This window comes from Impatiens glandulifera, chromosome 9, assembly GCF_907164915.1.
Source record: "Impatiens glandulifera chromosome 9, dImpGla2.1, whole genome shotgun sequence".
NCBI lineage: Eukaryota > Viridiplantae > Streptophyta > Magnoliopsida > Ericales > Balsaminaceae > Impatiens > Impatiens glandulifera.
In genome coordinates this window covers 11211882-11283970 of record NC_061870.1, presented here as the reverse complement: position 1 = coordinate 11283970, position 72089 = coordinate 11211882, and the positions used below count along the sequence as shown (strand labels likewise).

Sequence of the window (72089 nt, the reverse complement as noted above, 5' to 3'; positions counted from 1 at the left end):
TTTGTTTGATTTAGTGAAACTTATCCCTCCCGTGGACGTAGGTCGATTTTGACCGAACCACGTATATTGTGTTGTCGTTTATTGCTTTGTGCTATTTCAGTTCTTGGTAATCTGTTTATCGTCATAGACGATTTGGAATCTGATTTGCTACAGGTTTTGATTTCTAAGAAGATCCATAGTTTTGCTGTTGCAAAACCCAACAACCTATTGGTTTGGTTTTCGACTATGACCTTGATTTAGACCGTGGCTCCCTTCCTAACCGATGGCCAGAGCCCCATGGCCTGGATTTCGACCGAGGGATCCTTCCGCTTGGGTTCACCCGCATCCGTGCCCAGATCCGCTATCCGTGGGCTAAGTGACCCGACTTGATGACTTTAAGGTTCTATTTGTTTATCATTTTTTTTACTTATTTTCATATTTTTCATTCTACCTTATTTAATTTTCCAAAAATTCAAAAAACATAAAACATATAAAAACAATGTTTTCAACAAAAACTAAAACCATTTTTATAGGAAAACATATCTTTTTTTGAGACATATTTGTTAGTGTATATAATATAATAATATATTATATTAATATATTATTATATAATATAATAATATATTATATTAATATATTATTATATTATATAATATAATATATTATATTCTATTATTATATTATAGTTTCTTTATATTTTGTTAATGTAACTCAAGTATAAATATCTTTACTATATTGAATAAAGATGCACACAATTATTCTTTTTCCCTTAAACGTCTAACATGGTATAAGAGCTTAGGCTTTAAGGTTTATGGTCATTTATAAGGTTTGTGTATTTATTTTTGAATATTGATGTTCACATTAATTCAATTTTAATGGAGAAGTCTTCCAAGTTTACATTCTCTACCGTTGCTTCTGTCACAGGTACTTCATTAGAGAACACTTTTCCCAAATTTTCTCTTACAAACATTTAATCACTATTACAAAAACTTCAATCAAATCATTGTACTACATCTTCTCCATTGCCATCTTCTTCAGTGTTATTTGCCACATCAGGTACTTCTACTTCATGGTTTTTTTTATTCAGGATGTTGTAATTATATGACTTCTGAATCATCTTTTCTCACATCCACTAGAAAACCTATTATTCCCTATGTTTTGGAGCCGGAAGAACAAACTATTGCTCGTTTTCTTGGAGGGCTACGATATGAAATTGGAAATGTGGTCCAATTGCAGCAATATTTGACATATAATGAATGATGTATGTCAGTTGGCTCTCAAAGTTGAAAAACAACAAAAAAAAATCGATTCTTTTTTGGGGACGTTTCTCATCGGGTGGTGGTGCCTATAACCGAGGAAGTACTTCTACTTCCAAGAACAGTCCAACTGTAAAAGACGTAAAACATAAATCTTTTACAAGTAAGGATGGTGGTGCTAGTTTTGAAAAATCAAGTGGTCCGACTAATCAAAAAACTTGTTTCAAGTGCAAAGGGTTCGGACATTTTGCCGCTGATTTTCCAAATCGAAGAATCATTACTCTTGTTGAGGAAGAGTATGAAGAAGAGAATAAAGAGACAACACCAATTTACGATGAATGTAACGAGGATGGAGATATCACTTATGAAGATTATGGGGAAATTTTAGTAATACGGTGTATCCTCAACACCACTTAAGTTCCAGATGATTCATGGCTTCGTAATAATATTTTCACACTAGATGCACGTCAAATGGCAAGGTGTGTGACATCATTGTCGATGGAGGAAGCTGCGAAAATGTTGTGGCTACAGCTATGGTGGAGAAGCTGCAATTAAAAACCGAAAATCATCCTCGACCTTACAAATTATCATGGATTTAGAAAGGTAATGAAGTAAAGGTAAATAATCGATGTCTCGTTCAATTTTCTATTGGAGACAAGTACAAAGATGAAGTTTGGTGTGATGTTATCCCTATGGATGTTTGTCATTTTCTTCTTGGAAGACCTTGGCAATTTGAAAAGGAAAACGCAACATTATGTATTCAAAAATACCTATACTTTTGTAAAAGATGGCGAGAAAATAATTTTGGGACCTTCAAGAATGAAGGACATTGTTAAACCATCAAAGGAAGAAGGAAATAATTCTTGGATGTAATGAATGAATCATTGGGGGTGTTTGTATTGGTGGTTTCGGAAGAAAACAAGGAAGATAATATCATTCCTCTATAAGTGTGGCCTCTTTTACAAGAATTTGTTGATGTCGTACATGAAGAGATTCCTACGGGCCTTCCTCCCATGTGAAACATTCAACATTGTGTTGATCTAATCCCTGGTGTGTCAATCCCAAATAAAGCTTCTTATAGAATGAATTCTAAGGAATATGAAGAGTTGTAACGACAAGTTGAAGACTTGCTGGCAAGAGGTCTTATTCAAGAAAGTAAGAGTCCTTGTGTTGTGTCAGCACTTCTTGTTCCAAAAAAGATGGTTCGTGGCGTATGTGTGTTGATAGTAGGGCGGTGAATAAAATCACGATCAAATACCGTTTTCCTATGCATCACCTCGATGATCTCTTTGATCAACTTCACGACTTCAAAATTGGTTCTAAGATTGATTTACGGAGTGGCTATCATCAAATTCGAATGCGGCCTAGAGATGAGTGGAAAATTGCTTTCAAGACCAGAGATTGTCTTTACGAGTGGCTGGTTATGCCATTTGGACTTTCTAATGCACCCTCTACATTTATGCGACTTATGAATCACATGTTTAAACCATTTATTGGGAAATTTGTTGTTGTCTATTTTGACAATATTCTTGTGTACAGTTCCAGTTCAGAAGAGCATTTAAATCATCTTCGACAAGTTTTTAGGGTGCTAAGAGAACAAAAGTTATATGCCAATTTGAAGAAATGTCACTTCTTCACTGACAACCTTGTCTTTTTGGGCTGCAATATTTCTTCCGATGGTATCAAGATGGATCGAGACAAGATTGAAGCTATCTTAAGTTGGCCAATTCCTAAGACTATTCATGATATTCAGAGTTTTCATGGCTTGACTTCATTTTACCGTAGGTTTATCAAAAAATTTAGCACTATCATTGCTCCTATAACTGAATGTTTAAAATGTGACAGTTTCAAGTGGACGGAAGAGACATTAAAAAGCTTTGAACTTCTCAAGAAAAAAATCACGGAAGCTCCAATTTTGCAACTTCCAAATTTCGGAAGGGTATTCGAAGTAGATTGTGATGCTTCTAACGTGGGGATCGGAGGAGTTCTTAGCCAAGAAGGAAGACCAATTGCTTTCTTTAGTGAGATGATGAATAACTCTCGACGCAATTATTCAACATACGACAAAGAGTTATTTGCCCTTGTTCGTACCTTGGATCATTGACAACATTATCTACTACACAAGGAGTTTGTTCTCTTCTCGGATCATGAAACTTTGAAGTACTTGAACTCACAATAAAAGTTGAACCCGCGACATGGAAAATGGGTCGAGTTTTTGCAAGCATTCAATTTTGTGATCAAGCACAAGTCTAGCGTGCTAAATCGAGTGGCAGATGCTCTTAGTCGAAGACATTCTTTGTTGTCTACGTTGCGATTACAAGTGCTTGGATTTGAGGTGATAAAAGATCTCTACAAAGATGATTTGTACTTCGGCAGAATTTGGGAGGAATCTTCAAAAGCTCCATTCAATTTTTTCTTGATTGATGATGATTATCTATTTAAATGTACATTATTATGTATTCCAGATTGTTCATTAAGGCTAACAATTATCGATGAGGCATATAACGGAGGACTTTCGGGACACTTTGGAAGAGAAAAGACTCTTACACTCGTACAAGAAAATTTGTATTGGCCACGTATGGATCGAGATGTCAAGAAGTACGTGGAGAGGTGCAGAGTGTGTCATATTGCTAAAAGTCATGGGCAAAATACGGGTTTGTACACACCTTTACCAGTACCATTATGTTCATGGGAAGATGTGAGTATGGACTTTGTTGTTAGGCTGCCACGCACTCAAAGGAACAAAGATTCGATTATGGTGGTCGTTGATCGGTTTTCAAAAATGGCACACTTTATTCCTTGCATCAAAACAATGGATGCCACTCACGTAGCTGTTCTTTATTTTAAAGAGATTGTTAGGCTTCATGGCATTCCAAAGATAATAACCTCTGATCGGGATTCGAAATTTATGAGTCATTTCTAGCGAACGCTTTGGAAGAAACTTGGAACTAAACTTCAATTTAGTTCTTCTCACCATCCACAAACTGATGGACAAACAGAGGTTGTGAAACGGAGCTTGGGAAATCTTTTGAGAAGTTTGATTGGAAAGAATCCTTGCCAATGGGATGAGGTTTTGGCTCAAGCAGAGTTTGCTTACAATCGATCATCGAGTCAAACTACCGAGTCGAGTCCGTTCGAGGTTGTTTATGGTAAGAATCCCATCACTCCCATAGATCTAACTTCAATACATATTACTCATCATATAAGCAAGGATGGAGAAGATCGTGCTAAGGATATTAAGCAATTGCATGCGAAAGTTCGTCAAGAAATTATCAAGCACAATGAGAAATATCAAAAGGTGGCGAACAAGCATAGAAAACGTTATGTTTTCAATGAAGGAAACTTGGTCTGAATTCACTTAAGAAAGGAGCGTTTTCCTCGAGGTCGGCATGGAAAATTACAGCCTAGAGCTGATGGTCCTTTTAGGATTTTGAAGAAGATTGGTGATAATGCTTACAAGGTGGAGTTACCAGAAAACTATGATGTCTCAACCACGTTCAATGTTTCTGATCTTTCACCATACATTGATGACGAACAGGTTCCAGATTCGATGTCGAATATTCTCCAATCGGGGGAGAATGATGCTGGAATTGGGAAACCCCTAGAAGTCAAAGAGATAAGATCAAATTAATGAAGTGTGGTGGAATTCAAATAGTCACTTTTGGAGAACGACCGTCATAATATTTAATTATCTAGTATTAAAGTTTATTTACTTCTTTTTGGAGAGTTGTTCCAACTTCTTAGTTTTGCCTATTTATAGGCATTTTTGTAATCGTGAAATTGAATAATAATTACTTTGAGCTTTAAGCTTGTTTAGAATTTATCTTCTATTTATCTTGCTCTAAACTCTTTTGGTGGATTCCTAGAGTGAAGAGTGTCGAGTGACTTCTTGTGTTACTTCATATCTCTCTAATTTCTCGGTGTCACTTAGCACCTTTTGATATGATTCACTCTGATATTTGGGGTCCTACACCACATAATACTATGGGTGATTTAAAATATTATGTGATATTTATTGAAGATTTTTCTCGTTATACATGGATCTATTTGATGCGTAATATGTCTGAATTGTCCTCAATTTATATTATGTTTGCTAATATGATTCAGACTCAATTTTCCTCCAAAATTAAAATCTTGGGCACTGATAATGCCATGGAATACAAAGAAATAAAATTCATAGAGTTTCTAGCACAAGAGGGCACAATTATTCAAAGATCTTGTCCTGGAACTTCTCAACAAAATGGTCGGGCAGAGCGAAAACATAGACACATTCTTAATGTTGTTAGAGCCCTTCTCATCTCGTCTTCTTGTCCCGATAACTTTTGGGGAGAAGCAGCTTTCACAGCTGTTTATATTATCAATTGCATTCCTTCTCCTGTCATAGGTAACATCTCTCCTTTTGAACGTCTTTTTAATCGAGCTCCGAATTATCAAACTCTTAAAGTTTTTGTATGTGTTTGTTTTGTTTGATTACAACCTCATGAATACAATAAATTAGAACCTCTATTCGATTATGTTGTTTCTTAGGTTATGGAATCGAACACAAAGAATACAGGTGTTGGGATCCATTGTCTCAACGTCTTCGTATCTCTCGCCATGTATCATTTTGGGAACATAAGATGTTTTCAACTATATCTAAATTTAGAGTCAATGAACCTCCTATTCAATTTTTTCGTGATCCTACCATATCTCTGTTTCCTGACATTTCTTGTGTAGGACCATTTAACAACTCATGCGACTCAACTCCATCTGCATTTCCTACATCGACATCTTCACCATCTCAAAATACGGCACATACCTCATCTGATCATATCATTCAATAATCTTCTTGTTTTCCACCACCACCACCATCACCATCACCATCACCACCACCTCCTCGTCGTACCAATCGTGTAAGTCAACCTTCTGTTCGTCTTCGCAACTTTCATTAGTACTCAACTATTGTCTTTCTCTATGAACCTTGTACTTTTCGCGAGGCCAACTCTAACCCTTTATGGCAGCAATCAATGACAGAAGAATTGCAAGCACTTACCAAGACAAAAACCTGGGACTTGGTTGATTTACCTTCACATAAGTCAATCGTTGGTTGTAAATGGATTTTTAAAATTAAGACACGAGCAGATGGTTCAGTTGAACGATATAAAGCTCACCTTGTTGCTAAGGGATATACTCAAGAATATGGTATTGATTATGAGGAAACATTTTCTCTTGTCGCTCGATTGACCTCGGTTCGTAGCCTCATTGCAGTAGCTGCTAGAAAAAGATGACAACTATTTCAAATGGATGTAAAAAATGTATTTCTTAATGGTGAACTAACAGAAGAAGTGTATATGAAACCTCCACCTAGGTATGATCATCCTCCAAAAAAAGTTTGTAGACTCCGCAAAACTCTTTATGGTCTCAAACAAGCTCCTAGGAAGTGGTTTGCCAAATTTAGCTACACCATTTGTAATCTTGGTTTCAAATCCAGCTCTTATGATCATGCATTGTTTTTGCGCAAAACAGATCAAGGTTGTACTTTACTTTTACTTTATGTGGATGACATGATAATTACTGGTGATGACACAAATGGAATCCGTGATCTCAAAAATTTTCTACATCAACAATTTGAAATGAAAGATCTTGGACAATTAAGTTATTTCTTGGGACTTGAAATAGCTTCCGAAAAATCCGGTTACTATTTATCACAAGCTAAGTACGCAACTGATCTCATATCTCGGGCTGGTATTACTGACACAAAAGTTGTTAGCACACCCTTTGACTCCACAGAACATTTAGCTGCTACTGATGGTACACCACTAAGTGATGAAATACTTTATCGACAACTAGTTAGTAGTCTTATATATCTTACTGTTACTCGGCCAGATATTGCATATGTTGTCCATATCGTGAGTCAATTTACGTCATCTCCTCGTACAACTCATTTCTTTGTTGTTCTTCGTATATTTCGATACATTAGAGGAACTTTATTTCATGGACTACATTTTGATCACTCTTCTCCTCTAGAGTTACTAGCATACTCTGATGTTGATTGGGCAAGTGATCCAACTGATCGTCGATCCACTACTGGTTATTGTTTCTTTCTTGGCACATCTCTCATTTCATGGAGAAGTAAGAAACAAACTGTTGTTTCTCGTTCTAGTACAGAATCTGAATATCGTGCTTTTGTAGATACTACCTCTGAGCTTCTCTGGATACAATGGTTACTTCAAGATACGGATGTTCCTTCATCCGTTGCTATTCCACTTTTCTGTGATAATAATAGTGCAATGCATATTGCTCATAATGATGTATTTCACGAACGTACCAAACATATAGAAATAGATTGTCATCTAACACGCTATCATGTCGTTAATGGTACCATACAATTGATTCTCATTTCTTCGCAAGCTCAGATTGTTGACATTTTTACCAAATTTCATCCTCCTCAACGTTTTCAAGATTTAGTCTCCAATCTCAAGATGTTCAATGCTCTTCCACTCTAATCTTGATGGAGGGTGTTAGTGTATATAATATAATAATATATTATATTGATATATTATTATATAATATAATATAATATATTATATTATATTATATTATAGTTTTTTATATTATTAATATATCTCAAGTATAATTACCTTTACTATATTTGAATAAAGATGTACACAATTATTCTCTTTCTCTTAAACATCTAACATTTTGGTTTTCGACTATGACCTTTATTTAGACCGTGGCTCCCTTCCTAACCGATGGCCAGAGCCCTATGGCCTGGATTTCGACCGAGGGATTCTTCCGCTTGGGTTCACCCGCATCCGTGCCCAGATCCGCTATCCGTGGGCTAAGTGACCCGACTTGATGACTTTAAGGTTCTATTTGTTTATCATTTTTTTTACTTATTTTCATATTTTTCATTATTCCCTATATAATTTTCCAAAAACTCAAAAAATATAAAACATATAAAAATAATGTTTTCAACAAAAACTAAAACCATTTTTTATAGGAAAACATATCTTTTTTCGAGACCTATTTGGTTCATTTCTTTACTTTTCTCTTTACATTTGTATTTATTATATGTATTTAAAAATCTAAAAAAATATATAAAACACTTAAAAATAATATTTTTATCAAAAACATTTTTGTGGATAGAACCTGTTTTGTTCATTCTTTATTTCCTCATTGCAATATTTATTACTTGCATTTAAAAATTCTAAAAATAATATTTTCAACAAAGACCAAAAACATATTTTCACTTAGGAACTCGTTGATTTATTTATTTATTTTCTCATTGAATTTTGATTTATTACATATACAGACGATTGAATATTCAAACAATGTTTGATTGAGCTGAAATTTTGTCCAGATATTGGTAACTCAATCATTTACATTTTCAACTATCAGATCAAGGTTTGTCTGTCTCGACGATCAATTTTCTTTGGCTTAAAGTTTCTACCAAATTTGATTTTATTTTATTTGTTTGGGACCAAGAACTTTTTTATATTTTTGGTTATGCCATTTTATCTTTTTACGATATTAAAACTTGTTATATCTTGATTTTATATACAAGATTTGATTATAGTGAAGATTGATTTGGACGTAAAGTCCATGGTTTTTACTCTTTGATTTGAGAAGAATTTTCATGTAAAATAATGTGTATACATTGTGTTATTTATTTCTACTTTTATTTATAGTTTATTTGCTCCTAAATTCTTTAATCAAGTAGGAAATCAAACTACGTTTTCCCAACAAAACCATCGTTATGTTATACTGTCACAAAGCATTTTGAATCATTGCTAAATGATTGGTCTCGACATTACTCCACATGTAGCTCACGCATAACACATGTGCAATCCCAAAAAGATGTAAAAGTAAACTTGGAATGCATTTCTTTAATTTGGAAGTGCTAGATTTTTTGTGACGCTTCTTATAATTTGATGTAGTTGGTTTTGTCACAGACTCACAATAAATATGAGAGCAATGTTTTTTTTTTTTTCCATGTGTCTGCATAGTCTATTGAAGTTTGGCACCAAGTCAAACACTCATTTGTTGCTAAACATGGAAGTGAAAATTTTACTTTGAATGGTTTTATTGCTTGTGATGCATCAAGTAATATTTTCATGTGAATATCAATATCAACCATTATACATTATCCCTAACTATGTTTTGGAGTTTCGAATCATTCTTTCATGAAAACAAAAATGATATGTAGAAATGTGAAGATGCATCTCAATCGGCCAATGAATATTGATCAATCTTCCACCTAAAGGACCTGGTTCCAAGCCAAAAGGAAATATAAAGGAGAAGCATAGAAGCGTCAGACTTCACAGCTTATGTTATTGAGAGTCGTCACCCTAATTTAGTACTTAAACATCGGGTAAATAAACATAAAAGTACATATTGTGCGGAAAATAAGTTAAAAATGAAAGTTCATATTATGTTATTGAGAATCATAACTTGTGGAAAAACTTTGACATTATACATAGGTTGTGTTAGAAGATACCCTTTACATTGAATCCTTTTGGCAAGTTTTATTGGTCGATCTTTTTTTTTAAATAAATGAGAACTTTCATGACACCCAACCGCCATAGCTAATACTTAAACTCAAAAATTAAAATATTTCATAAATTGGGGCATTCCGAGAATTGAAAACTAAATGAGTGATGAATATCTTCAATGACTTTCATATGTGACGATGAATCTCTTCGAGCTTCGATGATGAATTCCTCGTTTCATTGATATTGAAGTCTGGATTTCTTTGGAAAGGTTCTCCTGAGTATCTAGGAATGGAACAGACATAGAATTAATTCCAAATTATATTGGTTTAAGGAATTCTAGCCTACCAATTATATTAAGTCTAGTAAGAACTCTAACTGACGACATCATTTTAGAGCAAAGAATGGAAATAGCTTAGCATTAATGTCAATTCATAAGAATGACTATAATATCCTTATCATGTAAAATAAGCATGCATATATATATATATATAATCTCATCAAGATCAAATCTCAATTTCAACCTCATTTTAGCATATACATTTCTTGAAATTTATCATAGCCCAATTCTTCATCATCAAACATCACTAGCATTCAATGTCAATTCTAATCATTCATCAATGCATCCCAAACTTATCAATTCAAAGCATGCTGATCATGTTTGTCAATTCAATGTATCTAAAAACACCTTCAAGCACGAAACTCAGTCATCACAATCATTTCAATACAATCATATCATTCATTAATTATCAAAATCTCATGAACTAATCAAGTCTTAACATGCAAGACACATTCACTAACATCATAACATGAAATTAATCTCACGACAGTCATTAACATTGTTCAATCATTTTCTCATTTAAATGTATCTTCGGCTCAAATCAAATTTACTTTCAAAACAAAAGAAGTCAATAAACAAAAGCAGTTTGTCAACCTTATTTCATTTTGGACCTTTGAATCTTGACAACATGCATACCTATGAATTGAATTGCAAAGCATGAATCAAGAACCAGACTTAATATTAAAACATAAAGTTGTTCCGAAGAGGTTCAAATAGATTTCCTCTTTTACTTTCTCGCCCCAATTTTCTTGTTGATAACTATAAAGTCAAATTTCAGAATCTCACAAAATTTGTTTTTATTAAAGTGAACCTCAATTCATTTGATATAATGCAATTGATTTCATACTATCCAAATACATTTTTCACAAAATTTCAACTAATTTAAATGTAAATCAAAGTTATCACAAAATCCTCAACTCAATCATTTCACTTCACTTGTTAGACCTCAAACATGACACATTCAACCATTTTAATTAAAATCATTATGTTTAGATCATGAAACTTCTATAAATCATACTCATTCTTCCCAAAGACATTTTAATCATGAAATCAAATCCTATGTCAAATGTTCATGAAAATCAAAATTGCTCAATTAAATCATCTTATCAATACCAACTTATTTTAGCATTTGGTTTTTGTTTTGTTAAACATTCCAAGACATTTTCATTGAACTTCAACATGAATATTCTTAGTTTAACCCGGATCAAATGTTTAGTATCAAACATACAATTCCCATCATCAACTCAAATAAGAACATAAATAATCCCACCGTACCGTTGCATAGAAATATGTTTTCATTGCATTGGATTGAAGATCTATTAGAAGTTAGGTTATCAAACTAGTGATACAAGCAAACTATGTCATTCTATCACATGTTCATCCTATTATAGCCATTAAAAGCAGTAATGGACCTTGGATTAGCCGATGATGATGAAGCGACTCTCAGCTAAAGTCCTCGGGTAGAATGGCCGGTGCTATTTCTTACGACATGTTAAACATTACGATACAAATATCATAAACAAATGATTATTATTTTTTTATCAAAAATATAGTTTTCTGATGAGAACTCTTACAGGACAGCATGTAGCAACAAAAGAGAGTTGAGATGGAGTCATCAATCATTTCAATAATGACATTTTCACTTGGTTATCAGTATATTAAGAAAGCTGGCTAAGTTAATCCCCTTATCTTTGAGTCTTGGTTTCATTAATATATCCAATTTCATGTCAACATAATGTCCACATTTTAGCTTCATTCTGGCATCAAACATAAACTTAATAATTTAATGTATTGAACGGAGTTGTCAACGTTAAATAAACCATTATTTTTATAGGTACTTAGTTTTGTAAGCTTCAATTCTCAAATTAACAAAACTATTAGAATATTGACAACGAGAAATATGTACAATTATATTATATTCTGGAAACTTAACTATCATATCAATGACACAATTTTAAATGAACTAGCTAAATCTGTATATATAATAATCCAATTTAATTTAGAGATTTTGTTTTATTTACTTTTATTTATTTTTCAAAAATTCATTATTTAAATAAAAGTCGTTTAAATATAATAAATAAACATAACATATGAAACAAAGAACAAAATTATTATTTAAAAAAACAAAAATTACAACTAATTGGTTCAAAAATTATTGAGAAAAGGGTATTAAAGTTTAGACGAATAACATGTTTTTTAAATTTAATATTCGATATAATGGTAATGACATTGTGAATAAATTTTAACGATTTACATCATTACATGTTCTCCGATCTCTTTTTACATATTATGATTTTTTAATTATGATTTGTTTTTCAAAATTATCATTTAATTTTAATTTTCTATAATTTTGATTTTTTTTTTAACATATCTTTTAAATTAAAAATTCATAAATAAATTAAAAGAAATGATGGAAAATATAAATCACCCCGGCATTATTCTTAATTTATCAACTAAACCTGAAATTTTATTTATTCTTTATAAAAAATAAATTTAAAAACAATACTTTAATAGTTTAATATAAAGAAAATCAAAAAACTCATTCTTAAATTAAACAATATTTTACTTTTATAACTTCTAAATAACTCAAAAAATCACTCATCTAACAAGTTTCTTTTTTTCTTTTTCTTTTTTTAAAATGTTGACTTTATAACCAATTAACAAAGACCTTTATATATAGTAGCCTCAAGCATATACTTAATCTCATTATAACAACATAATTTGCATAGCAAAATGGCCATTTGCAGAATTAACAACATTCATATCTTCTTATCTTACACAATTCTCATCATTCTGCTTCTTCCCAACTTAACGGCGGGCGAATGCACCTGCGAAACAACAACAAATACTGTCCCTAAAACCGATTCTCTCAAATATAAACTCATCTCGATTGCCGCCATCCTAATCGCGGGTGCCATCGGAGTAAGTATCCCCATCCTCGGGAGAAGTTTCGACTCACTACGTCCCGAAAACGACATATTCTTCATAGTGAAGGCGTTCGCGGGCGGAGTTATTCTCGCCACAGCTTTCATCCACATCTTACCCGATGCGATTGATAATTTATCTTCGCCGTGCCTTAAAGAAAATCCGTGGGGAAAATTTCCGTTCGCTGGATTGGTTGCTATGCTGGCTTCCATTGGGACTTTGATGGTAGATTCTTTAGCTCTGGGGTTTTATAAGAGATGGCACTTTAAGAAGGATGGGGACAGACAGATTGTTGATGTGGATATTGTGACGGTTTTGAATGAGGGTCACGACGGTCATGGTCATACCCATTCCACACATGGCCATGCACATGGACCTATTAGTGCACACGCAGAGGATGATCTTATTCGTCATCGTATAGTATCGCAGGTATATATATTAAGAGTAATGATATATACAGTCTTGGTATAGCACCTACCACATTTGGAAAGAATAGAAAATATTTTTCTTTCTCTTATAATTTTTTTAAGATATATTTTCTCTTTATTTACAAATTAGATAGGTACTATACGAAGGTGCTGTATATATCATTACTCATATTAAATGTGTTTTCATACTAAGTTTTTTGAAATGTGATAAGTGTGAGTTAGTCTAGAAACTTTTCACTTATGAAACAAACATTTTATACTATAATAAACTTATATATATATTAACAATTAAAAATATTATTGAAATGTGGAAATGGCTCTAGCCCTATTATTTGTGGGAACAAAATAAGTGATTAGAGAACATACTAAAAATAGGTGATAATTTTTTGTTTTAAGGTACATTTCAATCATTTAAAGTAGCTTATAAGAGTAAGGAAGTTTATGCACCTTTTAATTAAAAAATGTGACACTAACAAATATTGGACAATATATTAAATAAGTCATATGTTAAATTAACATGTCAAATATTTCACATATTAATGTGTAAAATACGTCAATATATTAAATAAGTCAAATAAATGTTAATCGGGGTAGAAAACATGTTAAATGTGTTAATACATTTTAAACAGGTTAAATGGTTAAATGGTTAAATGTACTAAGATTAGAGAGAGAAAAAAAAGTTAAATACCTAAATATAATTTATTTTTATATATGGGTTGCACAATATGGATTGAATTTACATAATTATGAAAACTTAAGAGTTTTCAAAATATAGTTAACTAAATGGGTTTGGTAATGAAAAATGATGATCAGGTGTTGGAGTTAGGTATTGTTGTTCATTCGGTGATAATTGGGATATCCTTGGGAACATCTCAAAGCCCATCCGTCATAAAGCCTCTTTTAGCTGCTCTCACCTTTCATCAATTCTTTGAAGGCGTGGGACTTGGTGCATGCATTTCTCTGGTACCCAACTCAAACACAATTCTTTATATATATAGATGATTAGCTTGACTTTGTTTTTTTCTATCTTTTTTGAAAATAGCTAGTCTTGAATACTCCCCCAAGACTATCAAGATTTTTTTACTTTACGATTGATCTATACCACCTTTCAATCATAAAGATAGATTTATACCTTATACAAATAAAAATATGTGAAAAAATGCATTTCTAATTATTACTCTTCATCGTATAGGCACGATTCAAGTCGTGTTCAATGGCTACAATGGCAGTATTCTTTTCCCTAACGACACCTATAGGCATCGCGATTGGAATTGGGGTGTCTAACATCTACGATGAGGCAAGTCCAACAGCATTGATTGTGCAGGGGGTTTTCGACGCAGCCTCGTCCGGAATATTGATATACATGGCCCTTGTTGACTTACTTGCAGCTGATTTCATGAACCCTAGAGTTCAAAACAGTGTCAAACTCCAAATAGGGACAAATATCTCACTTCTTCTTGGCGCTCTATGCATGGCTGTCTTGGCTAAATGGGCATAAACAATGCTCTAATTACTACAAGTGAAAATATCAAATGTGTTTTTTACTTTATTTTTCTATACTAAGTTATCTCCGTGTGGTGTGGGACTGGAATAATAATTGATTTGAGAATGATTTGTTTTTTTTTATCTTTGTTTTATTTGTAATGATCATGATTTATTTATGGGAAACAATATTTATAATAAAGTTATGAGTATTTGTTTGTTGCTAAAATATTTAAGATTTATGTTAAACTTATTAACAGGGCGTCCATCTCCTTTCATAAGAAATGGAACTCGAATTGAAAAGTGGGGCTATCGAAATGGAAAGAATGTAACTAATAAGTACTCACTCTTTATCACGTTGTTTCATGTACACTAGTGAAAAAGGGATCTTTACGGATAAATTATATCGAGAGATGTATACATCTTTCGGTAAAGGTCCCGACATGAAGAAATATTTCGTTATTAGAAATATTTTCTGAGAGGTGTATAAAAATTTCAGTAAAACGTTTTTTACCGAAGGTTTTATTTTAAACTCTCGAAAATACCCCAACCCCCAAACACGAAAATAATTATAAGTGTTGGAATGGGGAAGTAATGAAAGATGTCTATACATCTTTCGGTAAATAATCATAGTAACGAAAGTTATTCGAACATTTTTCGGTATTGAATCTTTCCAAAAACATAGAAAATAATTCTAAGTATTGGGATGGGTATTAGCAAAAGATATATATACATCTAGGGATGACAATGGGGTGGTTCGGTTCGGTGAATGACAATACCATCCCCGTCCCGATCGAGGACAGAGTTTTCCCGCGATGCACCGAAACTGAATAACAATTTAAATTTAAAATATAAATAATAAAATAAAATAATTCATATATTTAGAGTTATAAATTATCAAAATATTAAATACCAAACAAAAACAACATTCAATAATAATAATTTTAAAGTATTAAATACCAAAACAAATAAACTTCCAATAATAATAATGTTTCAAAATATAACATAAACTCTAATAGACTAAATCTCCATTCTTCATCTTCAATGATTAAGATCACATTATATATTAATAAAAAAATATATTAATAAATAAAATGAAGTATTATTATATATTTAATTATACATATTCAATAAAGAAATCTAACCTCCTTCTTCTTATTCTTCTTCTTCTCATTTTCATCATCTCTTACTACATTCAAAAACGACCTAGTAGGCTAGTACCATGTTCAATTGGCACTAATAACATTAGATTCTACATTCATAAAAAAAAGAATATTAATAAATAACAAGACAAGACAATTTTCTTGATTAATAACATCATAAAAATATTATACATGAATATAATAGCAAAAGAAAATTATCGAACACAAATATTATACAAATTAAATAATAGCGATTTAAACTAATTGTTTATAATGGAAATAAAATAACTAAATTGACCTGAAATCGAAAATATCGTCGTCAAGTCGAGAGAAGATGTAACAGAGATTGTGAAAGACAAAGACGAATATAGAAAACACCATACAAAAAAGATGTGATGCCATATTGTTTATATTGATTAGTAAAAAAATAGTAAAATAATATTAGCAAAGAGTTCAACTAACTTTCAAACTGAAAACACCTTCAAGATTCAAGAGAGAATCATGTATCATGTATCATGTATGTAGAAGAAAGAAGATGTAACTAAAATTAAAATAAATCCTAGAGAGAGAAATGGTAATGAGAATTGAGGAAGATGAGAAGAAGATGAAGAGGTAAAAAGTAAAAAATAATTAGAGATAGCGTGTAGAGGGAAGGAAGATAAAAAGGTTTTCAATAATGAAAAAGAGAAAAATAATGATGACATTAATTAATGATTTCATTAATTAATATATTTTTATTAAATAAATATAATTATATTTTATCGGTTCGGTTCGGGGATCAGTTCGGTGCATGTAAATACCATCCCCGCCCCGAACCTTGGTCAACATATTTCGGGTTTTCCCCGATCCGCCCCGATCCCCAGTCAAAGCGGGGAAAAACCATATCAATCGGTTTGGTTCGGCTCGGTTTCAGTGGGTCGGTTTCAAATTGCCACCCTTATATACATCTTTTAGTATTGGCTCTTTCCAAAAAAATAGAAAATAATTCTAAGTGTTAGGATGGGGTAGTAGAGAAAGATGTATATACATCTTTCGGTATTGACTTTTCCAAAAAATAGAAAATAATTCTAAGTGTTAGGATGGGGTAGTAACGAAAGATGTGTATACATCTTTCGGTATTGACTCTTCCTCAAAAATCTGTGTTATGGTCATTATCGAAAGATATTTAACATATCTCTTGGCATTCCATATTTAAACCGAAGGTTTTGATAAATCTTTCGGTATTGGTTTTTCACTAATTGGTTTTTTACTATCTTGGCTTGTCTAAACTTTTAAGCTAATCAAGTGTGTGTTATTTTTTAAATATAGGGATTGTGTTTAATTTTATAAGTGTATATTATTAATGTGTTTGATTATATAAAGAAGTGTATATGTATGTTTGTGTTTGATGATAATTAGGATGTGTGTAGTGTTTGATTATTAGATGTGTGAGATTGTGTATAATTTTAAAATGTGTGTTCATGTTTTAAAGATATTAAATGTATTAAATTAATGTTGTTCAAGCTAAAAACATTAAAAACAAACAAAGTTAAGTCCAATACCGAGAGATATATTAAATATCTTTCGGAATTTAAGGGCATATACCAAAAGATATGGGTATATCTTTCTGTATTACCCTTAAATATCGAAAGATATTTAACATATCTCTCGGTATTGGACTTCTCTATTTGTTAATCTTAATGATATTTCACTTTATAATTAGCTTGTCTAAACTCCTAAACTAATGAAGTGTGTGTTATTTTTGAAATATAGGGATTGTGATTAATTTTATAAGTGTATATGATTGTGTTTGATTATATAAAGAAGTGTATAATATGTATGTTTGTTTTTTTATAATAATAAGGATGTGTGTAGAGTTTGATTATAAGGATGTGTTGGGATTGTGTAATGTTTTAAGGATGAAATGTGTTAAATTAATATTGTTCAAGCTAATTATAAAGTGAAACACCAATTAGTTTAAAAAATTAAGAAGTCAAATACTGGAAAATTTCTAAATATCTTTCGGTATTGAATAGTAATATCGAAAGATATTTAGAAATCCTTCGGTATTTGACCTCTTCCAGACCACTTAGCTTGAGGTAAAAAATCGAGAGTTTTCTAAATATCTTTTGGCATTACCATCCAATATTTTCATCGTTGGAAGAACTATCCAACTGAAAAATATACAACTTGGATTATAGCAATCGAGTAACGGCTCATTCATCCATTTTGAAAAATTTTCGTAAAGTAGAACTTTTTTACATATAAGATTCAATATTTGTTTGTTATAGTACGTATAACAATGAGTCCCGTGGAGAAACGTATGTCACATATTTTAAGCATAGAGTGAGTAGATTCAGAACCATATCTTATAACTTTATTTTGATTTTACAATTTATGAATACATTTTTGGAATGTATATATAGGTCGCCCAATTAGCATAAGATAATGATATATCAAGAGAGCTTAAGATCTTAGGTGAAGGTTCAACTATGTACTAATGTATGACGACGACCCCATCAGCACCTTCTTAGGATCTTTAGAGCAGGCTTGAAGGACACCCCTTGCCCAAGTAACAATACTGGACGGGTGTGTGCCAGTCAAGGGAAATATGAAGCACAAACTTCTAAATTTTCATTGGAGCCACAAAGGTTGGAATTATGCAAAAAATGGTGGGCGTAAACAGCACAATTAGAAACCAATCGCACCGGAACAGGAGCTTGAAGATAAGTGAACAGACAAAAATAGGTCTAAGAACTTTTGGAATGGTTTGTAGATACAAAAGCTTCCACTAGACAGAACACTTGATTCAAAATGTGAATTGATGATCAATGGATACCTACCCGCGCCTCGCGGTGTGGTTTGATATCCAGACCGAGGTCTGAACTTACCTATAAACAAAAGTGAGAAGAGAAGGGTGATCGACGCCTATTCGACGCATAGTCTCTATAGAAAGAGGTTTTGACGTTTTGCTCCGGTCGACGGTAGGAGAAGATCACCACGACCGTTCCTTGCGTAACAGAACACGTTCCAGAGGGCGCACGAAAATCGATCGAAGGTGTTGGAGGAAGGCAACCGACTTCTAGTGTGGAAGCGCGGTCGCGACGAGAATCCAATGCGATGCGTTTTCTAGTCCGATTAGTATAATCGCAATATATCCCGATTCCTCTGGCCAAATTGAAATTCCTTCAGTCAGATTGTAGAGAGGAAGAGACGTACCTGCAGGAGAAATTTGACATCATTCCGACGTCAGAAGAGTCGTCGACGATAATGTGTCTAGTCGTGTGTGGTGAGAGAAAAAAATCTCCAGAGCGTTTTTTCTCGCTCTAGGCGCGTGGAGTTTTTGTTTCCTAGGATTGTTATGGGACATGCGTGCTCTTCTATTAGTCCTAGCCTTGCTGCCTGTCGACGGCCCCATCAACACCTTCTAAGGATCTCAAAATGGGCTAGAAGGACACCCCTTATCCGAGTAACAATATTGGACGGGTGTGTGCTAGTCATGGGAAAGATCAAGCGCAAACTGCTCAATCTACAAAGGAGCCACAGAGTTTGGAATTTTGTTGTAAAGGGTGGTTGGGCGCAAACAGCACGATTGGAAACCAATCGCACCAGAACAGGGGCTTGAAGATAAGTGCCCACACAAGAACAAGTCTAAGCGCTTTTGGAACGGTTTGTAGCTACAAAAGCTTCCACCAGACCAAATACTTAATTCAAACTGCGAATTGATGTTCAATGGAGACCTACCCGCGCCTCGCGGTGTGGTTTGATGTCTAAACCGAGGTCCGAACTTACCTGTAAACGAAAGTGAGAAGAGGAGGCGACCGACACTGATTCGATGCCCAGTCTCTATAGAAGGAGGTTTTGATGTTTTGCTCTGGTCGACGGTAAGAGAAGATGACCGTGATCGTTCCTTGCACAACATAACACGTACTAGAGGGTGCACGACAATCGATCGTAGGCGCTGGAGAATGGAAGCCATCTTCAAGTGTAGAAGCGTAGTCACAGCGAGAATTCTATGCGATTCGTTTTCCGGTCAATATAGTATAATCGCGATATCTCCGGATTCCTCTAGCTAAATTGAAATTTCTTCGGTCAGATTGTAGGTGGCAAAGACACACCTGTAGGAGAAATTTGAGATCATTCCGACGTCAGAAGCTTCGACGGCGATGATGTGTCCGGTCGTGTCTGATGTGAGAAAAAATCTCCAGAGCTTTTTTTCTCCCTCTAGGCGCATGGGGTTTTTATTTACAAGGATTGTTATGGGACCTACGAGCTCTTCTATTAGTCCTAGCCTTGCTTCTTGTCAACGGCCCCATCAACACCTTCTTAGGATCTTTAGAGCGAGCTTGAAGGACTCCCCTTTCCCGAGTAATAATACTGAACGGGTGTGTGCCAGTCATTGAAAAGATGAAGCGCAAACTGCTCAATCATCAATGGAGCCATAGAGGTTAGAATTCTGCAGCAAAGGGTGGGAGCAAACAACACGATTGAAAACCAGTCGCACCGAAACAGGGTCTTAAAGATAAGTGCCCAGACAAAATAGGTCTAAGCACTTTTAGAAAGGTCTATAGCTACAAAAGTTTCTACCAGACCGAACACTTGATTCAAACTGCGAATTGATGTTCAATGGAGACATACCCGCACCTCGCGGTGTGGTTTGATGTACAGACCGAGGTCCGAACTTACTTGTAAACAAAAAGTGATAAGAGGAGGGCGACCAACGCCAATTCGACGCCCGGTCTCTATAGAAGGAGGTTTTGACATTTTTCTCCGGTCGACGGTAGAAGAAGATGACCGCGGCCATTTCTTGCACTATAATTCATGTTCTAGAGGGTGCACGACAATCGATCGAAGGCGTTGGAGGATGGCGGCCGTCTTACAGTGTAGAAGCGCGGTCGCGTCTAGAATCCCGTGCGATTCGTTTTTTGATCCGTTTAGTATAATCGCGATATCTTCCGATTCCTATGGCCAAATTGTAGGTGGAAGAGACGCACGTACAGGAAAAATTTGAGATCATTCTGAGGTCGGAAGCTTCGCTGGCGATGATGTGTCCGATCGTTTTGGATGTGAGAAAAAAAATTAAAGAGCGTTTTTTCTCCGTTTAAGCGCGTGGGGTTTTTATTTCCTAGGATTATTATGGGACCTGCGTGCTCTTCTATCAATTCTAGCCTTGTTGTCTGTCGATGGCCCCATTAGCACCTTCTTAAGATCTTTAGAGAGGGCTTGAAAGACACCCCTTGCCCAAGTAACAATACTAGACGGATGTGTGCCACTCATGGGAAAGATGAAGCGCAAACTGCTAAATTTTTAATGGAGCCACAAAGGTTGGAATTCTGTAGAAAATGGTGGACGCAAACAGCACAATTGGAAACCAATCGCAACGGAACAGGGGCTTGAAGATAAGTGCCCAGACAAGAATAGGTCTAAGAACTTTTGGAACGGTCTGTAACTACAAAAGCTTCCACCAGACCGAACACTTTATTCAAAATGTGAATTGATGATCAATGGATACCTACCCGCGCCTCGCGGTGTGGTTTGATATCTAGACCGAGGTCTGAACTTACCTATAAACGAAAGTGAGAAGAGGAGGGCGACCGATGCCGATTCGACGCACAGTCTCTATAGAAGGAGGTTTTGACATTTTGCTTCGGTCGACGGTAGGAGAAGATCACTGCGACCGTTCCTTACACAACAGAACACGTTTCAGAGGGCGCACGAAAATCGATCGAAGGTGCTGGAGGAAGGCAATTGACTTCTAGTGTGGAAGCACGGTCGCGGCGAGAATCCCATACGATGAGTTTTCCGTTCCGATTAGTATAATCACAATATCTCCCGATTCCTCTGGCCAAATTGAAATTCTTTCATTCAGATAGTAGGGGGGAAGAGACGCACCTACAGGAGAAATTTGAGATCATTCCGACGTCGGAAGCGTCATCGATTATAATGTGTCCGGTCGTGTCCGATGAGCGAAACAAGTATCTAGAGTGTTTTTTCTCGCTCTAGGCGCGTGGAGTTTTTATTTCCTAGGATTGTTATGGCACATGCGTGCTCTTCTATTAGTCCTAGTCTTACTGCATGTCGACAGCCCCATCAGCACTTTCTAAGGATCTCAGAATCGGCTAGAAGGACACCCCTTATCCGAGTAACAATATTGGGTGGGCGTGTGCTAGTCATGGAAAAAATCAAGCGCAAACTGCTCAATCTACAAAAAGCCACAGAGGTTGGAATTTTTCTGTAAAAGGTGGGCACAAACAGCACGATTGGAAACCAGTCGCACCGGAATAAGGCCTTGAAGATAAGTGCCCAGACAAGAACAAGTCTAAGCATTTTTGGAGCGGTTTGTAGCTACAAAAGGTTCCACCACACCGAATACTTAATTCAAACTATGAATTGATGTTCAATGGAGACCTACCCGCACCTCGTGGTGTAGTTTGATGTCTAGACCTAGGTCTGAACTTACCTGTAAAAGAAAAGTGAGAAAAGTAGGGGGACCAACGCCAATTCGATGCCCGGTCTCTACATAAGGAAGTTTTGACGTTTTGCTCCAGTCAACGGTAGGAGAAGATGACCGCGGCCGTTCCTTGCACCACAGAACACGTTCTAGAGGGCGCATGACAATCGATCGAAGGCGTTGAAAGATGGCGGCCGATTTCCGGTTTAGAAGCGCAATCGCGACAAGAATCATATGCAATAGGTTTTCCAGTCCGATTAGTATAATCGCAATATCTCCCGATTCCTCCGGCCAAATTGAAATTCCTTCGGTCAGATTGTAGGGGGAATAGACGCACCTGTAGGAGAAATTTGAGATCATTTTGACATCGGAAGCTTTGTCGTCGATGATGTGTCCGGTTGTGTCTTATGTAAGAAAAAAAATCTCTATAGTGTTTTCTCTCCCTCTAGGCGCGTGGGGTTTTTGTTTTTAGGATTGTTATGGGACCTTCGTTCTCTTCTACCAATCCTAGTCTTGCTACCTGTCAACGGCCCCATCAACACCTTCTTAGGATCTACAGAGTAGCCTTGAAGGACACCCCTTGCCCAAGTAACAATATTGGACGGGCGTGTGCCAGTCATGGGAAAGATCAAGCACAAACTACTCAAACTTTGAAGGAGCCACAAAGGTTGGAATTCTGCAGCAAAGGGTGGGCGCAAACAGCACAATTGAAAACCAATCGTACCGAAACAGGGGCTTGGAGATAAGTGTCACAACTTAAAATTCATATTTGACCAAACATCTAAGGTCCTAGACAAGATCAAGCACCCAAGAGATTGGAAACTAGGAACGAGGAATTCTAAGATTTAGGACTAAAGAATTATGTGTTAGGACCAAGGAAATATGTGTTAGGACCGAGGAAATATGTGTTTGGACCGATGAAATAAGTGTTTGGACCGATGAAATAAGTGTTTGGACCGAGGAAATATGTGTTAGGACCGAGGAAATATGTGTTAAGACCGAGAATAATATCTTGTCGAGACTTATTCCATGCTTTGTTTTTCCACCACATGCTTAAACATCACATGCTTAGCACACATCATACTTAATACACCTCATGCTTAATACACCTCATACTTAAATACACTTCATGCTTAATACACCTCATGCTTAGCACACCTCATTCTTAGCCACCACATGCTAGGATCTTCCCATGCTTTATTATCTTAACACCTCATGCTTAGCCACCTCATGCTTAGCCACCACATGTTAGGATCTTTCCATGCTATATTATCTTAACACATTATGCTTAGCCACCTCATGTATAGCCACCACATGCTAGGATCTGCCCATACTTTATTATCTTAACACCTCATGCTTAGCCACCACATTCTAGGATCTGCCCATGCTTTATTATCTTAACACCTTATGCTTAACCACCACATGCTAGGATCTTCCCGTGATTTATTATCTTGAGTGTTAAGTATAACCACCTCATGCTTAGCCATCTCATGCTTAGACACCATATGCTAAGAAATGCCCATGCTTTATTATCTTAAGTGTTGAGTATATACACCTCATGCTTCACCCACCCCATACTATGACCAACCTATGACCAACACCCTTAATTAGCAAGTATCCTCCCCATGCAATGACAGCCCATGACCAACACTCTTCATTAGTAAGTTATTCAACCCATGTTATGACAAGGCTATGACCAGGCCTCTTCATTATCAACTTACCCAAACCATGCTATGACAAGGCCATGACCAGCCTTCTTCATTAACAATTACCCACCCCATATTATGACAAGTCTATGACCAGTACCTTAATGATTAAGTATCCACCTCATGCTAGATATTCCCATGCCTTGCAATCTTAATTAGCAAGATAACCAACCTATGCTACCATAACCGACCTTGACTATTTATATATATACTTCATAATGGATTCATTAAATGATATCAATCCATTTCTCTCTTCACTAAGAATCATAAGAACCCTCTAGACCTTGAAGAACAGTCAACCTGTAGAAGCAATTGATGAACAACTATCCTTAGCATCTTCAAAGTATAAGGCAAGCAAACCTTTCTACAATACTCTTTAGAAACCCACACATGGCTATATAATTCATGTGTATTCTATAAATGATGCATACTATTTTTATAACATAATTTCATTGCATATCCATATTTTTAATGATGAACAAAGTATGATTTGTTTTCAAAGGATGATCTTTTTTCTAAAGAAGGGTCTGTTTTCTAAATAATGATCTATTTTCTAAAGAAGGATTTGTTTTTTAAAGAAGGATCTGTTTTCAAAAGAATGATCTGTTTTCAAAAGAAGGGTCTGTTTTCTAAAGAAGGATCTCTTTTCTAAAGAAATGTCTGTTTTCTAAAGAATGGTCTGTTTTCTAAAGAATGGTCTGTTTTCTAAAGAAGGATATGTTTTCTAAAGAAGGATCTATTTTCTAAACAAGGATCTGTTTTCCAAAGAAGGATATGTTTTTTCAAAGAAGTGTATATTTTCTAAAGTATGAAATGTTTTTATGGAATCATAGTAATATTGATAAAGAAATTGACGAATATGGGAGGAAGGCTAACCAACATGAGCTCTGGTAGTCCGATTCTAAAATAATGGTTGCATATTATAGGAATGAGTTTTGAACATGAACTATCAGAATATCTACCCACACAAAATGTGTCTAACCAGGTTGTGGACTTGTAAGATGGACTCCGAAGAGTGCCCTTACAATTATGTGCTCAAAACGGATTCATCACCTTGAGAATCAGCTCTCAAGGTCAAGGGCCAAATATGTGCTCGAGATATATTTGTACAATCACTATGATAAACCATTTTATAAACCAACATATGGATACAAAGAAGTTTTTAAAAGTCTTTTCTATAATCATTTTAATATTTGTTGGGTTTTTAGACTCACTATGTTTGTGTGGTGTAAGTACACAATAATAGTCTTTTTATGACAAGTGAAGGGAGGCTTGGAGTGGGGCAAGGTGCAGGGATGTGTGTGAAAGGAGGGACAAAGACTGAAGACCGAGTACTTTTTAGGATCTAAAACTAAAAGACTGTATTTTTATAAGTAAAGGACTGTATCTTGTTTTTAAAAGACCGAAATTTGTAGCACCACTTCTTTATAAATGATAAAAAGTTTCCGCGTATGTTATTATTTTCCATTAAGTATGTTCACGTTTCAAACATCCCTCACCCGATCTAGGTAATAGGAGTTAGGGTGTCACAATAAGTGCCTAGACAATAACAAGTCTAAGCACTTTTGGAATGGTCTGTAGTTACAAAATCTTTTACTAGACCGAACACTTGATTCAAACTGTGAATTGATGTTAAATGGAGACCGGTTTGATGTCCAGACCGATGTACGAACTTACCTGTAAATGAAAAGTGAGACGATGAGGGTGATCGACGCTAATTCGATGTTCGGTCTATGCAGATGGAGGTTTTGACATTTTGTTCTAGTCAATGGTAGGATAAGATGACCGCGACTATTCCTTGCACAATAGAACACGTTCTAGAGGGCGCACGACAATCGATCGAAGGCGCTAGAGAATGGTGGACGACTTCCGGTGTAGAAGCGCGGTCGTGGCAAGAATCCTATGCGATGCGTTTTCCGTTCCGATTAGTACAATCGCGATATCTCTAGATTCCTCCGACCAAATTGAAATTCCTTCAGTCAGATTATGGGGGTGAAGAGACGCACCTGCAGAAGAAATTTAAAATCATCTCGACGTCGGTAGCTTCGTCGGCGATGATGTGTCCGGTCATGTCCGATGTGAGAAAAAAAAATCTCCAAAGCATTTTTTTCTCCTTCTTGGCACGTGGTGTTTTTTTTCCTAGGTTTGTAAAGGGATCTGCGTGCTCTTTTATCATTCCTAGCCTTGTTGCCTGCTGACGGCCCCATCAGCACCTTTTAGGATCTTTAGAGCAAGCTTGAAGGACACCCCTTGCTCGAGTAACAATACTGGACGGGCGTTTTCCAGTCATGGGAAAGATCAAGCGCAAACTGTTCAATCTTCAAAGGAGCCATAGAGGTTGGAATTTTGCAGCAAAGGGTGGGCACAAACAGCATGATTGGAAACCAATAGTACCAGAATAGGGGCTTGAAGATAAGTGCCCAGACAAGAACAGGTCTAAGCACTTTTGGAACGGTCTATAGCTACAAAAGTTTCCACCAGACCAAACACTTGATTCAAACTGCGAATTGATGTTCAATGGAGACCTACCCGCGCCTTGCGGTGTGGTTTGATGTCTAGACCGAGGTCCGAACTTACCTGTAAACAAAAAGTGAGAAGAGGGAGGAGACTGATGCCAATTCGACGTCGGTCTATATAGAAGGAGGTTTTGACGTTTTTTTTCCGGTTGTTAGTAGGAGAAGATGATCGCGACCGTTCCTTGCACAACAGAACACGTTCTAGAGGGCGCACGACAATCGATTAGAGGCGCTGGAGGATGGCGGTCGACTTCTAGTGTAGAAGCGCGTTCGCGGCAAGAATCTTATGTGGTGCGTTTTCCGATTTGATTAGTATAATCATGATATCTCCCGATTCCTCTAGCCAAATTGAAATTTCTTAGGTCAGATTGTAGGGGGGAAGAGACGCACCTGCAAGAGAAATTTGAGATTATTCTGACGTCGGAAGCTTCACCAGCGATGATGTGTCCGGTCGTGTCCAATGCGAGAAAAAAATCTCCAGAGCGTTTTTTCTCCCTCTAGGCGCGTGGGGTTTTTGTTTCCTAGAATTGTTTTGGGACCTGCGTGCTCTTTTATCGGTCCTAGCCTTTTTACCTATCGACGGCCCCATCAGCACCTTCTTAGGATCTTTAAAGAGGGCTTGAAGGACACCCCTTGCCCGAGTAACAATACTGGACAAACGTGTACCAGTCATGGGAAATATTAAGCGCACACTGCTCAATCTTAAAAAGGAGACACAGAGGTTGGAATTCTGTAGCAAAGGATGGGCGCAAATAGCACGATTGGAAACGAATCGCACCGAAACAGGGGCTTGAAGATAAGTGCCCAAACAAGAACAAGTCTAAGCACTTTTGGAACGTTCTGTAGCTACAAAAGCTTCCACCATACCGAACACTTGATTCAAACTACAAATTGATGTTCAATGGAGACCTACCCACGCCTCGCGGTGTGGTTTGATGTCCAGGCCGAGGTCCGGACTTATCTGTAAATGAAAAGTGAGATGAGTAGGGCGACTAACGCCAATTCGACGCTCGGTCTCTATAGAAGGAGGTTTTGACGTTTTTATCCAGTCGACGGTAGGAAAAGATGACCGCGACCATTCCTTGCACAAAAGAACACATTCCATAGGGCGCACGACAATCGATCGAAGGCGCTGGAGAATGGTGGTCGACTTCCGGTGTAGAAGCGCGGTCACGGCGAGAATCCTATGCAATGCGTTTTCCGGTCCGATTAGTATAATCGCGATATCTCCCGATTCCTCCAGCCAAATTGAAAATTCTTCGGTCAAATTGTAGGGGGGAAGAGACACACCTATAGGAAAAATTTGAGATCATTCCGACGTCGAAAGCTTCGTCGGCGATGATGTGTTCGGTCGTGTCCAATGTGAGAAAAAATTATCCAAAGCATTTTTTTTATCCCTCTAGGCGTGTGGGGTTTATGTTTCTTAGGATTGTTATGGGACCTATTGGGTTAAGATTTTTAATGATGAAGTATGTTTAAATCATGAACACACCTGGTTTTGATAATTTAGCTTAAATAATCAAAAATGGAGAAATTGTTGGGTTACGATTTTTAATTAATTTAAAATTTTTGATTTCGATGATTGATGAAATGGATTTTGATAATAAATGGATAAAACTAATCTCAATAATTATTAGTCATATCAAATATAGAAATATATATTTAGATATTAACATCTTAAGTGGTGTAGTGCTACGTATGCTCGCTTGTCACGCGGGTGACATAGGTTCGAATCTCACCATGTTCAAATTAATAATTGAATTTTTATTAATTTGCAGGCACAACTTAAAGTCAACACACGCTAGCAGACGTCTCAAAGTCAACGCGTAGTCAGACGAGGGCGCCTAACTCTTTTAGACGCGATCTAAAGGGAAGCGTAGTTAGACGATGGCGTCTAACTATTTTAGACGCAGTCTAAAAGGAAGCGTAGTTAAACGAGAATGTCTAACTTGAGCAGATGACGTCTAAGATGAGGCGTCTAAGAAGATGGACGTCTAAGATGATCAGATGAGACGTCTAAGTAGATGGACGTCAAAGATGAGTAGATGGACGTCTAAGATGATAAGATGAGGCGTCTAAGTAGATGGACGTCTAAGATGAGCAAATGGACGTCTAAGATAAGCAGATGGTGACTAAGATGAGCAGATGGTGTCTGAAGGAAGATGAGCATCTAGACAGTTGGTAGTAGAGCTCTCCAGACAGCTGGCAACAGACCTTAACAAATGAATGAAAGCCATGTACGAGGATATTTCCCAATTGCATTTCCAGTACAAGACAAGATCAGAGGATATTCAGCGCACTACCTATTCGGTACGGCCACGATCTAAATACTTAGAGTCTGTTGTACTCTCATACTATAAACGGTCGTCCAACGGACACATGCCACGTGTTCAAAAGGAGGATTCGACCGTTGGTGCTTTTCAAGAATAAATAGTTGCCTAAGGACAACAGACGAATTGTTGGAATCATAATACAGAAGCTGAAGCTCGCTCTCTCTCTCATTGAATCACTAGATTTCTACAAGTTTGATTTCTTGAATCAACTTACTCTCTCTCTAGATATTTTGTTTTCAAGTGAATTTTGTAATTCACTACGTGAAGTTGAGAGATAAGTTACTAGACTATTTGATAGTCATTAACTGTGTGTTGTAAGTTGAACAGAGAGTATTTTGTTCAACAGTGTGTGTGTTAGGAGTTTAGAACAGACGGTCAATTAAGTCATGAGTTTTTAACTGGGTTTGTGTAGTGTGTTCTATACAAACCAAAGCCTTTTAAGAATATCCTTTCAGTTGAGGAAGAAGGGGTGACGTAGGAGGGTTTACTCTGAATATCCATAAAAAAAACTTTGTGTTCTTACTTTCTGTCATTCTACATTCAGTTGTCTAAAGTTTCAAATCCGACGAACACTTCCGCACTTAAAGTTGTTTCAAGAGTTTGGAGGATTTGCAAAAATAGAAACAGATACTAATCCCTCACAAGATTATTATCGAAGAATTTATCGTAAGTTGTTTACAATAGTCAAGATCTAGTCTCTATTGTTAACACTGATCCCAACAAGTGATATCAGAGCCTCGTTTTCTATTCTCAAGCTTCAATAAGAACCTGAATCATGTCTATGGCTGTCACCCACACGGTTTCTATGTTCTGAAAAGAAAACTATTTCGTGTGGAAGAAGAGGGTCCATGCTCATCTTGCTCCATAGATGATGACATGTGGTTTGTCATCACCGAAGGTCCGATAAATATTGAGAAGGACATATCTGAGTGGACTAGTGAAGACAAGAGGAAGAACAACCTAGATAATGTCGCTAAAGATATTCTGTACAAGGCGCTGGGCAAGAATATGTTTAGAAAGATCAAGTCGTACTCCTCTACTAAAGAAATTTGAGAGAAGCTAATCCAACTATGTGAGGACAACGACAAAATAAAGGAGAACCAGAAAAAGAAGAAGGCTCACAAATTAAATTTATTAAAATTCGATGAATTCGAATTCGATTGGATATTTAGTTTATTTGGACACTCATACAAATTAGTCTAATTTATATTTTCACTTGTGTCGTTGATGCTGTATTATGGAGAAGTAGTGTAAAATTATTAGAGTTGAACAGAGACTCTAAATAATATATAAGTCCTTAGATTTATTATGTTACTCTCCAAAGTTGTTAATAGTTTAATTAACACCTTATAATTATAAATAGGGTGACTTAACTTAGCTAAATCAATTCATAATTTTACCCTGTTTTGGTAATGCTTCTCATCTAATTAAATACTTGGACCATTTATTTCTTTATATCTTTTTAAACATATATCACATCTCTATCATAAAAAAAACACTAACCCTAAATATAAGAAGGGTAGGTAGATAATTAAATCAAAACACTATTTTACTAGCTTACAAGAAACAACTCAAAATGCGATCACAAATCAATTTTATACATTTAAAAATCGTGAGAAATTTGTAGAAAAAAAGAGATTGTTGTTCATACTAAAATAATTAATAATGAGGAGAAATCTGATTCATGATAATGTAATCCAAAATCATCACACCAATCCAAAACCTTAAGAAATGGTCAAGCAATTACTTACTTTTTGATAATAAAAAAAAACTAATAATATTTACACTTTTTCTTTCTTTCTTAAAGCCGACTTAATCGAACACTTAAAAGAAACTCCAAACTTTTATCTAACCGACAGTTACTCTCTCTCTCTCCTTCTTGATGTTTCCGAAAGGCAAAAGCTGATTTCTTTTTTCTCTCTCTAGAGGTCCACCAATTTGGACTGATACTCCAAAAGAAATGGCGCTCTCCGAGAACGTTGATCGGGCGGAATCAGTTGAATCGTTTCCATCAGGACGAAACTCCGACGCTTCATCTGAATCATCCTCTGCCGTGTTACCCTCTTTGGTGGATCGATCGCCCAGCCGGTTAAAGACCTCCGAACTTCAGACATCAGTACTTATTTGATCCATATACACTTCAGTTGGTATTTTCAAATTATTAGGGATAACAATGGCAGGTTCTATTCTGATTGTTTGTAAATTGTGTTAACTTGCAGCTTCAGCCGTCATTGAGGAGTGAGGAATATCGACAACTTTTTCGGCTTTCACATGAGGAAGTAGGTGGATTTTCTTTTTTATTGCTGAATTTGCATATGTTGGCTGGCTGTATGAAACTGCTTTACTTTAGGGTGTTAATGAACTTTTCTTATAATTAATTTTAATACAATTAATGTGAGGTAAAGTTGTCATCTTGCATTTTCTCATACTGATTCAAATCTATCTGTAATTAAGTTTTCTCAAATATTTTCTGCAATTAGTGCTCCTTGCATGATCAGTGCTGATCCTTCGCCCCTTTAAGTTATTCACCATATTGTACTTAAATTTGGGGATAATTACACTAGATAAATTTGTCTCCAAACCCTTGAGATATTAGTAGTCTAATAATGTTAACAATAAGCACCCAAAGTATACAAGAATATTATTAGTGGAGGTCCTAAATCTTATAATACAAGTACAAATAAGTAGTGCAGATTAGTTAGTTCTTTGCTTGTATTCCAAAGACCTGTTATTCTTTTCATAGCAATATGGACTTTTGAAGTAATTGATTATTATGTGTCTTGGAATTGTTATCATCATCTGAATCATTGTTATCCGTAATAGTTCAGTTATATTCTGGTAGTCTTTATTCTTCTTTCCTTTCTTGACTCACAAGACTTATTAATTTATTGTTTTTAGAAAATCTCCTATTGATGTTTCCTAAATTTGGTTGTTCAAGCCCTATAAAAGTACGAGGCACACTAATGCTCTTGCAGGCTTACAAGCATTTATTTGTCACAGAACATAATTTTGTAACTCACAACTTTTTATTTGGCTTACTTCCATTACCTTAACAATTAGCCAACAGTTTGATGATATTCAGGCAAATCTAAGGAGGCATTTCTAAAATGCCATTTTTTTTGTGAATGTTCAAGGTGAGGCACAGATCACGGCCATTCTGGAATGAGTTAGTTTCATGAGCACCACACATAAGTGGTCAGATAAGAAACTAATTCACTTAAACATTTCTAGCTTAAAGAGAACATTTGCACTCATACTTGATAAGTCTATATAAAGATTTTACTGGGAAGTTTTCCCAAAAAAAAGATTTTACTGGAAGTCTTTTAATTGGATATTTTCCAGTAGGATAATGTATTTCCTTCACAAAGAGCTTAACTAAAGTGGACAAGGAGATTAAGAGATTCAATTATTTGACTATTATTAGTAACAAGGAGATTAAGAGATTAACAACAAATCTTTCATATTTGACTATTATTAGTAACATTGTTTGTAGCATCTTCCTGCTAATGTCATTAAAGATCTCCAATTTCTAAGCATAAGTTACATCTGTAAACGACCTAAGCTGAAGCCAACTAAGCATTTCTATCCTTATCTAGGAAATCTAAATAATATTGAACTTGAAATTTATTAGTTTAACAAATCATCTTTCTCTATCTCTAAGCTTTACCTGAAAGTGATGTTCTCTGCTTATCCATTTCATTTCTTGAAGTCTATAGGAGCACTCTTACATGCTGAGGTATGAGATATTTACATATATGTTGGTCAGTTGCACCATGTAAATACTCCTATTTCCTTTGTTTGAAGTGAGTAAAGATGGATATTTCGACTTTTTGTCAACTTTGTTATTACATAGTATCACTGGACGCTTTTTCTCAATGTTTTTGTGTGTTTGTAAATATATTTGACCATTTCTTGCATAGAAGCACATTATTTATTTATCCTCATGCATATATAATTTAGATACAACAGTAATCTGTATTTCTTTTCTCTTAATTCTGAAAATTCTTCAAATAAGGTCTACATTTTATGGTTTTAATTAAAATACATGTCTTCATGTTTCAGTCACCTGTCTGAACCTATATTATATTGCTAGCCACTAAATGCATTATTCTCCTTGTTTTTATCTGATTCATATATAGAACTTTGACAAATCTATGCTCTAGGTAGTTTGGTCAAAATTATACATGAAATCTTGAATGTTAATTAGTTTCTTTTGTGCTTGCTTCATTCAAAGTTCTTGACAAGATTTGGTTTGTTTAATGGCCAATTTCCCATGGGTTATTTGTAGGATTCTATTTAAGTTACCTCGTTTTTTTTTTTTGCATTTGATCTTTCCCCCCTATTAGACATGATAGCTTATGTTTCAAAGTGTGCTTGGTTACAATGTGACATCCACAATGTTTTTGTGTAAATAAAGGCTTGCCATATCGACAATAGCTGATTTTGTGGTTTTATTGATTTCTTACTTACTCATCTAGTGTTAAATACCAGTTAATAGATCTTCTCCATTCTCTTCTATGCAGACGCTTGTTCAAGATTTTAACTGTGCATTGCAAGAAAATTTTCTTCTCCAGGTATTTGTTATGTGATAGATTTCTTGAATGTTCAAGCATTTACATATTGCATAAACTTGTAGATTACAAAGATATCTTATCAAGAGAAATAATTCGTGTACATCAGGGGAAACGGATGGCAAAGAGCAATATGGGTGAAACACATACAAATACTAAACATCATTTCCTTTACAACACTTCCTAAGAGTTTTTTACCCCTTTTCAAACAATTACATTCATTAATTCCATTAGAACTGATTTTAAATCTTCTTCAATAGATTATCCAATTTCTTTATCATCCTTTCTTCTAAGATGATTCAATTTGAAAATTATGTTTCTAACAACTTTAGCGGACGTGTCTAATTTTGAGCCTATTTGGAATTGCTAGAATTGTGATTGTATCTCAACATGGACACATGTAAAATAGTTATTTCAAATAGGAATCAGTTTCCATAGCAAACTCAGATTTGGATTTGAAATAGTGCCTATTAAGTTTGTTTTTGGCAAAGTTGTACTTGAACCTATTTTATTAGCTAATTTAATGGAATGTGATATTTAATGGAATTGCTATATATATATTATTTGTTTTTGTAGTTTTATGGTTTGTCTTCTCAATCCATTCCAAAATCATTATATGTTAGTATTACCTTTGCCAATAGCGATTAAAGTCTGGTGTCCCTTGTTTGTTAATTGTTGCAGGGTCATATGTACCTGTTCAATAACTATATTTGCTTTTATTCTAATCTCTTCGGGTTTGAGACAAAGGTATCTTGGTTAAATTTTTACCATTTATTTGATCAAGTTTTTTTTAATTTCTGGAGAAGTTTCTATCCCTTCTCTTTTCTGGTTTCTAGAATTCTCATCCCCATACACCTGCATTATAGTACTTGACTAAATAACTCTCTTTTTGGTTTGTTCATAGAAAGTAATTTCATTTCATGAAGTCACATCTGTGCGAAGAGCAAAAGCTGCTGGGATATTTCCTACTGCTATAGATATTATGGTGGGAGAAAAGAAGGTATTAGACTGACTGATGTGTTTTATCTAACACTTGCTTTCAAGGTTTATCAATTGTGAAGCCAGATTTAAAATTGTGTTGTACACCTGGCATCTTTTTCAATTTGACTAGTTCTTTTGCAGTTTTTCTTTACGTCATTCCTCTCTCGAGATGAAGCTTATAGGCTAATTACTGAACGTTGGTCACAGCATGGTGTAATGTCTAAATCCAATTCAAACATGCAGGTATTTCGTTCTTCCCTCATCTTATTATTCATCGTAGTGGTTGAATCGAAGCACTATTTAGTAGTAACTTGTTTTTTATTGTTGGTGACTCAATGAAATTTTAATAAACATGACCCTTCAGTAAAAAAAAGGTTTGTAGGTAAGGTATAACTTTTGGTTGTTCTGTTACTCATATTCTTACTTCTTTCTCTCTTATATTAGGATTTGCTATTAGAGTCTACTAGTGAAACAAATGGAATCTGCATAAATTCAGAGGCTGAGAATTCTGAAAGCCTCAAAGATGATCTGGAACCTAGTGAAAGGTATTCAGTTAGGAAGGGCGTACTGATTTCTGAGATCCTAAATTATTGCAGTCTTATCTTTGGTTTATTTGATAAGGAATGAAGGGATTTCTATGTCAGAAGATTCTTTGATTCCTACCAATGGTGAACCCGAAATTGTACCAGCTTCTTTAGAAGTTCAGGAAAACTTAGAAGAGGATGTTGCTATTGTTACAAATGGAGAACCATTGTCTTCTCAGGAGGCTCCTAAATGGGTGCATGAAAATTCTGAAGCACCTAAAGGTTAGTTATGCTTATTAAGTTTGTGAATCATGATACAATTGAACAAGAGATGTTGTGCTGAATTACACCACTAAAGCTTGTGGTGTTGCATTTAATATATATATATATATATATATATTATCTTTAATTAGGCATCCCTTTGTCTGGTTTAAAAAAAAAAACAGCTCCTTTTTATTCAACTCATTACAACCCAATGTGCTCATTAAATGGTTATCTGTCATAGCTTGCTAAAAACCTTTTAACATGTTTATGTCTAATTAGTATATTTTATTTGTGCATGCACATCTATGATATAAATGCTTCTAGTTTTTTCATCTTGGGAAGATATTTTTGAAATCTAACTCCAGTTTAGCGTACTAATAATTTGGCATTTTTTTTATTTTGTTTTAATCTGTCTTAATTTGTTAATTTGATGTGCAGTTCCGCAAAATTATGTGAAGGTGGCAGAAGCTAAATTTACGGTATATATGTTCTTAATAAATATGCAAATTATAGTGCTTGTTCTGAGTGTTCCATTAAGATTCTCTATGTTTAGTACGCGTCTAATTAAGATTTTCATCAATGATGGTAGATAATGGTGGAGGAATTTTTCATTCTCTTTTTCTCTGATGATGCGTCTGATTTCATCAAATCATATCATGAAAAGTGTGGAGACAAAGGTACTCATTCTTAAATTATAGAATTTAAAATTTTAATCTCATCTTTGGTGATTGGAGATTTCTAGCCTAAACAAATTGATGTTGTTTACTTAATACTCAACTTCCTAAGTGCAGATTTTAGGGTCAGCTCTTGGTATAACCATAATGAGTTTGGGCGTGCTCGCGATTTGTTCTTTCAACATCCAATTAAAATTTACTTTGGTATCATTCTGTTCTCATTTTATTAAGAAATCCAATCTTGTGCTGATATTGAAGTTTCTGTTCGCATTTTTTGTTTGGTTGGTGCTTGTTTTAGGTGCTAAATTTGGAAGTTGCCAGGAGGTTCAGAAATATAGAATTTATAGAGACAGGTTAATGTTCTATTTCCATGTTTATGGAAGCAAATAATGCTATATTTTGGGGAACTTTATGAATTCTCACCCCTCTTATGTGATGATGTGCATCAAATAGTGTTTGCATAGTTTATTTTAGGTTGCCAGTATCCAGCATGAAATCTAATTTTTTCCTTTTGAAGTTTGTGAATTAACTACTTGAAGCTAGGGTTCTCACCTCATCTAGAGATTAATGGACATATAATATGAAAAGAAAAAAAATAATCATAAGTTTTTATTTATGTTCCTTGGGATTGAACAAGAGAATTGTCATTTATTAAGAAAAAAGGAACTCAACTCCCTTTTTGTTGCTGTAGCTTTTACCAACATCATCCTTGTGAAGAACTAGGGTTCTCACCTCATCCTTTTTGTTGTTGCTCGTGCTTGACTATCAATACTTCACTCCTCAATTCTCATACTTCTTACTTGAATATAGTGCATGAAATGCTCTTATTCAGGGACCATGTTTTTCTTCTCAGATTAACAATTGCACAATTTATCTTTTGTCTGGGATGATATTATCAGCTTATAATGGTTTGCGTTTTACTTTTGGCAGTCATTTGGTTATTGAAACATCACAAGTAGTAAAAGATGTACCTTATGGAGACTACTTCACAGTTGAGGTATGGATTATAGTGTGCATGTCAGTAACTTCTGTTGAGTTTTATATCCATGTTACACTTTAGTGAATATCCCCCTTTCAGTTTGTAAACAGAATGTGTACTGAAATCAAAACTAAACCATCAAACCCTATATTATTTTCATTGGAAAATTTCTTGCCGCATAGCCTTCTTAGCCTGTGACCTCTTCTACATTTAATTGTGACAACAGACTACCTTCACTATGTCCAGTAGACCAAAATCCTTGAAGAGAGGCAAAAGTAATTTGCAATCAGTACATGCTCAGTCCATTATGGTCCTATCTCTTTTATCTTTTCCATGTCAGTCATCCCTTAATTAATATATAGAATTGATACGTTTTGAGTCCAATAACGATCGAAGTAAAAAGGATGTTCGCCATTGGAAGTCTTCCATGAAGCACAAATATTATCAGTCACATAGATATTGCAAGCGTCACGAGAGGACTTGCAAAGTCCCAAGAAAAACAAATTGTTAGTGTAATGCTCACCTATATGGTTATTTAGATGAGGATGCGTGTGTATAAAGTGTAACTTCTGAAGTTATTATTAAGGCCAGATATGCGTATGTAAGTTGAAGTAACCCACTATTTATGAGGTGATATTCAATAGCTTGTTTGTACCATTGGTAAGATGGCGATTGGCATGTAATGTAAGTGTTTTTACTCGAAACTTTAAGCTCTTGGCTAAAGCCTTTTATGTTGAACCTGCTTATCCTTAAGCCTTGCATCTTATTTGGAGATCATATTGGCTTTTAGTTGGATTCATCCTGACATGTGCAGTGGAGCAGCAGTCGTCCACAATTTGTTTTCCCTTTTTCAAATAATATTTGTAATTTCTTTCATAACATATTAAACTTATAAGTTTCATCTCCACAAAACAACAAAAACTTTCACAATTTATATTGTTGACATTTTACTGATTCCTAATGACTGGCAGTAACCCCTCCAAGGTAGCCCAGTGGTAAGAGTCGGTTTAAGAGACCAAAAGGTCACGGGTTCGATTCCATTTGGAATCGCTTTGAGTTTAAGCGGGGGGCATGACTATGGGCTGTCATGCTAGTTCTCTTTTAATTTCAAAAACAAAATGACTGGCAGTCACATTAGCTAAATACTTGCTTGAAACAACATTAGAGGACTAAAGAATGTGAAGACATTTTTGTCTGGAATATAGGAATTTGTTAATAAGACAAAGGAGTTTTCTTGCATCAAAGGGACGTGAACATCTGTTAGGGGTTGCAATCCGTAATCTACAATCCTAGAGTTAAATGAAGATGTGCAACTCCCATTTTCACATTTCCATCTATTCTTTGAACCTCAAAAATAATTTTGTTTCAGTGTTATCTAGAATATTTATCCTTTATTTGGGGTATATAATGTTCTCATATGAGCTAATAGTATTCCTATTGCCATCTCCATATTAAATGTTGAAACCACTATGGGAAGGAGCTTGAGGAAGCCAAATAGAGTAAGGGGTGTGAAATGATTAGAATCATATTATTCAACAACAAGATGTTATTTGTAACAAGTAGTTTCGTTGGTTGCTTAATTGGTCCCATTTTATTCATGAAATGGGTTGGATTGGTATTGGTTATATGTTGAGCCTAGTTGGAAACTAGTATTTTGTCACAATCACGGACTTATTGAATGATCCCCAAAACAAAAATTGTAAGTCGTTTTATTTTTCATTTGGTATCAATTTTTTTCCTGGTTGGTGATCAGATAAATGTTTTTTGATCATCATCATCTTGATAGTGTGATTTTTATTATTACTTCCTTTGTTATACAAATCTACTTCTAGACCATGATCCCTAATTATAGTGTAATTCTTTTGCTTCTTTCGTATAGAAATTTGTTTTTCACGATATGATCAGATTATATTTTGGATCATAGCAAATGTAGATTTGTCCAGATCATGATGAAATAAAAAAAAATGATACCAAAAATCCTGTTGTCCTTGTTTTTTTGGCATAGTTAAAATTCCTTTTAACTTTGGCTATCCAGTTTGGTTTCTCTCAGCCACAGTAACCATCTTGTTGGTCATATCTGATACATTTTGTATACATCTTCTTCTTAACTTCTTCAGGGACTATGGGATGTGGAAAGAGATGAAAATGATTTAAATAGCTGCATTTTGAGATATTATCTAGGCGTGGCTTTTTCCAAGAAAACAATGTGGAAAGGTATGTTTTAGCCATCAAAAACAAGTGATAGAGTAATTAGTTGAAGGTGTCTAATTCCTTAAAGAACTTTTTTAGGTTTCTGAAATGCTGTATTATGTCTTATGTTACAAATTTACAATTATTGATGCTTAGCTAGTTATGAGATTTGCTCCAAAAAATGTATAGTTATAAAACAAACTTCTCTGTGTACAAGAGAGTGCTTTTGGAAGCATTTGCAACAGGCAGATTTCATGTAGGTATAAAATGAGATTCAAATGATATCTTCATAAGAGACTTAAACCTGTTGGCTAGGATTGGGTTTTTTTTACATGAGACTGTTTTAGACTTTGAAACTTTATACTACATAAGTTGACTTTAAGTCAGCCCAACAGGATAGCTCAAGTGGTAAATGGGTCTTACCTTGTAGAGCAAAAGTCTCAGGTTCGATTACCACTAAGACCGCTCTGATTAAAGGGGGGTTGTAGTAGCCAACCCGGGATTAAACCTGGGTCACAAAAATTAGAATGTAGGAATATCTAGATTTAAAATAACATGGTGTATTTGCAACATTAACTTCAGTAAATTCTATAGGAGTCAAGCCTGAGCATTTATGCTTATTTCTCACTTGTTGTGTATGACAATGATCTGGACATCTTTCCTTACATATTTGTAATTTAACTGCCCCCTTTTTATTTTAAATTTATGCAACAGTCATATTTTTTATTTGTGTTTAATTTGGCAGGAAAAATCGAGCAGTCTACTCTGGAAGAGGCTCGAGATGCATATGGTCTCTGGAAAAAAAATGTAAATGCCATTTTCTTGCAAATTCTAGCTTGTTCTTTGTATAAAACTAAAAAGAAGCATTTTTTAGATAGTATTAATTTATATCTATTAATGATAGAGATCAACATCTACTTATAGAATAACATATCTCTAATATTAAGTAATAATATGCTAATCAGATCCTAATTACATATGATTATTCTCAATCATATCATATAATTTTTAGAAAGTATTAATTTATATTACATAATAGAGATCATATACTTATGGGATAGTACACCCCTGACCCCTCTTTATAAAGTAATATTATTTAGCTTGTTCTTTGTACAAAACTAAAAGAAGTGTTTTTTTCTTTTTGTTAGGTAATTTTTATAGATCGTGATCTAGATTATAATGTAATTTCTTCTTCTTCAGTATACAAAATAATTATATCAGGATCAAATATAGTCTAATTTTAGATCATTGTGATTTTTCCAAATATAACAATTCACAAATATAACAAATGTAGATTTTTACATCATCGCGATCTTTTTAAAGAAAAACTAATATCATATCTAATATTCCGACATTTATTATTTTCTTACGGGATCATCTCTTTCAGGCAGATGAGAGGGTGAAGCAAAGGCACATTAAGAAAGAAGGTATATTGCACCACTCCACAATGCTTTTCTTTCTTTTAAACCAAAGCTAACCAGTGTTATCCTTTGCTGCTATTTTATACATAATGTAGCTGAAGGTGTTGCATTAGCTAATATTGTGATGCCTAATGGTAATAATAATGCTCAACAAGAAAGATTATATCCTTCTTCTGAGAATTTGGGAACATCACGAGTGGAGAATGGCTTAACAACATCACAAAGATTGGCAAACGCTAACGAACCAGCTGATGATCCCTTAATTAATAGATCACATGGAGGAAGTATCTCTTCGCTTGGTGAAACCCTAGTGAAGTTTTATACATCTATGAAGTCTCAAAGCCAGATTCCTGTACTTCTGATCATCGTCTTTGCACTGATTCTTCTTCTGATGCAGGTATGTATATATTCTTGATATATACCTTCTCTTTCCTTTTCTTGGAAAAATGAAAAAAAAATAAGCCAAAGGAAAACCAAGTAATGCACTCATAATTTTCCAAATAGCACTGCGATATTCATTATTTTCCTTGCAAAGAAGTCATAATGTGATTTTTTTTGTGTACAGTTTTTACTTTGTAAATCTCAGCATGTTACAATCGATTTTCATATTTGTTGTTCCTTTTTTCTTGGCATTCCAAACACTTGCATTTTTCGGGGTTATGATCTCGGAGACAATTGCAGCAAAAGGAACATTTTAGTATATCCTTGAGTACAAGCTAATATATTCGAGTTCCACCGTCCATTCTTTAACTCTGCTCCATATTTTAGGCCATCTCAGGATCATCATACATTTAATAACTCTTTCGTATAGAGAATGTGCAATCAAATAGGAAAATTTCATGCATAAAGAGAACACAATTTTCCTCTTTGTGTTCCATGCATAAAGGGCACAAAATTTCTTTTATAGGAAAATAACATTTGACTTTTTTCTTAGTCATTACTCTCACATGTAATGCAATCTAAAGAATAAATTAAGGACAACTTTAGATTACCCTAAGCCTGCATATAATTTTTTTTTTTAACCTTGCAGTTGAGTATAGTTGTACTACTATCTAGACCCCAACAAGTGAGAGTGTTTACTCAAGCGGAATATCTTAACAACAACAATGCTAATGGAATGAGACCTGAAATGTCAAATTGGCTCGACAAACAGGTCCAACATCTCAAGGAAGAGATGATGATCATTGAGACGATGCTAGATAAGATGCATAACAAGCATTCCTTGTTAAAATCTCAATTGAGAGACCTAGAGCAGTTAAGCAAACAATGGAAATCATAAACACCACTTATATGTATATGTTGTTGTATTAATTTATATTATAACTTCTTTCTTTTCTGGCCTGTATTTTTATGTTATAAACTAGTGTTTGATTCTTGTCAATGGGAGATAGAATCGGTGTGCAGATTAGAGATGGCTTTATATTGAATAATAAGATTATATGGAAATAATAATAGTGTGACAGATTTTTACATTTTACCTCAACTAGGAAAATGCTCTAGCTTTTATATTGGGAAATTTGACGAAATGACCCTAAAAAGGCCATTAAATGCACTGGTGACCAGCGTATAAATTTAATTGTGCAAATGACCACTTCAAAATATTCTGACGAAATTACCCCGCCGTGTAACGCGAAGGGCATGATCGTCTCGCGAAAGAAAAGCATGTGAAAAGTCCAGAATGATCGTGTCATTCGCGTACGCGACGGGGTAATTTCACAGATTTTTCTTTCGCGAGACGATTCTTCCCTTTGCGTTACGTGATGTGGTAATTTCGTCAGAATATTTTGAAATGGTCATTTACTAACTAGCACATTTAAGTCCCTTTTTAGGGTCATTTCGTCAAATTTCTTATTATATTATTATTTTTCAAAGTGAATTGACATTTTTTTATATAAGTTTGGGTAGGGGTGGCCAAAAAATTCGATCCGAAAGATCTGATCCGTTAATCCGGCCGATCCGAAAAATTCTGTATCCGATGGATTGAATTTGAAAATCGATCTGATCCGATATTTTTACCGGATTTTCGGATCGAATACGGATCGGACAAAAAAAATCGGATACTCGAAGTCGATCCGATAATTTTTAATATTTATTAAATAAACAAACCAAAACAAAAGTATTATTAAATAATTACAAATTCAACTAAAAATCTCTCTCCCTTTTCTTTTCCTTCTTTCTCTTTACAAACACAAATAAAAATAATATTAAACAATTACAAACCAATCAAAAATTTCTCTATTTTTTTCTTTTCCTTCCCGTTTTTTTTACAAACCCAAACAAAAATAAAAAATCTCTCTTCCTTCCATTTTCCTTTACAAACCCATAAAACCAAACAACAATATGTCTCTTCCATTTGTTTTTCTTCCCATTTTCCTTTACAAACCCAAACAAAAAACATTGATTTCATTTTGGCATTTGAATTATATATTTGATATGTATCGCACTTATGAGTTAAATTAATAACTTAGATCCTTAATAGAACAATTTTAATTTTCTAACTTATGAAAAAAATTAGAAATATAAAAAAATTGGATCAGCGGATATCCGGCTGGTTGATCCGATCCAGTGTTTTTGGATCGGATAGTGGTCGAATACCGGATCGGATACGAATCGCAATTTTTGAAAAAAAATAGAGACGAATATCCAATTCGATCAGACCACTTGGATTTCTAGGGGCACACGGGACCTTATTAATAGAGCATGCAGGAATTTTTTGTGGGGAGACAAGCCGGAGCGGAGAGGCATCCACCTAGTAACATGGGATACGGTGTGTAAGCCCAAGCTTGTGGGGGGCATGGGGCTACGAGATTCCCAATGGAACCAATCAAAAATGCAAATAACACAAGCGAAACCAGGAAACGGACCGCAACAACTAGGACTCGACTCGTGTCTCCGGAGTTTTGAGCGTGAGATACCACTCATGCAGCGACAAGGACCCGCAACTCTCGAAGGGGCCACAAACCTCCGAAATCACTATAGCAAAACCCCCCTTTACTCGATGGATAGCGCTTATTCTCTTTCAATCAACAAAATGATCAATGGGGGATCAAGAGGTCTTTATTAAAGAAGGCACCTGAAATAGGACTAATTCAGATCCAGAAGAATGGGTCTAGGCTGGAGAAAAGATGAAGATGCAAAGTATTCAGTAAGGTATTCCCCGTTCGGGTGTTCACGTCGTGGTTCTGGTACTATACGTGAGATCATGTACGTTTTTCAACCTACTTTCCTCTCCCGTTGGTCGAGATCTTTCAGAACCTGAGTGGAAAAGACAGACGGCAGAAAGCAATCCTTCCAACTAGTCAACCCACGATTCGAATGGGTTCCTGGTCTTGGTCAGAGACCACTGTGTTCGCGCCGGCGTTCCAACAAAAAATCGCAATTCTTTTGTGTGTCGGGCAGCGCAGCGCGCGTTAAGATTCTTCGCGTGATTGATAGGACGAGGTAGTTGATCTATACGAACAAAGCGAATGAAAGAAGCTCAGCGCGGATGCTCGTCCAAGCATAGTCTGCTCGCCTTCTTGTTATCCAAAAGTCGGTCGAATCGACTTATTTGAATGTAAGAAAAGACTTTATTCCATACCTTCTGCTTGTCTTCGCTTGCCCACGCTTAGCACGCATACATGTTTTTATTCTGATATCTCCTCTCAATAGGTAAAGGAATACTAGCTAGAAAGATAATTGAGTTCCTCAAGCTTAAGATGGTTTAGCTGACGGAGTCAAGCAAGATACTTGCGATCGAAAAGCTCTTATAGCTGCTCGGATAAGGGCTTGCAAATCAACGCCGTGGTGCTCCCCAAAACGAGGATCCTCTGTTGCCAAAAATGCCTTTAAAGATCGGATCGGTAGGTTTGTCCACCCCTAAGTTTGGGTTGTCACCAAAACTTAATTTGTTTTTTTTTTTTACTTTTAAAAATATATTAGTTATATATATATAATTAAATTTAAAATAATTTAAAAAATAATCATAAACAAATAACAATGGTGTGTTTGTTACTTTGTTAAGTCTGTAATTGAAATTGGATTAATTCCAAAATTTGGTAGCCCTTTAATAATAAGAATTGGAATTAGAATTTGAATTCAATATCCAAAGTTTGGTAGCCCTTTAATAATAAGAATTAGAATTCAATATCCTATAATTTTATAGTTCTCAATTTCATTCTTTTTAGGTCAGAATTATAATTTCAAAAAATATTTATTTTTTAATATTTTTTTTAATAAAAATAACTTATTATTTTATCATTTAAAACATGATTGAAATTTTCAATCGATCATTTTTTTTGAACCGTTATTTTTTTTTTTATTTTTTTTAAACAAGTTAATATTTTGAACTAATATTAATATATATATATATATATATATATATTATTTTTAAATCTATGAAGTTAAGTTGTTTAGCTGATATTTTTTTTAAATAAAAATTGAAATTGATTTTTTTTTTTAACATTTAAGTTATTATAATGGGTTATGTCACATTAATATTTTAATAAAATAAATAGATAATATATATTAAAATTATTTTTATTATATTCTTTTTTTCAAACATAAGAATTGAGCTTAAATTAAATTTTATAGTTTTCTCAAACATAGAAATTGAATTGTAATTTAATGCTAATTATCATGGAATTGAAATTTGAATTTCAATATCAATTTCAATTCCAATTCCACTCATCCAAATATACCTTAATAGAACTTAATAAAGTTATATAACTTGGTTTACTTGAATAAGTTAACACTCTTTTTAAAAAAAAATACAAATTCACTTTAGTTATAAAATTTTTTATTAAATTAAAATAATATACAAATTATAAACTCTTAAGATTATAAATTTAAAATTGTTGTAAGATTTACCTAAAATTGGAATCTTTATATTATTATAAAAATTTACCAGATAAATCAAGAGTGATCCAAATTTTAACTAATTTGGACTCTTTTGAACAAAATAATATAATTCTAAAATTTTGTAGCCCATTTCAACATGGTTGTTGGTAGGGTGGGCATATATTTGTTTGATCCTAACCTAAATCCCAACCCAAACCTAAAACCCTAATTCAGATATTCAAAATATAAATATAAAGTTGAATAAAATAATTTAATTTGAGTTAAATTTAATTCGAATTGAATTAGGGTATAATCGTATTAGAGAGTAAAATGTGATTAGTCAAAATATATTGAATAAATAAAAAATGTGTTAAACGCATCAAAAACTTATTACGCATGTCAAAAACGTGTTAAACAAGACTAAATGAGTTAAACATTTATTAAACATTTATTAAAATGTCAAAATATGTTGAATGAGTCTAAATGTGTTAAACGACTTAAAAATGTTAAACAAGGACAAAAATGAGTCAAATATTTGTTACGAACTAAAGACGTACTAAATAAGTAAAATATATGTTAAATGAGACAAAATATGGTAAATTGCTGAAAGACGTGTTAAACTTGATTTAACAAGTCAAATACTTGTTAAACCTATTAAAATGTGTTAATTAATACAAAAATGTATTAAATGTTTAAAAAAACTTGTTAAACGAAATAACTACATATTAAAAGGAATAAAAAAATTTAAATTTAATCACCTAAAAAACGTGAATAATATAAGTTTTAGTAAATTTAATTTGAGTACTTGGGTAGTTGGGTTTGCTCACGCCAAGTAGTTGGTCTTCAATAACCCATTTGGATTCCAAATTCTGTGGATTTTATTTCTAGACTTCTAATATATGTTTTTGAAATTAAAAAAATAAGTTTCCCCTAAACTTTTACTCCCTAAAATAATAGAGTTAGACATGAGTAAAATCAAACAGAAGTAGCAAAATTAAACATGTGTTGATATAGGATGATATATCTAATTGGTCTACCACTTTTATCTTTGTTCTATAAATTAAGAGCAAGTGCATCGGTTACTCTAAACTTAACCATTTATGCTATATTAGAATTTTTAACAAAAAAATCTTCAAAAAAAAAAACCATACATCAGTTAATTTAAACATTAATTCTAAAATAAAAAATTCTAAAATTTTGACTCTCCTAGTTTAAATTTAGCATACCAAATACAATTTTTATAATTTTTTAATAATAATTATTTCTCTCTCCTCTCTCTTCTATAATTTTTTAATAATTCTTTCTCTCTCCTCTCTTCTCTACCATTCTTTCTCTCTTATTATAACTAGCATGATTTCCGTGCGATGCAAACGGACAAATTTATTAAAAAAATCAAAATTTCTATATTAAAATAATTTAATCACACTATATACTATATTAACGGTTTTTATATTGGGTATATATATTCTTTCACATTTCCATTTTTATTAATATTTTGTGAAGTTATATAATCTCAAATTTATTATAATTTTTATTTATAAATTTTTTTAAAATACAACTAAAATAAAATAATACAAATATGGTCATTTATTCAAAAATTTAGTTTTTTTAGTTTTATTAATTTAATTAAAAAAATTAACGTGAATTATCACACTATCTTAAATTGGCAAAAATAATATTTAAAAAAAATACATTTGTATTTTTTTTCTCTTTTGTACATAATTATTTCAGCTTCATTATATCCTCTCAAAAATTTCAAAAACAGTTTATTATACATTAAAAGTCAAAATATTAAATAAATATATGTGAAATGTCTATTAAAAAATAATATTGAACCATTTTTTTACGTCAACACCCATAAAACTCTTATTTCAAAACTATATATATATATATATATATATATATATATATATATATAATTTTATTTTGGTTAAACAATATCATTAATTATTATTTTTATTAAAAAAAAATAATTCAATTTTATAATATTTTGTATAAAAATATATATATATTTATAATAATATTATAAATTAAATTAATAAATATTTATCAATTATTTAAAACATATCAAAATATAGAGTTAAATATATTTTATATTATTTATATATATATATAATATATTTATTATATTTTTGTATTATATATATATAAATAAATAATTAAAATATTAATATTATTCATGAAAATACAATTTTATTTATAGTTTTCTTATAAAATATCTTATTAGGTTTTATTATAAAAAATAAATTAATAATAAAAAAATCTAAATCTTTGGAGAAAGAGAATTATCGGTTACTCTTGATTGCAAATCATCGTCTTCTTTTGTTTTCCATTTTTCTTCAAATGACGAATTTTTTCTTATAGGTCTCTCTTACGTCCTCGTCGCCCTCCTTCGTCGCGTCGTCGTTGCCCACCTCCACTTCTCGTGCTACTTATACCTAAGGAGAAATGAGAGTCAATTTAAGAAATACTTAAACCTAAAAAGAAATGAGAGACTAATTTAATGAGAAATTCATATAAAATGTGTAAAAATAAAAATAAAATTATTTTCTTTTCTAAATCTACGGAAACAGAAAATACTCGTCTTACTCTTGATTTCGAATCTTCGTCTTCATTCGATTCTCATTTTTTTCAAATCAAGATCGAATATTTTTTTCTATGTCTCTCTTGCGTCATCGTCGCCCTCCTCCGTTGCATCATCGTTGCTTTTCTCCATCACGTCGGCGTCGCCCTCCTCCTCTTCTCATGCTACATATACCTAAAGAGAAAGGAGTGTCGATTTAAGAAAACAAATGTAACGCGAAAATTTAATAAACCGTGAGAATTTGATTAGAAAATCATATAAAATGTGTAAAAATAAAAAAATAATTAATTTTAATTTTTTTAAAAAAAATTCAGAATCCACGAAGGTAGAGAAATTCTCGATTTCCTTTTAATTTCGAATCCTCGTATTCATTCGCTTCCCGTTTTTTCTTCAAATCAAGATCGAATATTTTTCTCTCGTCTTTCTTCCGTTGTTGACACCCACCTCCTAAGGAGAAAAGAGATAATTGTACTGCGATAATTTAATGAGAAATTCATATAAAATGTGTAAAATTTTGGTAAATATCACCCTAAATTTTTTGTTTTAAACATATTATATATATTATCTTCGTTTACGTAGGGACTCAAACATGCCATCTTACCCTTACTTTTGGTCTTCCCCATCAATCACAAATTCACATAAGCATTTATGTAGGGACACACACATGCCATCTTACCCTTACTTTTGGCCTTCCCCATTAATCACAAATTCACATACGCATTTACGTAGGGACTCACACATGCCATCCACATCGACTCATACCCACTACGTAGGAACTCACACATGTCATCCACATCGACCACAAATTCACCCACTCATACCCACTACGTAGGGACTCACACATGCTATCCACATCGACCACAAATTCACTCACTCATACCCACATACACAACCATTAGGGACTCACACATACCATCCACATCGACTCATACCCACTACGTAGGAACTCACACATGTCATCCACATCGACCACAAATTCACCCACTCATACCCACTACGTAGGGACTCACACATGCCATCCACATCGACCACAAATTCACCCACTCATACCCACATGCACAACCATTTATAAATTCGCGTAAATTGAGACTCGAACTCTAGTCTCTAATATAAAATGTGAACACTTTAACCATTAGACCACTTGTGTTTCTTGAATTTAATTTAAAATTTTATGTATGTATAAATATTTAATCCTTGTTAATTAATAATAGATAAAATATATAATGAATAAAAAAAAATTAATTAATTAATTATATAAATAATAAATATGTGAACACTTTAACCATTACCACTTGTATTTTTTAAATTGAATTTAAAATTTTATGTATGTATAAATATTTAATCCTTGTTAATTAATAATAGATAAAATATATAATGAATAAAAGAAAATTAATTAATTAAGTATATAAATAATAAATATGCATAGAAAGGATAATAGTAAGAAAAAAAAATATATTTATATAAAATTAATGATAAAATATATTATTTATAGATTTTATGAGAAAAAAACGTTTAATATTAATTTTTTAATAAATTAAAATTTTTATTTTATAAAAAATTATAAAAATGATGTATAAGAAAATATGAAATATATATATATATATATATATAAATGAGGGAAAAAAAATTAATTATTAGTGTTACAAAACGGAAATTAATTAGGAAGGTATATTATGAATATGAGAGAGAAATGAATATAAAAGTAAAATTTGTAATTTTATTTTAACTTTAATAAATTATTTAAACGTTATTATATATTATATATAGTATTATTATGTATATTATAAATATATATATATAATATTAAATATAAGTTTATATAAAATTAATGAAGAAAAATAATATGTATAATTATGAAAGAAAAATTAGTAAAATAAAATAAAAATTAATTAGAAAAGATAAATTAATAATTATGATATGAGATAAATTAGTAATTATGAATAGTTAATTATGACAAGAGAGAGAAACAGTTATAAAATATAATATGCCTATGTGATATGTGGTGAGAGCATGAATATCACCCTACATTTTATTTCTTAAGCTTCATTAGATATATATAGATAATAGATTTTGGAAGAAATGAATATTTTATAATTTTGTAAGATAGAATTATAAAATTTAGAGTAGCTGATGTATTAACTAGTTAAAATTTGAGATGTTAAAGTAGGTTTATGTTGTTTTAATGTATTTTAAATACTCAGATTTAGAGTAGCTGATGTAGTTGCTCTAAGGAATTATTTATAGAAGTTCATAATACATTTTAAAACACTTTTGAATTTGAATGAAAAAAATATCAACAATTTATTGAATTTATACATAATTAAACAATATCTCGTACAAATACCTAAAAAAAACTATTTTAAAATACTAGAGCTGATGTCTAATACCAAGAGAATGATATTTTTTCTTTTTTGCTAAAAAATAATTGTCCAATAAATACTATAAAATAAAAATAAACACAACTAAATAAACCTCAAAAAGATATAAACATATTTTTTAATACTTAATTGTTGGATATGCATATTGCTCAAAAACAAAATACTAAGGCTTCTTACCCTTAATTCAAGTTGTAGTTAGGCCTCCAAAAATCATTAAAATCATCCAACTCTCAGCACAAATTTTGTATTTGATAGTTCTTTTTTTTTTTTGCTTAGGAAACATTACATAACTAAATATTTTCCGAGTTTGTTGTTCATTTCTCTTTCGGCAACCATCTTTGAACTTGTGGTCTTGGATTTCTTCCTCTTCCTCTACCACCACCTCCTCCTCTACCACCACCACCACCTCCTCCTCTACCACCACCACCTCCTCCTCCTCCTCTACCACCACCTCCTCCTCCTCTACGTGAGTTTCTCCCACGGCTGGAGCTAGGCCTATTTGAGGAGGTAGTTGTATTCGAATTCGATCCTATTCCTACAGACACACCTTCCTCCTCCCTTTCTTCTATTCCATCTGTAGTTGTTGGTTGTGGAGACAGGAACATTCCTGCTAATAATACATTGTTTCTTTTCTCTTTTATCAAACCGTCTCTCTCTTCTTGCCGATTAAGTATAGCCTCAAATTCCTGCCTTCTCATCTTCTCCGATTCAGACTGAAGAACATTCTCCATCTCCTCTTCTTTGCCATCCTCCTCTTCGTAGCTACCCTAGAAAAAACAGAACAAAAAAGAATCTATATAAACTGTTCCACATGACTCATTTACATATGTCATTAGGGTTTATTGGTGGACTCAACATGAGTAGTTTAATTTTTGTGACTTAATGTACTCTTTTAAATAGAGATATTGTAACCTAAAATTACTTTGATTATTATTTCATGAAATATCTATAAAATTGGACTATCTGAGGATGTAGGCATTGTTGGCCGAACCTCAATAAATCTTGTGTTCATACATTGTTTAGAAGAAATACATAGATTAAGATAAACAAATCATACAATTATTCCAAATGTTCATGATGGGAAAAAAGAAGAAATACCCGTTTCCAAACAAGCAATCCGCTAGTAAATGCAATATATATTGGTAGATCATGTCGGATGAACTCAGGTTCAAATAATCCAAACTTATAAAAATAGACAAGCTTGAGGATTGGAGATATATCCAAGGTTGTTCAGTGTTCAGCATACCTGATTCGGATTAGCGTTAATCAAGTCTAGTACATGTTCGATATCCTTGACATGAAAAAGCTTTCGACAAACAGGGCAGTTAGCTGTGCTATTGTCCTCTTTTGCATGAATTCCTGCCATCATAATAAATTTCCATACTGCTTTTTAACATCCTGATACAGCACGATAAACTTTGGGCAATAGATATTGTTTTTGCGGGCATTCTGATCATATGTTTCTTTTTTGTCCCCTTTTTGGGACAACAGTGTGAGATATTATTTGTCAGATTCTCAAGATTAATTGGGTTATGCCAAGGTTGGTTGGAGAATTTTGAGATCAATGCAATGGTTGGGTGAAAACAACCAAACTTTTCTTTTTGGTTAAATGGCATAAAGACATTTTGTAAAAAAAATGAAACTTAAAAAGGACTGTAGGATAATTCTGATATCTTTTGAAGGAAAGACTCAATCAGGATAATTCTTTGTCACTTCTTTCTCATCGTTTTAAAGGATGGAACCTTTTAGTTCTTTAAACATCACCAATGAAATTTTCTTATGTTATTTCTTTTGTTTGTGTCTTGGTTAATGAAATTTTATTATGTTATTTCACATAGAAACATTTTGATGCATCTTTTGTCTTTCTTTGGGAATGAGAGTAGCCTTTTGTGTTATCAATTTTTTGTTATGTATATAATACAATTATCTTATATATAAAAGAATAAAGACAACATCAAACTTACCAAGCTTAGTTACAATATCTTCTGAGAGATTTGTGATTGATAAATCAATGCCATCAGACTTCCGTTGCTTCTGGACCCAATTCCACCACCCAATAATGCACTCGCTGGAAGAAAATATAAACTTAGTAGATAAATATAACAAAAGTTTGCATTGCAAACAGAAGACTAAAGAGACTTGGGGGTTTACCTGTGAAAGCAATGAAAACAAGACATTAATTTCATAAATGGCCTTGTCTTATTTTCTGTATCTTCTTCAACCAATGGATACATGCAAAGCGGACAATTTCCTTCAGGATGATTCATTCTTGAGAGACTCTCCACTGCTTCCTAATAACATATACACACGAGCTTGTACTTTCAAGAATGGATTTTTACGAATTTAATTTTCTTCTTAAATTTCTTTTTTTTTGAGACAAGTTTTTTCACTGGATGAGACTAAATACAATATCTCCGACTTCAACAATCTTACCACTTGAGATATCCTGGGTGGATATTTTATTTTCAATTTCTATATCAAGGATGCTAAGAAAGAGATCGAAAGAGATTATCTATGCAGCATGAAGGCAAGCTCCCTTGTATTGCATATATAATCCAGAGAAAAATTGAAATATAGAAGATTTACAACATGGGGAATGAATGTAGTTTATAAGTATGATAACCTCCAGAAAGACTGAAGGATACAACAGTTTAGAGATTACCTCGCAAAGAGCTATAAGCATTAAACAAGATGAGAATTGTTGCGCTTTGTTATTTATGCATGCCAAAAGATCATTCTGCCTTTGTTGATCTAAGCCCTTGGATCCTACAATATAAATTTGAGGAGGTTCCTCTGGATACTATCATGAAAAAGGAGCGAAGTCATCAAAGTTTGTAAGTATTAACACAAGTTTGTTGATTTACTTAAAGTACAACAAAACTAATTTACAATGTGCCACAAGTAATATTTTCCAAGCAGCAAATGGAAACAGCTTTCAACCATTTTCCTAGTGTAGAACCAAAAGTGGAAAGGATAAAAAGATACAGCAAATATTAATGGAAGACAAATAATATTTATATACATGCTTTAACAAGGATGGAGGATGTACATCTTTTGTGTCAATCATGCTATAATATAATAGTCATTGTGAATATTTTCGGTGGATTTTTAGAGAGATCTGGAGAAGAAATAAGATGTGTACCAAACAAGATATGGTACAAAGGGACCTTTGTAGTCTCATTTGCTTTTGGATAACCTGAAATATCAAGCTGATTTTTTCTGTTTTATTTTTCTTCTTATAACATAAAATAAAATTAAATCCTACATTACAAACAAGCCTAAGGCCCAAATTCAGACAGAAACAGCAACATCAAACAGTCTCGTTCTGACGCCACAGGAGAGAAGAGCAAGGGATGAATGAAGACTTGCGATTTCTTTCGGTAGGCGGGGTTTTGTGATTTCCAGCTATGCTTTGCATTGGAAAGAAACAATGGCATGTGAGAAACAAATAGAGATAAAAAAAACTATTGAAGCCCTCGACGAATGGCTTATCCGGCCATGGCGAAAGCAGCGGAAAACAGTGGCCGTGCTCAAGAACATGTTTTCTACTCTGGTAGTACGTGGTTTTTAGTTTGAGATTTTGAGAGGGATTAAAGATCTCTATTTCTTGTGTTTTAAATTGAATGACATTACATGTGGGTTTGTTGTTTGTTTCTTTGTCAAAGCTAGAGTTTGTCTATGTTTGATCTTAACTCTCGAACTATTCTCCCACTTTTTGGAATTTTAATGAAAGGCACTAAGCTGTTTCCCCTCCCAAAAAAATGAAGTGGTATCCACATTTCCAAGGATTTGAGATTTCTACAAAGAACCACTTGAGGTTTAGAAAACAGAAAAGTACGAGCCTATATGGAAACTGCTATACAATCTCTCTGAACAATCCCATTGAAAAATAGCTAAAGTGAAAATTGGAAGTGATATTTTTTGTTTGGTAATATTGTGTTTTGGATCATGGTCTAAATTATAGTTAATTTCGTGTAATGTAGCTCAATGGTTAAAGTGTGCTTCCTAAGCGGAAGGTCCTTGATTGGACCCTACTTGGAGTGTATCAAAAGAAAACCATGATCCAATATTTTTTCTAGATCAAAATTATATTCTAAATGATTGTGATTTTTGAGAACCATTACAAATGTACATTTTCTTTGGATCATAATCAAGATACAGAATCATGATACCAAATAGATAGGCTAGCCTCTGAATTAAAATATCAGATAGCCCAGCCTTAGGGAAGTGTGATATTAGCCATAAACTTGCACAAAATATATGATGGGGCTTTCTTCAGTCAGTTGTAAGTTGTAACTATTGATGTTAGGAAACAATAGAAGAACTGGTTTTTTCTTAGGTGTGTTATCTACTTAAGTAGAAGTCAAAATGCTGAGACGGGACGAAATTAGTGTATCAAAGTTCAAGGGAAATTTAATCTTTGGAATCAAGTTTGAAAGGCTTGGGTATTTGTTTTTTCCTTCACTTTTATAAGCATCTCTCTAATGGGTTTGTACGTATCCTGTCATTCTAACTTTCTTAACTTTTGAATATAACTATTAAGTTAACAGTTTGAATTATCAAATTAAGTATAATCCCCCTCCCCCCCTTTAAATTAATGTGCATTATTTGCACTCATTTATACTCCTTGAAATTGATGCTCATTGTTTGCACTCAAATATTACTTTGTATTCAATAAACTTGGATTGATTATGCATTGATCTCAATTATACTCCTTGAAATTGATACTCATTGTTTGTACTCAATTATTACTTTGTATTCAATAAACTTGTAATGATAATAAATCCTTGTAATAGTTTAAACAGAAATCACACCAAAATATATCAATCTCATTTCTCTTCATTTTTCTACATGGTACAAAACAATCTTTACTCTTCTTCCACAGTTTCATCACTTCAAAAACTGCATTTTATACTTTGGCAGAATATGCCAATCCTCATCCTCAGCATAATTTTTCCAACATAATCTGTCCAAAAATCATCACATTATCCTACAACCTAGTCTATCTTTGGGATCCTTGCAAGTCCTATCTCAATAGTCTTTACAGAGGCCAAACATGAAGAGAGGAGGTGTTTGCATTTTACCCTTTAAAATGAATGTTTCTTCCCTATATACAGTCATCACATGGTAATCATCTAACCATAACTTCAAGCACTTTATAGGGGATGAACAGCTTATTACAACACATTCAAGGAAGATAAGATAAATACCTGAGGAGTTGCGTGTATCCCAATATCAAGTTCTACAAACTGCAAAGAATACAAAAAATACATATTCATGTAAATTTCATTTTAATAGAAAATCTAACCAGACCACATGGAAACTCCAAAGGGTAAATAATAGATTAACTAAAGAAACATTCTAGAATGATTACAATCCTCAGTTTGGCATATTCTTGACAATTCAGGTTCAACTATATGAATATCATAAAATGCTTAAAAACAAGTTACTTCCGGTCCAATAATATTTAACTTCAAAACAGAAAGACACATCTATTAGAAGGTTTGACTTGTTGGGTGATGCTATAATTGGGCAAAATAAAGGATAAATGGACTTAGAGCCATTGTAATTTATTAAATCAAGATTATAATACAATAACACCGTAGAGCAAGAGTATGTTGTTAGTTCTCAAAATATGTGACACCATGATACGAGTCAAAATTTCAAGTTCGGAGTGATTGAAATCGAAACATGATCAAGACCCTTTTTTGATCAAGCCCTTTATTAGCAGTACAACACGAGAAAATCACAAAATCGGTTGATGAAGATGATCAACAAGTATTTAAGTAGAATAAGAGAAGAGTGAGAATCGGAACCTGTTGAGAGGAAATTTCTGCAGTTCGAGGCTTCATGTGGATATGGAAGTGTGGAGGAAATTGATGAAGAAAACAACAATCTTCGCCGTAAACTGCCTGTATAGCTTCAACTTCGACAAGCACCTCCTCTTCAGTCGTGGATTCTGAGGTTGCCATTTGCGGACGCCGTTGATACTGAAATTTAGCAAGAGAAGAAGAGGAGGAGGAGCACGTCTAAGCTAATTTTATTTGATTAGTTCAGGGTTTTGAATTTTAAAAGGCTGCTTTATCTTTAGAAAATATATATTAAATGATATAAACACTCATTTTTTATTTCTCCATTATTTAGTTTATATATTTTGATAGATTCAATTTTGAAATTTTGATTTATCATTCATATATTTTAAATCTATCAAATAAATAATTAGTTTTAGAAAAATTTTAACATCAAAACATATCAATAAAGGATATTTAAATTTGAATTAATTTATCTATTATTTATATATTTATTTTTATTTGCATTTAGTTAAGAAAATTAATATATAAATGAATTTAAAATAATATTTTATAATTAATTTTTTATTTTGTATGAGAGAAAAATAGTAAAAGAAAATCCTTACATTTTGATTTTAAGATTTTATAGCTAGTTTATAGAGGATTAAGGTTGCAAATGAGTTGAGTTTGAGTTCGAGCTCGAGCTGAATTTGAATAAATATTTATTAGTTCGGCTTAACTCGAGCTCGAACGAGTTTATAAATTTGAGCCCGAGTTCAATTCGATTAAATATTTATTAGCTCGGTTCGAACTCGAGCTCGAACGAGTTTATAAATTTGAGCTCGAGTTCGAGCTTGACTCGAAAAATTTGAACTAAAATTAATTTTTCAAACTCGAGCTCGAACTCAAACTAAAATTTATTTTTAAAACGAAAATATCTCACTTTCATACCTATTTAACAAAAGAAATAGTTGAGTAACTTGACTTTACTAATTCTCGAATGAAATAATATGAAAAAATGAAGCAACAAAAAAAATGGAAGAGTGTTTGTGAATGAGTGGGAGAAATTGTGAAAAATGAAGAATATTTATGAAAAAGTGAGAAAAATTGTGGGAAAAAATCACGAAAAAATATATGATAAGATTGTTATAATATATTATTGTTATAATATAATATATTTTTTAGATACAGAATATAATATAATACAACGATGATAAATTAGGAATTACAGTTTCTATTTTTGAATTTTTTGGACAACATGACATAATAATGTGGGCTTGATATATGGACTTTGAACATAAAGAGTGAAAAAAATATTTGTTTTAAATTTTATGTTTTAATATTAAAATAAATAAAATAAATATATTACATATATTATCAAACTCGAAAAAAATTGACAAGCCATCGAACAAGTATTATATGAGCTCGAGCTCGGTTCAAATATTAATCAAGTCGGCTTGAACTCGGCTCGAACTTGGTCAAAGTCAAGCTCAAGTCCAACTTAACCGAGCGACTCACGAATAGCTTGACTCATCGACATCCCTATACATGATACCTTGAATCCATGTAAGGATTCTTAACTTCTAATTCATTAATTTAGTTTTTTAATTTTCAATAAAGCTGCATTTTATATACTGTTAGATAAAATTAGACCAGTTCACAGAACTTAACATAAATAAACCTTCCATGCAGGAACAAAGAACCGGACCAGTCAAAGTACCCAACCGGATTGAGAAAACCGGCCGGTCAGATCACTCAACCGGTTAAGAAGCTCCACCAGTCAAGTTATCAAACCGACCAGAAACATGACCGCACAAGGAAGGCAAGATTGGTCAGAATCGAAGTCTGGAAACACCAGATAGTCGGTCATTAACCGACCAGAACCCAAAGCAATAACCGGAAGTCATCCGGTTAAGTCAAATGACCGACCAGCATAAGAAGATACTTCGGGTATCTTTTGAAAACGATACCAAAGGAACAAACTGAACATTGTCATATTCATACAAGTCTGAGGACAGTCTGCAGGCTGCAGAAGACCGTCCTACAAGATCTTTCTACTTCAGGATAAATCAGAAAGGCAATCTTCCAAGTACAGACAACTGTCTAACCAACAGTTACCATATTGAGTAAAAGACAAACCTAGCAGGTTTGTCTTACACATTGGAAGAACAGACTGCCAAGTTGACCGTCAGGTCTGAAAGGTTGACCGCCAGGTCTGAATCACTGAACCTCTGCTCAGCCAATCAAATTCAAGGAAGTAAAATATGACCGTTGGCATATTTCACCTATAAAAGGAGCAGCTGAAGAAGAGTAAATGTGGGACACAAGAGACTTGAAGGGGGACATAGTGAGCAATTAACTTACAAGTGATAAGATTGTGTTCTCTCTCTAGAAAAGGCATAAGTGCTAAGTTGAAGTGTAATATTTACAATTTCGGTGTAAATTGTACGGGTGTTATCGAGTAGGAAATAAGTCTCGAACGGATTGTGTTTGTATTCCTTAGTGAATATCCTTCTCGCGGTTTCGAGAGGAAGGGGTAACGTAGGAGTTTTATCTCCGAACATCCATAAACACCTGTCTTGTTATTTACTTTCTATTGGTTCTACATTCTAACCGACCTGTACTAACCTACCTACACCGCTTTAACCGACTCTACACCACCTAAACTGAATCACCAAGTTACAAAAACCGACCCATCAATTTCCAAACCTGTCCTATTCAAAACCGGTTCTGCCTATCCTGTAAGTGTGCTGCTTCAACCTGAAACAAACCTCTTCCGCGCTTGAACCTGGTTCAAGGGTTTGTGACAGTTTGTGTAGTATTGAAACCCCGGTGTTAATCTCTAACAGGATTAATCACCACCCTTTGAGTGAAACGCGCTAACCGGCCCAACCCCGGTCCTCCAGCCGCGACCTAGATCCTAACAATTGGTATTAGAGCAGTTAGTTTCAATACTCAAGCAAGCATGTCTTTTGATAGGTCACCATTGCTAGAAGGTGATGACTTTGCCAACTGGAAGGCACGCATGCACCTACATTTAATCACCATGGATGATGAAATGCAGTTCATTCTGGCCGAAGGACCGATAATTATTGACAAGGACAGAAAGGAATGGACAACTGAAGACAAGAGAAGAAATAACCTGGATAACCATGCCAGAAACCGGATCTCCAATAGTGTGGACAGAAACACGTACTACTAGATCAGAGACTGCAAAACCGCAAAGGAAACATGGGACACGGTCATTCAGATTTATGAGGGAAATGAAAGAACCAAGGAAAACAAGGTAATGGTAGCTACTCAGAAGTTTGAAAGCATCAAGATGAAACCGGGAGAAACAATGAGAGAATACAGTGACCGGTTCACTGGTGTGTTAGACGAACTAACAACTCTTGGCAAGAAGTATGATAATAAGGAGGTCATCATGAAAGCACTAAGATCTCTTCCAAGTGCATGGGATATAAAGACAATGGTAATGAGGGAATCAAACTTCCTAAGTAAGATGAAGCTACATGATGTATTCGAAGATCTTAAGGCATATGAGTTCGAAATGAGATTTAGGATTGAAGAAGAGGTTTCGGCTTCAACCTCAACCAGAGCATTGATCACATCCACAGAACCGGTTGCACCTGCACCGATCAGAACCGCCGAACAGTTCACCGAGGATGCCATGGCTATGCTTGCACAAAAATTTGGGAGGTTCATGAAAAGAAGCCAACCGACAAACTACAACTATGGTGATAAATCCAATGTAAGATGCTATAACTGTAACTGTTTGGGACATTTCAAGTGGGAATGCATAAAACCGAGGAGGGATGACCGGAAACCAGACAACCAAAATAACCGAAATAACTATCAACAAACCGGTGAAGGAAGTGAGGTTCAGAAAGCATTGATAGCCGACGATGGAGGAAGTCTATGGGCTCACAATGACAATGATGATGAACTCACATGCCTTATGGCAAATGAGGAACAGGTATTTGACTCTCCTTGTGAAGAATTTACTAAAGATGAGTTATATAATGCATTGAATGATATGGTAGAAGAGTATAAGAACCTACTAGCCCTGCTACCTAAGCAACTCAACTTTAGAGCCGACCCTATAATACTCATTCTGACAGAACCAGAAGTACCCGTTCTAACCGAACCAGAGATCATAGAACCTGATGAAACCCCTACCATAGAAACCGAGTTAGCACCTGAACCATCACTTAAGACCGAACAGCCTAGTGAACCAGCTCGAGAACTGACCGAGGAAGAAAATGCCCGACTCCAGTATAAAATGGCCGCATATAAGAGATCTAGTGACATGGTAAAGAAAATGTGTAGTTATAAGAGACATCCTTTTTGCATGTTCGGCTTAGGATACAAAAAGGATAGATCCAAAGACCAAAAACCCGTAGACAAAGTAAGGTTCACAAAGAACGACCTTCCTCTTATAAGTTTCATTAGAAGTTCCTTAACCGCTGAAGAAGAATTGACCGCATACTATACGGCAGAAAAACTAACCTATGTAGGTCCAACTGATTCTGAGAAGTGGCTTGACCCTAAGAAAAGGAAAACCGACCTGCTCAAAAATAGGAGAGCAAATCCACAACCGCATAGGACAAACCACAAATCACCCTCATTTAAGACCTTCGTAGAAAAACCGAAATATCCAAAACCAAGTGCCAAAGGGACGGTTAAGACCTTAGCAAAGAAAGCTGTCCGGTTTGTCAAGGTCTGGATGCCCAAGGGACTAATCGCATGTGGACCCAAGTAAATGTGGGTACCACATAGTTGTAAATATGTACATTTTGCAGGATATAAAGAAACGGCTAGGAAACTCTGAATGGTACTTGGATAGTGGTTGCTCCAGGCATATGACCGGGAACAACAACCTGCTAACCGACATCAGAATAGAAACCGGTGCACTAATTACTTTCGGTGACAACTCAAAAGGTAGAACTGTGGGCAAGGGTAAGATTGTCCATGGTAACCTAACAATTGATAATGTACTCCTAGTTGAAAACCTACGTTTTAACTTGCTAAGTATTAGTCAAATGTGTGATGCTGGATACACGGTAGAATTTCTTAAACATGCATGCTTAGTTAAGAATTCTCAAGGTACCATACTACTAACCGGAAATAGGCTAGGAAATATTTACAAGGTAGACTGGAAAACTAAAGTAGAATATCCTGTTTGCATGATAGCTAAGACTGATCAAACCTGGATGTGGCATAAGAGACTAAACCATCTGAACATGAAAACCTTAAACTATATTCGCGGTAAAAAGCTAGTTGAAGGTATTCCTGACATAGTATTTAACAAGGACAAGGTTTGTTCAGCATGTCAAATGGGTAAACAAACTAGGTCAACCTTTAAGAGTAAATGACATATTCAATCTAACCGATGCTTAGATCTTCTTCACATGGATTTATTTGGACCGATTCAGGTCATTAGCCTAGGAGGTATGCTTTACACTATGGTAGTTATTGATGATTACTCTAGGTATACATGGGTAATATTCTTACCATCCAAACGTGAAACCGCATCAAATTTGATCACACTGCTTAAACGGTTGCAAAATGAAAAATCAACACGCATTAACAACATTAGAAGTGATAGAGGTACCGAATTTACCAACAGTACCTTAACCGCATTTCTTGATGAATTCGGTATTAGACACGAGTTGTCTAGTGCTAGGACTCCTCAATAAAATGGCCTGGCCGAGAGAAGAAACCGAACTCTCAAGGAAGCCGCACGGTCCATGATAGCCGATTCGGGTATTGCTAAAAAATTTTGGGCTGAGGCTATCAATACTGTATGTTACACACAAAACCGGTCCTTGATTAACAAATTTCACAACAAAACACCTTATGAGGTTTATTTTAACAGGGTTCCCAACCTCAAGTATCTTAAAATTTTCGGTTGTAAATGCTACATACATATAAATGGTAAAACCTATCTTTCTGCCTTTGATGCAAAAACCGATACTAGGATCATGTTAGGTTACTCAGCAGTGAGTAAAGCATATAGAGTGTATAACAATAGAACTTTAACCATGGATGAATCACTTCACGTTGTTTTCGATGAATCGGTTGAAAGTAATACTGCATCATGCTTTGATCTACACAACAGATTGGAAAACAACAATATCCATTCTGATGGTGAAGATGAAATTCCGATTTTCAGGCGGTTTGTCCATGACCAAATGGGTAATGATGAAACCCAGCCGGATTAAGCTGTCCCACAATAGGAAGCTGACACTTCGGTTCAATCCGAGGAAATCGGTCGGTCTGACAATCTTGTTCAGCCTACCGATATGTCTAGCCTTGATCAAGTAAACGGTAATTTGGTAGACATCCCTAAACCGAATTTCAAAAGGAACACTAAACATCCTCCTGAGCAGATTATAGGTGACCCTTCAGAACCTGTTCGAACTAGGCGTCAAATTCTGTAGGAATACTTTAATTCCACCTTTATATCCCAGATTGAGCCGAAAAGAATAGATGAAGTATTGTCAGATCCGTATTGGATCTTGGGAATGCAAGAAGAGCTAAATCAGTTTGAGAGTAATAAAGTCTGGTACCTAGTCCTTAGACCGAAAGATCAACCGGTCATAGGAACAAGATGGGTATTTAGAAATAAACTCAATGAAGACGGTTTGGTCACGAGGAACAAAGACAGATTAGTGGCACAAGGTTACAAACAGGAAGAAGGCATTGATTTTGAAGAATCATTTGCCCCTGTAGCTAGGATTGAAGCTATTAGGATTTTTCTAGCATTTGCTGCATTCAAAAATTTTAAGGTTTTCCAAATGGATGTTAAAAGTGCATTTTTGAATGGTGACCTACGTGAAGAGGTGTATGTTGAACAACCACCCGGTTTCAAAAGTGCTGAATTTCCAAACCATGTATACCGGTTAAACAAAGCTTTATACGGTCTAAAGCAAGCACCTAGAGCCTGGTATGACACACTAACCGCATTTTTGTTAAAACATGACTTCACCATCGGTTCGGTGGATAAAACATTATTTAAATTTGAGAAAAAGGAACATATCCTACTTGTTCAAATCTATGTAAATGATATCATCTTCGGTTCAACCGATCCTAAGTTATGTGATAAATTTTCAACCCTGATGACTAACAAGTTTGAAATGAGTATGATGGGAGAATTAAGTTTCTTCCTAGGTCTTCAGGTTAAACAACTCGAAGAAGGAACTTTCATCAGTCAACCCAAGTACACTAAAGAACTGTTAAAGAAATTTGGGATGGATACATGCTCCTCAGCGGCTACTCCAATGAGCTCATCAGTCAAATTGGACAAAGATGATGAGGGTCAATCGGTAGACCTGACCGCTTACCGGGGCATCATCGGTTCTCTTCTATACCTAACAGCAAGTAGACCGGATATTCTATTTGCAGTCGGTGTGTGTGGAAGATTCCAAGCCAATCCAAAACAATCACACTACACAACCGCAAAGAGAATATTAAAATACCTAAAGGGAACACCTGACGTCGGCCTGTGGTATCCAAAGGATTCATCCTTTAACCTAACGAGTTACTTAGATGCAGACTATGCAGGTTGCAAGATCGATAGATAAAACAACAGCGGAACATGCCAATTCCTAGGTGACCGGCTTGTTTCATGGCATAGCAAGAAACAAACATCAGTTGCCACATCAACCGCAGAAGCTGAATACCTGGTGGCCGGAAGCTGTTGTTCACAACTTCTTTGGATCCAACAACAACTGAAGGATTTCGGTGTCATAGCCGAAGAGTCCCCGATCTTCTGTGATAACACAAGTGCCATAGCAATCACCTACAATCCGGTTCTACACTCTAGAACCAAGCACATTAACATAAGGCACCACTTCATTCGGGAACATGTCATGCTGAAGCATATCCGGCTGGAATACGTATCAACAGATCAACAAGTAGCCGATATCTTCACCAAGCCTCTATAGGAAGCTAAGTTCTCTCAATTCAGACTTACACTCGGTTTAACCGATATTAGTCAGATCATCCCTAAGGATGCTTAAAGGAAATCGGTTCGGACAGACAAAACTGGTAGTTCCTCCTAAACTGTCGGATTTCAAATTTTCCAAGGTATCTATGGAAGAACCGCCTGGTCTATCAGTCAGAGTAAACCGACCGGTTATTTAGTGCATGCACCAAATAACCGCATCGGGACGAACAACTGATAACTGACCGGTTCGGAAATAGCTTATCTTAGATCATTTGGTCTTCGAACAAAAGTGGAATAATTATAAGTGTTTAAACTTATTTGTCCTGAAACATTGCCTTTTCAAAGTAAAATGGTCGCACCTAAAAAGACGTGAAGATTTGATATCTTTCATGGTCCAGGTCTATGACCAACATCCTAGGCTGTAGACATGCTTATTTCATGCAAAACTCTTTATCTTATGGTTAATAGACATTATCACCTGTGATACCTGGATAATAGGCTCCTCTCCCCACTAGTATATAAGTTGAACAAACCTTAAACAAAACAATCACAAGTTGTATAACTCTTTCTCTCACTAAGACAAAATGTCTCAGTTTCCAAACATCCTTCAAGTGGATTTCAACTCTGCTCAAAGCACTGAGCACTATGAGGTCTTCAAGATGATCAAGTCACTTGAAGATACTGGTTTCCAACACTTTCTAGATGACAAACATGTCATCTATTCTGAGTCTGTCCTGGAGTTCTTTTATAACACTAGGGTCTTTCGTGGTACTCCTCACTTTGACACCCATATCAAGTCAAAGGTAGGAGGAATCCTATTTGATTTTACCGAAAATGACTTTGCCAGATGCTTTAACCTACCAAAGCAGGGGCTAACCGACCTCAACATACCGGCTGAACTAAAAGCCGAGATCTCCTTAGCCTTTGCCCGGTCAAGCCATCCAGTGGATGACCACGGTGCTAAGTCACTATTGAAAGCTGAATACCAGCTTCTCAATGACATAGTCGGTCGAGGCATCCTGGGAAGGGATGTGACCAACACGTACTGCACCGTTGCCTTCAACATGATGGCTTCTATAACTACTGGCACACCGGTCAATTGGTCGAGGGTACTGTTCGACGTCCTAGTCTGGATGATTGGCGTTCAAACAGTCGGCCTCGTTCCTTAAATAAGCTGTCTGCTTCTGGAGCTTGGAGTTCCAACATGTCCGGGGGAAGAGCTGAACCAAGCCCAAGTACTTACCAAGGAAGTTACCGACTCTTTCTATGAGCGGTTTGAGAAGGATTGGAAGAGGAGGAACCGTCACACTCACTCCAACGGTCACACCAACTCAAGCGGATATTAAGTAATTCCTTCCTACACCCGGTCATTTTGTTGCACGCACCGGGTGTATCTCTATTCCACTCCCTTATGATCATTTCGGCTTTCTCTATGTTCTCTTCGGTCTAGTTTAGGTTATCTTCGGTTTCAATCGGTTAATTTTCAGTTTGTTGTTGCATCAGTCATTAATGAAAAGTAACATTTAATTAATGAGGTAACCCCCAACTACATGAGTAATTACTACCCAACTAACTTAGTTACTTTACAACTAAATCCTACCTCGAGCTCCGTAATCAGTCAAAAGCAACCTCTTCCCAACACACTTTAGAAACATAAATATTCTCTTCTCCAATAAGACAAAACTGACATTCAATGTTGATGTTTTCCCTCCAAAACCGGATCTATATAAAGAGACCTTCCCTAATCAAATTAACACATTTCAAATCATAAATCTCTTGAACTCCTTCTCTCTCTAATAGCAAAGTTTGAATCATGCCGAGCCGAACTCTAGGAAACTTCTTGAGCATCAACTTCGATTCATGTATGGAATATTGGGATATAGAAACCAAGGAGGTCATGTTTCAATCTCTCATTGACACCGGCCTTCGAACCTTTCTCGAAGAATCCGGTCCCATACTTCTTGAGGATGTCAAGACCTTCTTCAGAAGTGCTTGCATCAGAGGAAACTATATAGTTTCCACGGTGAGAGATCATACCTTCTGGCTGTATGAAGCCGAGTTTGCCCAAATGTTCAACCTGCCCACAGAAGGGTTTTCTGACTTCCCAACCCGGGTGGGAAGTGCAGCAACCGATCACTCAATATTCTTCTCTGGAACCGATGTACCGGTGGAAAATCATGGGTTAAAAACCCGCCTTGCTCACCACATCCAACTCCTTCATGAGATTGTAAACCGCTCTATCATCTGTCAATCCCCGAATCAGCGTTATTCCAAGAAAATATTTGACATGATGACATATATTGTTAGCAACACGGCCATCAATTGGTCATCGGTCATTTTTCATAACCTGAAAAACATGGTGCTAACCAAGAAAGGTCTCGGTTATGCTCCTCACATCAGTCGGATCATTCTCAAGTACCGCCTAGAATTTGGACCGGGCACACTGGCATCTCCTTCAAACATGCTTGACATAGATGGAGTGGAAGAAAAACTCTCAAGAGTCGTTATCACATAAGTTATATCTCTATTTCTTATGTATTTCTATTTCCAAACCGATCCATATATCGGTTTCTATCTTGTACTTTCATTCAATGAAACTATATTTCAGTCTAAATAACCGGGTCAAAATAACAATCAGGATATCCATCTAAGTAACCGGTTAATATTATCAAGTAACTTCGTTTTCAATGAAATATCCGGTCAATATCAAAGAAACCGCGTCTTCGCAGTTATGCACGGTATCAAGAAGAACCGCTTAAGCAAAAGTTGTAAATTCAGAACACTCATCTAAATAACCGGTTAAATCATAGAACTTTCCTGTCAAGATCAAAACACCGCTTCATCGCGGTTAACAAATTACTCTATGAAACGCTTTCAAAAGGGATTGCCTAATCAAAACGAAATCGAAATTTTTGAGGGAAATTTCGCGCCCAGAAATTCCCGCTCATAAATCCCGCCCTTGACTTCCCGCCTCTGAATTGGCGCCTTTAGCTTCCCGCCTTTTGACTTCCCGCCCATTGATTGCCGCCCTTTTGGCTTGGAGGGAAAAATCCCGTCAAAAGTTGATGGGACGGTTGGGCTTCCGGACCGTGCCTATAAAAAGGGTCCTTGGCCATTTCATTTTTCTCTTACGCGAAACAACTTTCTCTCTCTAGGCTCTCAAACTCTCTCACAGCGGTTATTCTCTTGTTTTCTCAAACCCTCTCAATCATCTAAGATGGGTCGTGCTTCGGCTTTATTCAGGTGGATTTTGAGGAGATCCGACAAAACGGTTTGGTTGCGGCAAAGGAAGTTCTTAACCGGATTCCCGAAGCCGGACTAGAGTACTTTCTAGGCGGTCCTTTCGTTCTCTACAGAGAAGCGGTTGAAGAATTCTTCAAAACCGCATCTCTCTCTGGCGACAAAATAACCGCAACCGTTGGCGGCAAGAGATTCGATATAACCGAGGAGTCGGTTGCGGAAATCCTACGTCTTCCGACAGATGGCCGCAACGCTTCGATGGAACTAGACCCAACAACATTCGAGGCGGCTTGCCAGATTCTCTCGGTAACCGGGAATCCGGTAAAGGTATCCGGTAAGAAATCATCACTACGACCGGAATATATACCGCTTTGTGACATTTTCACTAAGTCGGTTCAAGCGAGAGGTGGTAATTTCGACAACCTCACCAAGGCCAAAATCGAGATGCTGATCGGCTTACTAGACGGTATGAACGTCAACTGGGCAAAGGAAATTTTCCACAATCTACAAGACATGGTGAAACCGGATTCCGCCCGGTCATGGGGATACGCCATTCCTCTTGGGAAGATCATGCTCCACCATAACAAAAAGCAGCCGCCCCCCGGTTCCACAGGTGGCCGAAAGAAGAAGTCTACAACCGAGAAACCGGCTCCGGTAAAAGGCAAGTCCGGAAGCAAGGACAAACAACAGATAGAATCTGCGGAACCGCACTCTGAAACACATGATGAGGAAGACTCAGCTTCCACGTCTGACCGAACCGGCACGCAGAAAACCGATGAAAATCCTTCCGATAGAGAAGGACCGATTGAAGAGGAACAATCGGCTATAAGCCTTGAAAACACCGATGTCGGTGTAGACGGCCGTGGGGAGGTAGAGGTTACCGCTGACAACGACCAGAAGATGGCCGAAATTATAGTGCGCAGAATCTTGGAGGAAATCGATCTGCGAGCTCAAGTGGCTGCCGAAGTATACCGTGAATGGTTCGGGTACCGATGCGAAAAATTCTTCAAACACATGCTACCGGGCCTAACCGATGAACAAAGTTTCAGAAGGCTGAAGGAGATAGAAGAGGACGTCATCATCCTGACAAACGCCGAGAATCTTAACGAAGCCATGGACCGACAGACATTAGTAGTACCGCATGCTCGGCTACAAAAGCTAACCGTACGTATACGAAAGCTTTCAGAAAGGTGTGTTGCGGGAACACCGAAGGCTAAGTTACAGCTCGTGGTGTTGGATAAGCTTGAGATAAAGAAAGGAGAATTCACTGAAGAAATAGAGCGGCTTGAAGCGGTGCACAGACAGCAAATCACACCGCACTCTCCAGCTCTTGAGACCGGTGACGGTCTGAATCCAGGAAATACATCTCCTCTGGCGGATCCGGTCATAAACGAAACCGACGAAAGGACAGAGACTCCTTTCACCGGGCCACTTGAAACTGATCAGCCTGGGGATTCAGAACCGCCCATCACAGAAGAGAAAATCAAGACTCTTATTAAAGAGTCGGTCAAAGACGCGGTTAAATCCTGGAAGAAGAAGGCTAAGAGGGTCGCGGTTCAGGCATTCCAAATGGCCGAAACAACGAGGGATAATCTTGTGAAGGCAGAGGCCCGGATCACAAACATCGAAGCCGACTACCAGGATGACATGGTTCTGCACAACGATCATCTTCAGCAAACCGAGGACTTGGAAGATAAGACCTCCAGGATGGTGGATGACATGGATCGGTTTCAAAGGGAAATCGAGCAACAGTTCACAAAGGTCGATGAGGACCTAGGGCGGTCAAGCGGCGAAGTCGGTTCGACCATTGACAGGGTCATAGCTCTTGAAAAGAAGAATGCGGGTCTTGAGGAGCGCAACGACAAGCTTGAAGCTGACCTTAAGGCGGTCACCGAACAGGTGACCGAGTTGATAAATGCCAAGATTAATGCTGATAAAGCGGTTGAAGAGGCAAACGCTCGAGCGTCTAAGGACATTCAGGATGCGCTGGACGAAGAAACGCGGAAAGAAAAGGAAACACCGCGATTGACTGAAGAGGAAATAGCCGTGCGCGAACAACACCTAGCGGCTAAAAATCCGGCACTTGCGAAGTCCATGGCAGCTCAAGCAGCCGAGGATGCAGAGCGGTTAAATACTGAAAAACGAAGACTCGCCGATTACGCAAAGGCTCACAAGAAGACCAAGGCGGCTTCCTCCTCTTCGGTTCCGGCAAAACGAAAAAGGAAAACACCATCAAGGAAGGTTCAAGTAGTCGGGATGCTGGAAAGGATCACCGAGACGGTTATTGAAACTCAACCGAACCCAGCTATGCACACCGAAGATGAAGACGAAGAGAATATCGAGCCGCGGTCTACAAGACAGCGAATTCTCAATGCGGTTCCAATCAGCACGGTCGGACAACCGTAAGCTGGAGGATCAACTTCAAGAACAGCTCCACCGGATGAGGAACAACTGACCGATGACATGATGGAAGGGTTCCTGCCATCCGAATCAGAATAGGGGCTATCTTTTCTTAATCTATGTTTATTTCGGTGTCTATATATATAATATTTTCCCTTTTCTGTTACTTCTATATATATAAAAAGCTATTTTTGAAATCGGCCTATATACTTGCATTCTTACATGGTTTTGATAATTTTAAATAAAATAATCAAAAAGGGAGAAATTGATAAGATAAAAGATGATAATTTTCCGAAATTTTTCTCAAAATTTTTCCAAATTTTTTCGAAAAAAAAAAAAATTCTCCCAAGTCAGTTTCAAAAATCCAGTCAAATAAAGAACCAGCCTACGTTTGCAATCTTACATGATTTTGATAATTTAAAATAAAATAATCAAAAAGGGAGAAATTGTTAGATGAAATTAGACCGGTTCACAGAACTTAACATAAATAAACCTTCCATGCAGGAACAAAGAACCGGACCAGTCAAAGTACCCAACCAGATTGAGAAAACCGGCCGGTCAGATCACTCAACCGGTTAAGAAGCTCCACCGGTCAAGTTATCAAACCGACCAGAAACATGACCGCACAAGGAAGACAAGATCGGTCAGAATCGAAGTCTGGAAACACCAGATAGTCGGTCATTAACCGACCAGAACCCAAAACAATAACCGGAAGTCATCCGGTTAAGTCAAATGACCGACCATCATAAGAAGATACTTCGGGTATCTGTTGAAAACGATACCAAAGGAACAGACTGAACATTGCCATATTCATACAAGTCTGAGGACAGTCTGCAGGCTGCAGAAGACCGTCCTACAAGATCTTTCTACTTCAGGATAAATCAGAAAGGCAATCTTCCAAGTACAGACAACTGTCTAACCAACAATTACCATATTGAGTAAAAGACAAACCTAGCAGGTTTGTCTTACACATTGGAAGAACATACTGCCAAGTTGACCGTCAGGTCTGAAAGGTTGACCGCTAGGTCTAAATCACTGAACCTCTGCTCAGCCAATCAAATTCAAGGAAGTGAAATATGACCGTTGGCATATTTCACCTATAAAAGGAGCAGCTGAAGAAGAGTAAATGTGGGACACAAGAGACTTGAAGGGGGACATAGTGAGCAATTAACTTACAAGTGATAAGATTGTGTTCTCTCTCTAGAAAAGGCATAAGTGCTAAGTTGAAGTGTAATATTTACAATTTCGGTGAAATTGTACGGGTGTTATCGAGCAGGAAATAAGTCTCGATCGGATTGTGTTTGTATTCCTTAGTGAATATCCTTCTCGCGGTTTCGAGAGGAAAGGGTGACGTAGGAGTTTTATCTCCGAACATCCATAAACACCTGTCTTGTTATTTACTTTCTGTTGGTTCTACATTCTAACCGACCTGTACTAACCTACCTACACCACTTTAACCGACTCTACACCACCTAAACCGAATCACCAAGTTACAAAAACCGACCCATCAATTTCCAAACCTGTCCTATTCAAAACCGGTTCTGCCTATCCTGTAAGTGTGCTGCTTCAACCTGAAACAAACCTCTTCCGCGCTTGAACCTGGTTCAAGGGTTTGTGACAGTTTGTGTAGTATTGAAACCCCGGTGTTAATCTCTAACAGGATTAATCACCACCCTTTGAGTGAAACACGCTAACCGGCCCAACCCCGGTCCTCCAGCCGCGACCTAGATACTAACATATACTTTGAATTTACTTGATTGTAGGGTAGTTTGATTGATGATCTGTTTAAATATTATTGAAATTAAGTATATTTAAGATTTTTCTGTCTTTTTCAATTTAAAAATATCAATGTAGATAAAAAAAACCCTTAATTTAGCATGAAAATATTGAATTTAATAAATTGTGTTTTTTATTTCGTAATTTGAAAGGAAAGTCTTTACATATGTTTTATTCTCCAAAATATTTTTTTAAAATCACATTCTATTGAACTCTATATGATTAAAAAAAACATTTTTGTAGTCTCAAGATTTTTTTAAAATAAATACAAATTGGAGATCAAAAATGAGTGTCTACAATTATAAATTTGTGATTGTTTTATTTTTACGCCTTAACTAATTTCTAAAAAACACCAAAAACAAATTATAAATACATAATCAAAACATACAAAAACCAAACATTTACTCCACTTTGCATGATAATATCTTTTAAATCACTTGTCTAAAAAAATTTAAAACGATATATTTGAAATCACAATAATATTTTCTATCTAATCATCGATTTTTTTATAAATTTTCTAAAACACCTCGCATGGATGATT

The 72089-nt window shown here is 35.1% G+C and overlaps 5 protein-coding genes across 6 annotated transcripts; 4 read left to right on the top strand and 1 right to left on the bottom strand.

The window, feature by feature from the left end:
* The first annotated feature begins 6514 nt into the window (after positions 1–6514).
* LOC124915819 (uncharacterized mitochondrial protein AtMg00810-like) lies at positions 6515–7720 on the top strand. Its single transcript, XM_047456569.1, has one exon. The coding sequence runs from the start codon at positions 6515–6517 to the stop codon at positions 7718–7720; it is 1206 nt and encodes a 401-aa protein (XP_047312525.1).
* Positions 7721–12779: 5059 nt separating this feature from the next.
* LOC124915817 (zinc transporter 5-like) lies at positions 12780–14897 on the top strand. The gene is made up of 3 exons (XM_047456568.1): positions 12780–13400; positions 14213–14362; positions 14592–14897. Exons 1-3 carry the CDS (start codon positions 12780–12782, stop codon positions 14895–14897), a joined length of 1077 nt encoding a protein of 358 aa, XP_047312524.1.
* Positions 14898–30894: 15997 nt separating this feature from the next.
* LOC124914840 (protein VASCULAR ASSOCIATED DEATH 1, chloroplastic-like) lies at positions 30895–42095 on the top strand. Its single transcript, XM_047455453.1, has 18 exons — positions 30895–31124; positions 31228–31287; positions 33532–33582; positions 34261–34326; positions 34484–34579; positions 34702–34803; positions 35005–35105; positions 35182–35366; positions 35787–35827; positions 35938–36025; positions 36140–36226; positions 36321–36375; positions 36953–37019; positions 39119–39215; positions 39937–39998; positions 40579–40618; positions 40708–41009; positions 41643–42095. Exons 1-18 carry the CDS (start codon positions 30969–30971, stop codon positions 41889–41891), a joined length of 1905 nt encoding a protein of 634 aa, XP_047311409.1. The 5' UTR covers positions 30895–30968; the 3' UTR covers positions 41892–42095.
* An 8435-nt stretch (positions 42096–50530) lies between these two features.
* Positions 50531–56439, bottom strand: LOC124916663 (E3 ubiquitin-protein ligase RNF25). 2 transcript variants are annotated; one of them, XM_047457410.1, is made up of 8 exons: positions 56209–56439; positions 55603–55641; positions 53055–53192; positions 52544–52683; positions 52357–52460; positions 51639–51751; positions 50827–51159; positions 50532–50793 (listed from the first exon to the last, which is right to left on the bottom strand). In XM_047457410.1, the coding sequence occupies exons 1-8, from the start codon at positions 56362–56364 to the stop codon at positions 50707–50709; spliced, it is 1110 nt and encodes a 369-aa protein (XP_047313366.1). In that variant the 5' UTR covers positions 56365–56439; the 3' UTR covers positions 50532–50706. The 2 variants fall into 2 exon arrangements, with proteins under 2 accessions (XP_047313365.1, XP_047313366.1); XM_047457409.1 differs by having other exon boundaries at positions 50531–51159.
* An 11377-nt stretch (positions 56440–67816) lies between these two features.
* LOC124915816 (titin homolog) lies at positions 67817–69778 on the top strand. The gene is made up of 2 exons (XM_047456567.1): positions 67817–68358; positions 68422–69778. Exons 1-2 carry the CDS (start codon positions 67817–67819, stop codon positions 69776–69778), a joined length of 1899 nt encoding a protein of 632 aa, XP_047312523.1.
* Positions 69779–72089: the final 2311 nt, after the last annotated feature.

Bases quoted from the DNA above. Each gene is read 5' to 3' on its own strand.
- LOC124915819 (XM_047456569.1), top strand. From the start codon at position 6,515: ATGGATGTAAAAAATGTATTTCTTAATGGTGAACTAACAGAAGAAGTG.
- LOC124915817 (XM_047456568.1), top strand. From the start codon at position 12,780: ATGGCCATTTGCAGAATTAACAACATTCATATCTTCTTATCTTACACA. The intron at 13,401-14,212 runs GTATATATATTA...AATGATGATCAG, and splicing joins GTCATCGTATAGTATCGCAG to GTGTTGGAGTTAGGTATTGT. The intron at 14,363-14,591 runs GTACCCAACTCA...TTCATCGTATAG, and splicing joins TTGGTGCATGCATTTCTCTG to GCACGATTCAAGTCGTGTTC.
- LOC124914840 (XM_047455453.1), top strand. From the start codon at position 30,969: ATGGCGCTCTCCGAGAACGTTGATCGGGCGGAATCAGTTGAATCGTTT. The intron at 34,327-34,483 runs GTATCTTGGTTA...GTTTGTTCATAG, and splicing joins TCTTCGGGTTTGAGACAAAG to AAAGTAATTTCATTTCATGA. The intron at 39,216-39,936 runs GTATGTTTTAGC...TTAATTTGGCAG, and splicing joins CAAGAAAACAATGTGGAAAG to GAAAAATCGAGCAGTCTACT.
- LOC124916663 (XM_047457409.1), bottom strand. From the start codon at position 56,364: ATGGCAACCTCAGAATCCACGACTGAAGAGGAGGTGCTTGTCGAAGTT. The intron at 52,461-52,543 runs GTAAACCCCCAA...ATTTTCTTCCAG, and splicing joins TGTTTTCATTGCTTTCACAG to CGAGTGCATTATTGGGTGGT. The intron at 51,160-51,638 runs GTATGCTGAACA...TGTTTTTTCTAG, and splicing joins TTAACGCTAATCCGAATCAG to GGTAGCTACGAAGAGGAGGA.
- LOC124915816 (XM_047456567.1), top strand. From the start codon at position 67,817: ATGCTGATCGGCTTACTAGACGGTATGAACGTCAACTGGGCAAAGGAA. The intron at 68,359-68,421 runs GTACCGATGCGA...ACAAAGTTTCAG, and splicing joins GTATACCGTGAATGGTTCGG to AAGGCTGAAGGAGATAGAAG.